The sequence below is a fragment of the Simochromis diagramma genome, unplaced genomic scaffold (assembly GCF_900408965.1).
Source record: "Simochromis diagramma unplaced genomic scaffold, fSimDia1.1 OVJJ01000296.1, whole genome shotgun sequence".
Taxonomy (NCBI): domain Eukaryota; kingdom Metazoa; phylum Chordata; class Actinopteri; order Cichliformes; family Cichlidae; genus Simochromis; species Simochromis diagramma.
This window is the reverse complement of record NW_024387004.1, coordinates 1,013,216-1,085,304: the sequence shown is the minus strand read 5'-3', so window position 1 is coordinate 1,085,304 and position 72,089 is coordinate 1,013,216. Positions and strand designations below refer to the sequence as shown.

At 49.0% G+C, this 72,089-nt stretch overlaps 1 protein-coding gene across 1 annotated transcript; it reads right to left on the bottom strand.

Moving 5' to 3' along the window:
* Positions 1-19,707: 19,707 nt before the first annotated feature.
* On the bottom strand, positions 19,708-70,710 carry LOC120739253 (metabotropic glutamate receptor 7-like). Its single transcript, XM_040040970.1, has 8 exons — positions 70,553-70,710; positions 69,047-69,107; positions 68,418-68,559; positions 61,586-61,786; positions 59,495-59,634; positions 44,390-45,325; positions 27,531-27,777; positions 19,708-21,853 (listed from the first exon to the last, which is right to left on the bottom strand). The coding sequence occupies exons 1-8, from the start codon at positions 70,708-70,710 to the stop codon at positions 21,804-21,806; spliced, it is 1,935 nt and encodes a 644-aa protein (XP_039896904.1). The 3' UTR covers positions 19,708-21,803.
* Between the last annotated feature and the right edge of the window lie 1,379 nt (positions 70,711-72,089).

Sequence of the window (72,089 nt, the reverse complement as noted above, 5' to 3'; positions counted from 1 at the left end):
CTAGCCGCTCCTTACTCGCCAGACAGCTGTTACAGTGTCTGCAGGTTTGTCAGACATCTGAGTGACTGTGTTTTATGCTGCGGAGCTGGAGGAGCTTCGACCTCAGCTCGAGTTGGTTCAAAGACATGAAATCATGAAAAATGGATCACAGGATCAAATGCTGAATAATGCTGTGACTGTCCCCGCTGCTGCGTGAAGAAAAGACGACTGTGTTTCAGTATTAATGTCTGCGTGCTGTTTGTCTGCGACAGACCGCTGAGCGACGGCGAATCTGTCAGCTGCTGTGTCTCAACCTCGCGAGTTATCTGCACGCTAATGGGTTCAGTCAGCGCTACGGTCGGGCCACGTGACTTTAGATAAGATCAGTCTTATCTTCTCATGTTAGTGTTCTGCAAAAAGCATGGATGCAAGTTTGAGCTCAAATATTAACCCAAGAAAAATGGTTCGTCCCATTTGACGCCTGAGTTCGTCATGATGGCGTTTACATGAAATCTCTATACTTTTTCCAAAAGGCTGTTTTTAAAAAAGAGGGATGAGGGCACCATGATGTCGTCTATGGTTTCCACAGATCAGGTTCATGTTTTTTAGCCTCCAGCCAGTCACTAATATAACGATGCAGATACGAGGATCCACGAGCTCCTACCAAACTGTGCTCCAGCAGAAATCAAGACTCATCAGACCAGGCGCTGTTTCCAGTTCCTGTTGTCCAGTTTTGCTGAGTCTGTGTGAAGTGCAGCCTCGGCAGCTGACCGCTGCGCTCTTCTGCTGCTGTGGCCCATCTGCTTCAAGGCTCTGAGATGCTCTTCGGCAGACCTTTGTTGTAACAAGTGATTACTGGAGTTCCTGTTGACCTTCCTATGAGCTCGAAGCAGTTTATCTACTCTCCTGACATGAGAGCTGCTGCTTGCTGGTATTTTCCTGGTTTTTAGACTTCTCTGTAACTCAGAGATGGTTGGTGGGAAAATCCCAGCAGATCGGCCGTTTCTGAAACAACAACCACAGTCACCGTCATCTTCATTGTGACACTCAGTTTGAGCGTTGGCAGGTGGTCTTCGTCATGTCTGCATGACTGAATGCTCTGACATGCTGTCATGATGCTGATTATATATTTATGCCAATGTGCAGCTGGACAGGTGTACCTAACAAATTGTCTTGAATAACATGCAGTACAGTCAGAACATCTGCAGCCGGGATTCAGAAACTCACTTTAAACTGCATTTAGTGTAAAGATGGAGATAACAGAGTACAAATACTTCATCACTGCATAAAATACTTGAGTATTTCTGACCGTTCATTTCATGCTGGCTGTCTTTGTTTTGGTGTTTTGTTGCAGAGGTGAATCTGATCTAGAGCCTCTAGAGGCTGTTAGAGGAACTGCAGTTTTCAGCCCTGGAGGTCAGAGCTTTTTCTTATTTCTTTTCTCCTCACTACTCTTTTTCCTCTCTCTCTGCTAAATCCACCCCCAGCCCGACCTCACCTCTCTGTGGCTCATGGGAACTTTCCCAGTGAGCTGGTGGAGGATGATTGAGACGGATGTCTCGCTTGGCCGCAGAAGGATGGTGACACTGATGGACCACGTGGGGGTCCCGGCGGTCACTGCTCTGAGTCACTGGTCTTTGGGGCCTCTTGTCAGATCAGCTGCTGATTGATGGTTTGTTGGTCAACGCGAGCACACGTCCCTCCATCCACACTCGGCCTGGGGTCCCTGTGGGGCTCTGTGCTGTGGCTCAGTCAGTGTTACAGGAGCTGTGGTGCAGCTCACAGGTGGAAGGACTGAATGAAACCAATGAACTGACCGGTGCTGCGGGATCGTACGTTCAGGGAGGAGTCGGGTTTATTTGTCCATGATGCATCACAGAGCACTGCTTTATTAACCTGCCTATTGCTTATTACAGGAGGTTAAAAATCACATATTATCAATTCAGTTCAGTTTTATTCATATAGCCACAAATCACAACAACAGTCGCTTCATGGGGCTTCAAATTTACAATTGAATAACATTTAATAATATTTACAAAACACAAAAGAAAAAAAAGATGCGTGTGACTGTGCATCAGATTCATGCTGAAGCCTTTTATCGTACTTTATTTATACTTCTGTGAACTTCCTCTGACAGGGACACAGACCAGGACACTGGTTTAGGTGATTTTGTGCTGCTGTGTAGTTTTTAAGCATTATCGAGGTTTTTCTGTCTAAGCTGGAACAGAAGAGCTGTTTGCTTACTCGCTGGAGAAAGTAATTTGTTGCTCTACTCGTTACTCAGCAGGGCGATCGTGGCTCAAGAGTTGGGAGTTCGCCTTGTAATCGGAAGGTTGCCGGTTCGAGCCCCGGCTTGGACAGTCTCGGTCGTTGTGTCCTTGGGCAAGACACTTCACCCGTTGCCTACTGGTGGTGGTCAGAGGGCCCGGTGGTGCCAGTGTCCGGCAGCCTCGCCTCTGTCAGTGCGCCCCAGGGTGGCTGTGGCTACACTGTAGCTGCCATCACCTGTGTGTGAATGTTTGTGTATTTGTAAACCACTTTGAGGTCCTTAGGACCAAGTAAAGCGCTTTACAAATACAGCCCATTTTACATGACTCTCTTAATACATTTTCACATAAACACCGGTTAACAATATAAACCTATAGCTACAGTCACACACACAACACAAACCCCTGTCCTAATGAGGACACACTTATAATCCTTTTTTACATTTTCTACTTTGAAAACCAAGTAGAGTGGTCGTCATGGTGATTCTACTGTAGAAATGGAGGCGGTTTGTGTTTTTCTTTATATCCGCCCGGCTGACCAACCTGTGTAACACCAGTAACATGAACTTTAATGTAATTACTGAATTTAGCACAGTAAAATGTTACGTTATTAAAAAATGTAATGTGATTACAGTAACTTCGTAACCTGGTGGCTTTGAAATGCATTACACCCAACATTGCCTGCAGGCCACACATCCGTCTCCCACTCTGTGTGGAGTCGCTGAAGAAATGTTCCTGCTGCTCTTCAGTCTTTTCTTTCCTCTTGGAATAAATGTTTATGAATCAGGCTCAACATTTCCATCAAAACAAAGGAACTTCATCCATCATCACACACAGCTCAGACCTGTACATGTGTGAAGCGCCTCCGTATTAAAGTGGATCCACATTTAGCAATAATTTTAGATTTGTTTTAAACTAATGATACAAAACCCATTTAGGCTGCTTTGTTATGGAAAAGTAATTATGTAGAGTGGATATGAAACAGCTAACAGATCATCTGCAGAGGCTTATTGAAGAGTTTCAGTCAGGTTTCAGAGCTCATCACAGCACAGAAACAGCTTTAGTGAAGGTTACAAATGATCTTCTTATGGCCTCTGACAGTGGACTCATCTCTGTGCTTGTCCTGCTAGACCTCAGTGCAGCGTTCGATACTGTCGACCATAATATCCTATTATATCCTATTATATCCTGCAGTGGTTTGTACCATATCTACCCAAAGGGCTTTCTGAGCTTAATGCTTGAAAGGAACATGCCCACAGTGAGCATTTCTCCGCAATTACAAACTCTGTGTAAACAATCTTGGTATCAAAATGAAGAGGTGTAAATATTGCAGCAGGTGTTACTGTGTCACAGTTGCTGAGCCTGAAACACAAAACAAAAAGTAAGTAGATTTTTTCCTCCTTTAAAATTATGCTTTGGTGCCTTTATTCAGAAAATCAGTAATCAACATCATCTGTGCAACGATTTATGCTTCTAAAGCGAAACAGTGAAAAATTACTGCACTTTTAATAAATAAATATTCAGGCGTTGATTTAATTTCATTAAGATGTCTAAAAATGCTTGTTTTTGGAATATTTTTGAAGAATTAACCACACATTCACAGCCTGTGGTCCTTTCTGCCCTGCACGTGGACAGTTTAAATGGACGCTTTAAACTCTGAGGGGTTGTAACTTTGGCTGCTCTTGGGCAATTTGCATGATTAACACCTCTTAATAATTTGAGCCAATAGAATCACGGTAATGATACCGCGTTCACGTCACTTCCACCAATCAGAAGTTGCAAAGCCAAAACCCTATGTGACTCTAAATTTATGACACGCGAGAACAACGGAGGAAGCCAGATGTAAGCAGAGTTTTGTCTTAGCGGATGTGCAAAGGTTGCGTTTTTGTGGCGCGCTCGGCTGGTCCGGTGAGTTTGGTCGGAGCGCGGTGAAACTGGTTAGCGCTCAGCTAGCTAACCAGCTACACCTTTTGTTGTTACATGAAGTTTGGAGGTCATGGCTCGGTTGTATGTGTTTAGTGGACTTTTGCCTAAATGGGCTCCTCCCAGGTTGTGACTGGCGACTGTGTCCCACTAACATCAGTCAGATAGTTGTTTGCTCAGTGTCGAGTTAGTTCCTTTCATTCAGGACCCATTCGTCCTCCTGCCAGTCTGACTGCCCTCAAACATCCTCACCTGCCTCTCTGGAGAAATTCACACCTGCTCACAAACCTGTGTGCTTTACCCGAGGAAAGAGCCGCACAGGGTGCTCACCTGAATCGCTCGTTCGTTGTAAACATGTTTGGTAAAAGCCTGACTTGTTATTCCGTGTGTAGCTTTCCGAGAACCACCGCAGCCTTCCTGCTTCATTACTCTTAAAACGTCAGTCTGCACTGAATATGTATCGACGTAACATCTGTTCATTGGCTTTGACTTTTCAAAGTTACCTTTCTGTATGCCGTAGTTTACCTTTCATAAACTGCTTGGCACAGAGAGTAATGTGTTGTGTTCTTCCACACATCCTACAGAGCAGCTGTTAGACGCTGATTCCTGGTTCAGGTGTGCTTCTCTGCGCTCTGCCTGAGCTGATATATCCACAGCTCATGACCTCCAGCACCCCATACGGTCTCCAGCTGCTCCTGACACAAGCCTTCTATCAGAGCATTTTCATTCTTCTTCAGTCGCCTCTCATTGATCTGAACAGACTTTCTGTTTCTGGAGATCCAAACAAGTTGAAGCCTGTGCTCACACTCTCTGTTTTTATTACTGCCTCGCTCTTACTGCTCTCGGTCATTGAGGTGAACCAGCTGCTTCCATCTTCAGAAACTAGCAGACTGTTAGTGGATCGCCCACAGCGTAGCCCCGCCCCAAACCCTACTCTACTTCCTGTTCATCTCTGCCTAACGTGAACTTAAAGCAGCATCTGAGCCATAAACTCATCAGGAAAGAGTTTACTGAGCTCAGAGATCATCAGAGGCTTATTCTTCTTCTGTAAATCAGACGTCGTTTTACAGAGGCTTTGCCCCTGCTGGACATTAGAGGAAGTGCAGGTTTAATAAGCTTCAGGCTGACTGTTATTAAGTTGATCTTTTTCTAAAGTGATTTTGTTTTGATTCTTGGTTTAGTTGGAGTTCACTATAATAACTATAATAACTCGGGGAGGTACACAGCACCAACTGTACTAGCTGTCCTGGATTCAGCTTTGCTGCTGCTCGCTCCTTAAATCTTTTCCTCCAGCTGTGTCCTCCGTGTCGGAGCGCTGCTGTCCTTGATGAGTGCTGGATGAGGGGCGTTATTTTCTAGGCTAGATTGTGGAAGATGTTCGGATTCGACTTGTTCGGATAAATAAGAATAAACGAGTTTTGGAGGCTCTGACCTCTTGTTCTGCCTGTTACAACAAAACCTGCGTAACCTCCAAAGTAACCTCGCCTTCACCGGAACAGCAGCTTCTGCCTCAGTCCAGGGACGCAGCACTTTGTTCTCTTTGCAGAATAATTGTGAAGAATCTGCTGGAGTACGAGCAAACAGCCCGAGCTGACCTTTATCTCAAGGTTTTAAATGTGCTCTCTCTGCTCTGTGGAGCTTTAGCAAGTTCCTATTTGAGCCTGTTGTTCTGTACAAACAAGCCAGCAACACTGCGGGCGACGCAATAAAAGACGTGCGAAATGAAAGATGCAACACTTTCTCGACCATGAAATTGTATCTGAGGGAGATGAAGCTAAATGAAACGATCAGGGCAGGAAGCCTTTTAGTGTAATGTGGCTGAGCACGGAGTAATTAACAGGTTTAAGTAGCCGGTTTGGTGAACTGGATGATTCTTAATTTCAGCTAAATTTGCTTTAATGAGCACACATTTTTCTGTTCTATTTTAAGTCCACTGTGTGGAAATTATAAGGAAAAGCAAACGGTAAAGGACAAACGCCAGGAGGAGATGGTTACGCCCGATCGTACCGATACGTTTCCCTCAGAATAAAATCCAACCTGCAGCCGGGCGACACCAGAGGACCATCACAGAAACCAGCATCAGCCAAGTGCAGGAAATGTGTTAAACCCTTATGAATTTTATTAAATACTTTGTGTTTTAGGCTACGTCCACACGTACCCGGGTATTTTTGAAAACGCAGATTTTTCTATGCGTTTGCACCTTTCGTCCACACGTAAACGGTGTTTTTGGTCACTGAAAACGGAGATTTCTAAAAACTCCGGCCAGGGTGGATATTTTTGAAAACTCAGTTTTTGCATTTACGTGTGGACGAGAAAAACGCAGAGTCAAAGGTGTGCGCCTTTTTTGACGTCACAGTGTGCGCCACGTTATTGTTTCGGTGAAACGAATTTCTACAATACTGTTACTGTTAATTCTACTCTCTGCAGTGTTTAAATGCTTACATATACACACAGTTACTGTCCCTCCACACATACGACTCGGTTCTGCTTCTATGCCCCAGCTTTGTTTACTTTTTCCCACCAAGGCTTCTAGACTTCTGATTGGCCAACATTTCTACAGGTTAGGAATATATCGCCACCTGTTGCTTTGGCATGTTCATAGCAGCGTTTTCTTTCATTTCTGCGTTTACCTGTGGACGGGATTATTTTTGAAAACGAAAACGGAAAATCTCCGTTTTCAAAAATACCCGTGTACGTGTGGACGTAGCCTGAGTCTTGTAGAGGGCTGAGTTCGCTAACTGAAGTTTGTAACTCATTTTAGCTACAGCTGTAACGCTAGCGTGCTAAGTTAGCCTGGTTGCTAGCACCCGGCTAGGTGAAAGAAATCTCTGCTGTAGTTTGTTAATGGCACATATTGTGTTGTTTTATCAGAGGAGCAGATGCACAACACACACAGCTCATAGTTTTCTGTATTTCTATGTATTACAGGTATGGAGATATTATGTTCTGCAAATGTGGTTTCTCATGATTTGCTTTTGTGCTTTAAGATAAGTCCCAGTATTACCTGCTAAATGTCGTCTGCTAATATAATTGCATTGGATTTGATTTACGGGTTAAATTGTGAATTTTTATTATATTTCAAAGAAACAAAACGTTGGATCTTGGCTGTTAAAATGTATTTGTTTGTCTGATTGTTTCATTTTTTGCATTATTTTGTTCATTGGGTGACTTTTTTGTTTTCTTTTTAAAATATTTTTAATGATATGTTGTTTTATATTATTTATATATTATGCTTTTTGTTGACTTGAGAGCTTGAGTTGATTTTTTTCACAACAGTTAATGCAGTCGGGTCCATTGATCAGCCACAATGATCAGTGTTGCTGCTTTACCAGGTGTAACAGTGAAGCTGGAGGATGAACGCTAACTTTTCCCCACTCGATAAAAGTTAACATGAGGGTTCCCGATGGTTAGAGACAAATGGCAGGATGCTGTAAACGGACCAAACTTCAGTCAGGAGAACAACTGAGATAATCCATCCACAATACCAGGTTAGTTATTCATATACTGCTGCATGGGCTGCAGTTACATCGTAAGGCTTTAAAAACTGAGCTTTAAAATGAACAGTGGTGATAAAAACCGATGGAGGCCGACAGTGATCACGGACTGTTTTTAGGGGCTTGTTGAGATTAAATAGAACAAGATACAAAACATTAAAACATGTTACAAACACAGCAGCCTTAATAAACACAGAGTAGTTTGGGCCCAGCAGCAGGATTCATACGTCATAACTTTACAACACACAGCTCCTTCCAGCTTGGCCCGAGGAGAGCTCATGGTTTTCTGTATTTCTATATATTACAGCGATGGACAGTGAAGAACCCAGACACCCAGTGCTGTCTCCTGCCTCTTACTCAGAAGCCAGAACTGAACGCATCGACAGGCGTGACGCACACAAACGGGCTACACAAGCAGTTCAGCTTCAGTCCCTGTCTTCACACGGCTGTCACGTCTCATTTTGTCTCTTATTCGTTTCACTCCTTCCTGCAGGTGATGTTCATGTGTCCCGCCTGTGTGAACTTATCCCATTAAGCGTTCTTTCCTTTTCTGCTGCTCTGCTTTCAAATCTGAATTTTAGGATGTGTGCATGTTTTAGCTTGTTTGGCTGTATTTTAGCTGCCTCAGTCCATTTTCCCACACTGCAGTCACCCAGCTGGGAGTATGTGGCCGCCTTGTCTCGGGCCTGTTTTGTAGTCAGAACATGGGCATGCAGGAGATCAAAGCCTGGCCCAGAATACATCAGCTGCTGCCCCCCTACACAGCGGCTCAGCGTGGGGCCTTATCTGGGCCGAACAGGGAGAAGTCGTTTCCTCGTCGTGAAGCGCGACCTGAGCTGTGCAGGAAAATATCGACGTGGAGACGTCTGGCTTCTGCATCACCAGGGCTCAAAGTGGGGCAGGAGGTCCGGCATGACATTCACACAGTTTGCTGTATGTGAGCAACATGTGGACACACAAATAGGCCCAGCATGCCAAAACAGAGGTGTGGTGTGAATGAGGAAGCAGGCAGATATTCTTATGTAGCCTCCTGGAGAGAAAGATTTAATGTGGAAGCACCGAAAGGACGGCGTGTAGAAGGATGAGCATTCAGTCAGTTACACCTGTGGCACTTTGATCTGCTCAGTTCAGCAGCAAAGCAGGTGTAATCACATTCAGCTGCTTTGGTGTTAATGAAATTACCAACAGGTGCAGTAGAGGCACATCAATGACCCCTGACCCCATCTGACGCCACCAGGTCACACCTCAAACCGTCCAGAGTTCAACGATGCACTGGTCGAGATCTGGGAGGAGTTTCTGCAATCAAATGTGTTCAAAACTGATGCAGAATAGACCGTCCTGCTGCAGGCGTCTTTGAATGCAGCCCTCTGGAGGCTGATCATTCTCATTTCCATCAAACTACGTGGCATCCTGTCATTCCTGACTCAGCTCAGTGCAGATATCCAGCAGGATTTCAGTGTTTTCTAAGTGTTCTCTATAACTACAGTTAAAGGTGTAATTAGAGTTGGGTTCACTTTTCTATGACAGGTCTGAGTGGGTGTGGCTCACGTTCAAAGATCAGCACCAGAGGCAGACCCCTGTGTGTGGCACAGAAGCTCACGTCTCATCACTTGGTTTAGCTAAGACGTGACAGTGGGGTAAAAACATCTGGAGTAGCTGCTACAGTCGTCTTTCACCTGGCTGCAGGTGAAAGAGATGGCCCTGAAGCAGGAGCCAGAATGAAAGCATGCTGCAGGCCGGCTGCAGACAGGTGTGGGCGTACCTGAGACTGCTGAATGAATGAACCAACCTGACTCTGGTGCTCAGGAGGAAACGCTTCATATTTCTGAGATAGCTTTGGGGTGTCTGTGATGATCAGCTCGTGAAGCCTGAATCCTCCTTAATTTTACAACCAGCTCAGCTGACAGGAACACTGCAGGTGCTGATGTGGGTGCAGAGCTGTGAGCGTGCACACTTTCACCTCCGACACTAACGACACCTTCAGCTGCTGACTCATTTTATTTCTCTCACTGTGTAAATAAGAGTAAAGCCACCAGCCGAGTCGAGCTGCTTTCTAATGTTTCTCTCTCGTAAAGTAAATCTCCTTTTAATGCAGCCGAGAAAATTCCCTGCTGACAGCAGCGCTCCGAGCAAGACTGTTATCAAACTCGCGGCAGCTCGGCCATCTGTCTGTCTGCCTCATCTACGCTTATTTACACAGAACGAGAGGCAGAGGGGGATCTGTGCGGCGCTGCAAACCTCCGGGGTTTTGTTCTTCTAAACTCCGCTCAGTCATCAGCCGCTCCTCAATCCCAGAAACACGTCTCTCGCTCTGAAACTCAGAACTGATCTGCAAACAGCGAGGACGAGAGGAACGCAGTGATCACTGAGACGGAGGAGGAAGAGAGCACAGGAAGGAGATTCAATTCAGTTTTATTATACAGCATCAAGTAGCACAACAACAGTCGCCTCCAGGAGCTTTATACTGTAAGGTAGACCCAACAATAATATGTGAGCAGCAGGATTTTGAATTCTGAAAATGGAATTTACAGAATTCAAAATCCTGCTCCTCACATACAAGGTCTTAAATAATCAGGCCCCATCTTATCTTAATGACCTTGTAGTACCATATCACCCTATTAGAGCACTTCGCTCTCGCTCTGCAGGCCTACTTGTTGTTCCTAGAGTATTTAAAAGTAGAATGGGAGGCAGAGCCTTCAGTTTTCAGGCCCCTCTTCTGTGGAACCAGCTTCCAGTTTGGATTCAGGAGACAGACACTATCTCTACTTTCAAGATTAGGCTTCAAACTTTCCTTTTTGCTAAAGCATATAGTTAGGGCTGGACCAGGTGACCCTGAATCCTCCCTTAGTTATGCTGCAATAGACGTAGGCTGCCGGGGATTCCCAAGTTTTTCCTTCCCACTGTCATCAAGTTCAATTCTTATTTCAGTCCAGTTTTAATTATACAGCACCAAATCACACCATCAGTTGCCTCCAGGTGCTTCATATTGTAAGGTACAGACCCAATAATAATACAGAGAAGCTCCAACAATCAGACATTATCAGTGTTGGTGACAGTAGGAAGGAGAAACTCCCTTTTATCAGGAAGAAACCTCCGACTGTGATTCGGGCCAAGAGTTCAATCTTTGTTTCACCAGAGAACTTTATTTCTACAGGTCTGAACTCCAGGTGTGCTGCCTTTTACTGAGTGCACTGTCAGAGGCCATGAGATCATCGGTAACCTTCACTGAAGCTGTTTCTGTGATGAGCTCTGAAACCTGACTGAAGCTCGTCATCACGAGAGAATAACATCAGGCTCACATATTAATATATAATAACATATTTCTATGTGAGACTGTGTTAATGATAATCCATGTTGAAAGAATAATAAAGAGTCGTGTAGATGTGATGCACGCCTGATGGGGAGCTGGAAGAATCAGAGCGCTCGGCGCTTTAAGAGGATGTAAGTAATGCTGTGTGAGCATTACATCTTTTATTGGTTCTTGCAGGTTGTACAGGCTCCTCGAATTAACAGATGCTGTCTAACCAAGAGCAAGGATCCGTGATGATGAGCGCTGCAGTTAACGGTCGGCTGTACCAGAGGACAGTGGGCTCAGCATCCCAGCACAGGCAGTCAGTGTCAGTCTCCTCCTCACCAGGTAAATTCATCTCTGTGATCACAGACTCAGAGGCTTTGAACGGAGAGCCGTTCCAGGCTCCCTGTAAACGGGTCTGAGCTCCAGTGAGTGAAATTGTTGGATTTATGATGTTATTGCTAATTAGCAGTTAGCTGTGTGTCTAGACAGAAAGCAGGAAAAACCTCCACAGCCACCCTGGTAGTGATGTCATATAATAATAATAATGGATTGCATTTATATAGCGCTGTTCAGGGCCCTCAAAGCGCTTTACAATGCCACTATTCATTCACTCTCACATTCACATGCTGGTGGAGGCAGCTACAGTTGTAGCCACAGCTGCCCTGGGGCAGACTGACAGAGGCGAGGCTGCCATATCGCGCCATCGGCCCCTCTGGACATCACCAGTAGGTGAAGTGTCTTGCCCAAGGACACAACGACCGAGACTGTCCGAGTCGGGGCTCAAACCGTTAACCTTCCAGTTACAAGACGAACTGCCAACTCTTTGAGCCACGGTGATGATTACAATAAGCTGAACCTCATTTACATGAAAGTGATAAACTGCTGTATTTGTTTCCCTTTGTACTCAGCGAATACTTAATTGTCAGCGAGATGGGGACAGCTTCTTTGTTCGTACTGGTTTCAGACACCAGTTTAGTTTTGTGCGTCTGTGGGAACTTTCCCGTTTTGTTCTCAGATAAAATATTCAGTCAGACACGCCTACCCACCTACAGGTGTAGGCGTGTGAGGTAGACGCCTTTGCGTGGCCAGGTATGCTTTGCATTCTGGGATGCAGCACCGCAGCTGTGCAGGGTGCGGCTGGGCCTGAAACGATGCAGCTTCTATAAGTGCAAAGAAATGAAGGTCATTTTCCATCTTTTTGTTGCAGAGCGCTGCTCACAGTTACGACGCGGCGCTCTCGTCCCCCTCGGCTCTCATGACACAAACTTCAGAGTCTCTAAGCCAGTTAGCAGCAGACTGCGAGGAGCCCGAGGAAGCTGAGCCTCGAGTCCTTATGTGGCCGAATATTCAGAGGAATCGGAGACGCTCTGCAAACAGCTGAGTACGCATTAGAAAAATAATGCAGCCGTCCAACTGTGCTTCATGTTTGTGATAGCAGAGGCTGGTGTCGTCGGTGTGATTCTGGGGTTTGTGGGGGACCGAGCATCCATCACTTTATGGGTCGTAACACCAGTACTAAAAAACAGTCAGCTCAGTGTAACGATGAACATTTTCTTTAGTAAAGAAAACGAAAAATTTGTTTTTCCAACAAACAAAATAAAATATTAACCGAACAGGACAAATAGGCAGGATTTGATATATAAAAGAAGAAATGTCCCGTCCAGCCACTGTGAACCATGTCTCTGGACATTAAATCTGTTTGAACGTTAAGATAAGATGAGCTTTATTAGTCCCACACGTGGGAAATTAGTTTTGTCACAGCAGGAAAAGTGCAAAAGTTATGTAGCAAAAATGAGAATATAATAAGAATAAATAGAGTACACAACTGTACAGAATAGAACAAAATAAAATACTATATACAAGTATATAGGGGCCGGGATAGCTCAGTAGGTAGAGTGGTGGCCCCATGATTGGAAGGTCGGGGGTTCGACTCCACTGAACGGCTACCCTGAGGTACCCCTGAGCAAGGTACCGTCCCTACACGCTGCTCCCCGGGCGCTGCGCTGGTGGCTGCCCACTGGGTGAATGGGTTAAATGCAGAGGAGCAATTTCCCTATGGGGACTAACACACACACTTTATAGATTATACATTATTATACAAGTAAAAATACAACGATGGCAGAAAAGAGTGTTGCAAGTGTTGTTGTGGATGTGTGTGTTTGATCGATTGATAAAAGCCTGACGCTGTCACTGGTCAACATGAATCAGCATGTGTCCAGGACAGATGAACCCTTTGAGCACACTAATAAACACCAGAACAACTCGTTTCTCATATGTATTCATATTTCAGTGTAATGCAACATTTCAACAGCAAAGACTTTTTACAAAAACATCAGTAAGTAGTCGAATCCAAAACTCTAAATTCTGCAGTTTTTAGATGAATATAACAGGATTATTTCAGGTGTCTTCTGTCTGCAGACTCTGATGATAGCCTTATCCTGCTCTCTGATTGGCTCTTTGGACCTGCTCTGCTCATAGCTTCATATCTCTGTGGTTGGATTAGAGGAGCTTTGCTCAGCTCAGCTGATGAGTGTGCAGTCCTCTTCCTGATCAGTAACCTGTACTCGTCGGTCGGTTGCTGTCGAGCCTCTGAAGGTGTCTGTAGTTTGTGCAGGTTTTTGTTTTTTGCGCGTATTCGTCACACCTGTTGTTACGGTAACCAGCTGATGGATCGGAGCAGGTTTGGTCGCCGCGATTAGCGAGGAAGAAACAAACGCTTGAGCAGCGTAGAGTAACCATCCCTGGAGCGCAGCGTTTGGGTGAAAGGCTCAGTCAGGCCGAGGCCGGCGTGATTAATGTCCTCTTTGCAGCTCGGCCTCTTCACACCTGCAGAGCTGCGCGTCAGCGCCGACCACGCAGCCCCTCCGCCCGCTCGGCGCTGCTCCGCCGTCAGCTCCTGGATGGATCCGGCTCCCTCTTCTGTGTGCGGTCCCATCCATCACGGGCAGCTGGTGGGTGCCCGGGCGACATTGTGTTTATGCAACTTAAAGAGCTTTTCTCTGGCCCGCCACATTGATGTATGGCCCAGGAGCCCAAAACAGATGATGTGTGCAGAGGGAGGATAGCAGAATGGATGAGGGCGCCAGCGAGCTGGATGCACCTCACTGGGAGAGTCTGTTGATATTCACGTTAATAACAGCATGCCGAAACGCAGTGCTGGGGATGAGGCGGGGTCGGCTGATGCTGTGCTTCTGCTGGAAGATTTAGAGGCTTCTGCAGGGAATGTGAGGCGCTGGCTGGTTTGATATTGCAGCGCTGCATGCCGCTTTAATACCGAGTGGGCTTTGCTCACGGTCTTGAAGGTTTTGGGGGATGTTGCGATACATTGGAAGTGACAGCAGCAACTGCTGAGGCTGATTGGAAAATTACGGCTCTTTCAGGTTGTATGTAAAACAGGAAGATTGATTGAGTTCTAAATGTTGCTGGTTTGGCTCTAAATCAAGTGTGAAATCTGAAAATGAACATCTCTGTGAGCGCAGCGAGCTGCGAGAGGAGGCAGAAGTGTGGTTTCAGCGAAGCATGTGCCGAATGCCAACGACGCTGCTTCATCTCTGCAGCTTTTATTTTTGGGGTTTCTTTGAACCTTCATGTTGTAGCGTCAGCTCGCCGCAGATTAGGAGCTCCACCTTTTGGCGTCGAGTGTGTCCCATCTCCCGCAGAGACCGGGTGGTTGGACATGAACTGTCCCATCGGCTCTGCACAAGTTTAAAAGCAGAGACTTTCAGCTGTCCCCTGGATTTGTTTTTAACACCTAATCAAACATGTATGAAACACGGAAACGCGTCTCACCACGTCCTTCCTGCCTCCAAGTTTGGCCTTTAAACCCTGAAAAGTTTCCTTTGGTGTGCATTAGTGTGGATATTAGTCACATGTTCATGTAAACAACAGTAACACACGTGTGTTCAGGAACACACATCAAACCATTACGTGTGTGAGATGTGGTTTTGATGTCAGGGTTACAGTTAGGTTAAGGTTAGGGAAAGCAATGAGATGTCCTCACTAACACAGCTAAACGAGAATGTGTGTTTCTCCAGACACCAGCAAACGATGCTTCGCACGACGTGAAACTTCCATGTTAATCCAGACTCATCACGAGAACGTGGTCTGTGGACCATCTCAGAGCTTCCTGGAGTCCACAAACGTTTGCGTGGTGCTTCTGTGCTTTTTCCACCATCCAAAAACCAATAAACTGGTTCCTCTCACTCTGCAGGCCTCTCAGGTCACAGAGCGCCGGATCAGTTAAAGGTCCGCCCTGAGTCTGGGGCCGTCACGATGCTGGAACAGGAAGTGTGGTGACGGCTTCCTGTACCCCTCTGCGTGCACGCAGCAGTGGCTGAGAGAAAGAGGGCGGCCCTGGGTGGGTGGTGTGGGCCCAGACTCCGTCAGTCACAGTGATTGACTTTTCCACTTGAAGGACACGAGCGTCTTTCCTCCCTCTCCTCTGGGAAGCTTCAGCGTCTAACTCGAGCGTTTAAAAAGACAAAGTGTCAAAGCGCTAATCGACTTCTGAAAGAGCCGCTCTCACTTTCATTCTGTCGCTCTTCCCAAAATAAAGAGGGAGAGGGGAAGATACAGTTCTTTGGCAGGCGGGTTAATAACTCGCTTTGCTGTGGACGCCTTAAATTGGTTTCCATTGACACCTGCTATCTCTGAGCCGATAGCAGGGGGGACCTCATCAAGTGCAGACGCCGATGCCGCCGAGCAATAACGTCCATCCGGCGCCGTGTCAGAGCCGGACTTTTGTTCCGTAGCCGTCACTCGTCAGTGATGCTTCCCGATGATAAATCGTTCATTTCCATTCGTGCTGCTTTAATTGCCTCGCCACGAGGTTGGGCTTATCTCACAGTAGACATTCAAATATTGAAATATTTGTCATTACCGGCCCTTTTTTGTCAGAGGAGGCAGAGAATCCCTGATGAACGTCTGCTGAAGGAGGAAACTCTGAATCAGCAGTTTGTGCTTTAGGTGGGGCTGCCTCCAGCCTCCTGCTGATGTCATCAGCTGCTCTTTATCTCCCCACACCCACCCATCACCCTTCTGTGACACAAGAGCAGTCCTGTCACTTATACCACAGGTGTGTGTGAATGAGGGGGACACGAGCAGGAGCTGAGGACATGCAGGTGGTCCCAGCAGCAGGGGGTCAATCCTTCCTCTCAATGTTTTGCTGCTATTCTGTGTTTGTAGAGGCTGGAGGTCAGGAGAGGTTTGGTGTGTTATTGGAGGGCGATGATGAAATCAGCAGAGACAGCTGAGGAGGAGGCGTGGACTGAGGCTGAGCACAGGGACGTGATTGGCTGCAGCTTCTATTCTCTCTTTTACTTTTTTCCATCGTGATTAAACTGCCGGCTGCTCTGTGCTCCTCAGCCTACACGCTGATGCAGGAGCTCTTCTTCTTCAGCCGCTGTAGTCTGAACTTTATGGGGGGGGCATGAACTGAGCAACAACAGTCTGGATCACATGAATAATGACCTGACCTGCTGCAGTTCCTCTGACATCCAGCAGGGGCAGCAGTGAGTCAGCCCCCATAGGCCCTGTGTTTCCCTTCATAGCAGGGGCGGGTTTTGATGATCGATTTATCGATTACAATCGATTCTAGCTTGGATAACGCGATATCGATTCATTAAAACCCTGAATCTATCTTTAAATGTAAATTTATTTTTTACTCCAAACGCCAGAATCTCAGGTTAACCTCAGGTTGTTTTCAACAACCACCAAACAGCTGAAACAGTGAATGAGAGCAGGAACACGATTCTGCACAAAGACGTAAACACAAAGCGCCGACCCGCCGACGCATCAGAATCAGCGAGCTGTCGCCCCCGACGGCACGGACACGGGCGGGGCTGAAAGCCGACAGCTCGCTGATTCTGATGCGTCGGCGGGTCGGCGCTTTGTGTTTACGTCTTCTTTGTGTTTACGTCTTCTTTGTGTTTACGTCTTCTTTGTGTTTGATTCTGAAGCTGCAGTTTTGTTGCTCTCCAAACAATATTGACCGAACCAGCAGCAAGAAAAGATCCAAACTACGCTTCTCATTCTTACTTTTGCTGTTTTCCACGATAAAATCACTTCATGCACAGCTCTCTCTCACTCCTCGGAAAAGTTTCCCATCTACACATCTCTGTTTTCTGCAATATTATCCATCAGGCTGCTGTTGTTTGCAGCGCTGTCGGCCGCTGGGTTTTTTTCTTACTTCCGACAAGAAAGTCTCATTTCTGCTGTTCAATACTGAACATATTTAAACTTTTTAAAATGAAGCCAAACTGCAAAACGCTGCGTCTGTAATCAAACCTCTGTAACTCTGCTTCAGGTCATGTTCAGATGTTGAGTCGTGGTTCTCTTCAGTTTTTGATCTACTGCACAATATTTTCAGGGTCATCTGCTATAAAATCCCAGACCAGGAAAACCTTCATGTGTTTCTGTTTTATCCTCAGCTACTTTGACACAAAGGCCTCTGCTGCGACGCTCACACCTGTGATAAAGTCTCACAGTGTCAGCTTTCTTTTTATAGGTATAAAAATATGGATATGTGCTGATAAGTGATCAGAATTATAATATTTCTGACTGATTCAAATCGATTCGGGACCTTGTGAATCAGAATTGAATCGATTCCAGAAATCAGTGACGACACCCAGCCCTACCTCATGACACCTGATTTTATAACTTACCTGTTAAACTATATTAAGGCTTTAAAGTCTGTAAAGTTTGCATTATTAGGGGCGTGGCCTCTTTGACCCACAGGTGGCTGTAGCTGATAGGCTGATCCGGACTCTCGACATCATGTGACCAATGATACAGGGAGCTATATTATAAGTATCATGTAATAATAGTGACAGGTGACCCTGCCTTTACCTGTGGAAACAACACACTGAATCAGGTGTGCTTCAGCTGGGCTGGCGGTCGTCCTGCTGCTGCTCTTCATGGATCTCAGCTCTTTCATCACATCTGTGTCACTGTTATGGATTTAACTGATATGTCAAATAGTTTTTGTGTAACTGCTTGTGTGTGTCTGTGGAGCGAGGCGTACATCAGAGTGCTGTGCTTTGTCCTTTCACCTGGGACGAGTCGTGCTCAGGTGATTCAAGCTGTCGCCCGGGGACTAGTTTACTGAACCGTGGCAACGCTTACTTCCTGTTTCCTCCCAAACGCCCCAAAGAGCTCAGCGCCCCGGAGCGTGACAGCGAAGCCGCTCTGATTGATTAAATTGATTGATTAAACGATGCTTCGTGGTGCTCGCAGCGGTCCGGGCTGGAAGGGCGATAAACGGCGCGCTTCATTAATGGATGAGCTGCGTTTGTCTCCTCGGGACAGGAAATGAACCCGGCCTCGCTGTCAGGCTCCTCTGACTCGTTAAAGCCGGACGCTTTTTGTTCCAGCTCCAAAACTTTTTTCTCTTATTGCAAACAAGCTGCATTTTCCACTGCAGTGGCTGCTGAAGAGCTCCGTCAGCATGTTTGCCTGCTGCGAGGATATCAGTGCTAATACGACTGCTGGCATCTCCTCCTTCCTCACAGAAACACTAATTGCTTTGGCGGCGGCTAATCTAATTGGACACCAAAGGTTAGTTATGTGAATCCACACGAAGCCGAGCCCTCCCCACAGCCGCTCTTATCTGCGGCTCAGGCAGGCTGAGGAGGACGTGCGGGGGAGGCGGCCAAAGTCCTGCTCTATCGTTACTGGCAGGGCTTCAGGGGGAGGGGCTAACTGCAAAGAGACGCACAGGGAGAAGTTTGTTTCTTCTGATTTTCTTCTTCCTCTTTAAAAAGTGGATCAGTATTCCGGCCTTTTTCCACCGGGACATGTAAACCACGGAGCGCAGGCTCTCTGAGAGGCTCGTGGGGTTCAAGCGAACACGTGGAGGATCTCTCTGGACTCTTCTCATGTGGGGTTGAAGCATCAGGGAGTTCATTCTGAGTGGACCTGTTACACGTTTCACACGTCCACACGAGTGACACTTGCAGTGGATATAATCTCATAAATAACCTGGATGTGCTCTGAGGGGCGTGTGTTCGGTGTGTGTAAGCGCTGTGTTCGAGGTCAGCTGCAGCGTGTGCTGTTTCCACGCGGCGCCAGACAAGACGAAGCGTCTTTCACGGATTTCCTCGACATGTAAATCATTGAGTGTCTGCGAGTTTGCAGTGACGCGGCGACCTCTCTGACCACGGGCAGTGCTTCCATTGACCTCCACGTTTGGCTGATGGCCGGGCAGATGCGGTCTTATCGCCGACCTCCTCGACCTCCATCTTTTCTCCACGCAGCAGCTTATCTCCATGTTGGAGATAAAGACATGGAGAGGCGCAGCTTATCTGTGCTGTGCGCTCGCCGTCTGCAGACACAGAGCTCCATTCTCTGTTTGCTTTACTGCACATGTGCACGTATACGCGCATGTGTAGGTGACGCTGCAGCTCACAGGCTGACGTCACGTCTTTCGCCGCTCTCAGTCGCTGAGAGAGCAGCTTCTCTGTGCTGGTGACCAGCAGGACGGCGTGCGTCGTGCAGCCGCTCAAGCGAGCTGAGCAGGACTTCCTCATAGTGAAGAAACATTCTTATATGGTCATCTTAAGGAGCGTCTTATTAAGAGGCAGCCAATCAGAAGCTGGATTTAAGGAAGGGGGAGGGGCCTTTTTTTAGACTAGGAAGTGACGGGCTGTAAGATAAAGAAGGATTATTGTGAACAGTGAATCATGCAAAGCTGCTGTGAAGGGTCACACGAGAGCGTGTTTCAGGGTCGTCATGGATACACAGACGGCGTTTCTAAAAAAAATAACCAAATGTTTTATTTCATGTTGATACATTCTTGGACGACACCACAGAATAGTTGCATGAGTGGCCAAATGTAAATCTCTCCCACAACATTGGCACATAAGCAGCAAGGGCAACATGAATATACCAAGTACAAACAGTAGAAAACATACATGCTTCCACTTTTTAAAACGTGTTTTTCTTTTTAAATATATATTCTCCGTGTGTTTCTCCCGCAGGGAATAAGAAACCGAACAAAGCCGCATTCTGCCGAGCGAGAACGTTTCCGAGGAGCCGAAGAACGGACGATTCGGAGCAGACAGGTGGGATCGACTGTGGCACAGAACTTTTTTTTCTGGTTCAACATCAAACATATCAGGCATGCATTGACAACCTCGACATCGACACCTTTAGTTGGTTTTTTTAGTCCATGAAATCAGCAGAGATTCAGCCTGGACCGAAGGAGGCTCCCTCGGGGTAAGGGTCCGCCCCTCACCCCCACCGCCGCCATCAAACACCTACAAACAGTGTGTGGAGAAGAACACGCATGTCGGGGAGGGAATGTTTCATCAGGTGACCACGAACGGCTTTAAAAACACTTAAAAACTGTTTTGGCTCCGTGTCACGGCCAGCTGAACGGTCAGATTTCAGACCTGCTGCTGTTTGTCAAAGCCTCTGAAAACGCCGTTTCTCCACAACACTGACGGTTTGCTTCATTCAGCTGATTCTCACCTGGAATAAACCTCGTTAATCTGCTCGTGCGAGTAACCGTCTCCAGGCCGGCGTGACTGAGGTCCAAACAGGAAGCAGAGGGTAAAGCAGGTCTCGGCGCTCCCAGTCGTTCGTTTTAACTTTCAGAGCATCAGATCGTCGACATATAAGCAAATAAAAATGGAGCACGACTCTCCAAAAGGCTTCAACCTCTTTTACTCTGTTTCACTGTTTGGATTTCATCCGTTTTTTAAACTCTGATTTCCACCGTGAAGATTTTTTAATGAATAGACTGTGATGGGTAAACGTCGCAGTAGCTGGTAAAAGGCTGAGGGTGGAGCTGCAGGGGCCACCAGCACGGACGTAAGCTTGTGACCACGCAGCTCAGGTATGATATTTTTTAATCATGTTTATTAAAGAAGTTTATTTCAATGATTGTGTCTTTTTGAAACGACCTCGTCTTTTTCAGGGGGACAATAAAACCGTGTTTGGTCCCTGATTGATGGGAACAGGCCAAGTCCAAGAAAGAGTAAAATAAGTCCTCTTACTCCACCCGCAGGGGTGTGGGTGGAGTAAGAGGACTGGGGTCAGGACGGTGCAGGTACCGCTCCGAGGCTACACAGTGGCTAACTGCCAGCAGACACTCCCAGAGCGAGCACTGTAAAATCCTCTGCTGCCTTCAGCCCTGCAGCTGTTTCCTGCATGCAGCCCAGTGGATTCTGGGATATGTAGTCAGGAGCAAACGAGCCGAGCGAGTCATAAAAACTTTGTTTTCAGAGGCTTTTTTTCTCACATTTGCAGGATAAAAATCTGAGTCCAGGTGGCAGCGCGAGCGAAGCCCTCCAAATCTCCGAGCGAAGAAGAATATGGCTTCAATAAAACCGAGAAGCAAAGTACATCTGTCGTCGGCATGGCAACCGCAGCCGTCTTACAAACCAACAGAAATCAAACCAACGGAAAGACGCCGACATATAAGCCAGAAAGAACTACACACGCGGACAGGAAGGTGAGAACTTGCAGTTTGGAAGTACATAAAGAGACACGAGGGGGCGGGCTCACACTTCGTTTGACATCACCGGCGGCACGGAGCCCGTCGTCGCCGCCCAGTCGTCGCCGCCCGATGCATCCGCCGCGTTCGACCTCACAACCACTGGCATCACTTCAACAACAAAACAATTAGATTTTTATTTCTGGAGCTTTTCTCGACCCGGAGGGGTCAGAGTTCAGAGGTCGTCCCACCACGCTCCGCTTTGCACCTGAACGTCTCCGATGGGCGGTGAAGCACATGAGACCAAAAGAAGAGAAAGAAAAAGTCCTGCACGTCGCCGCTTTTCTCCCGTTGCTCGTCCTTCTTGCAGGAGATCAGACATCTCGCTCTGCAGTGACGGAGGAGCGCCGTTAGATCACGAGGTTGTTGTAGCTCACGTACTTCTTCTTAGCTGCTGGACCTGGGGACGGCAGGAGACACAGAGGTCAGATTCGGTCCTCACGGCTGCTTGAAGAGCAGAGATGAAGGTTAATGATGGAGCAGGGATGAGGTGATGACAGACGTTCAGGTAAGTAAGGCTTGAATTATGAACTCTCAGCAGGGAGGACGGGACGGTGAGAGGTCATAACTCAAAAGCATCTGCAGCAGAGGGAGAAACAAAAGGACTGTGGGCTTATCTGAGGGTCGACTGATCAGCCGCTGCGGTGGCTCTAACTTTGACCCACAGGTGGCGCTAAAGAGCTGAAGATGGAAAGATGGCAGCTGATGAAAAGACTGAATCTGTGAGGGATCATTCATCTGCACATGCTCAGTAGAGTCTTCACAGCTTGGAAAAATGCTTTTAACCCTTTATTTACCATCTTATAAGCAAATCTTCAAATGACTGCAAAATTCAAACGGTTTTAAATTTAAAGCCAAAATGACGAAAGACGTCCGTCGGGCCTGTAAATACACGCTGGTAAATAAAGAGTTCATGGATGTTTGAAAGGTTTGTGTACTTTTGTGTGTTTTTGTACTTGTACTCAGTGGGAACAGCCTGCCTCGTGTCTCCATGCCGTAGATTTCATGGATTACGCCCCCACAACAGCGCCGTCATTTCAACATGACGTGCCCACAGACCTGGAGAACACCTCCAGCTGCAGGTGTTTCACTAACAGCTTGCTGAGCCGTGAATCAAACGCGTGTTCAGGTGTCGGCCCGCGGTGGCAGTCCTACGACGAGCTTCAGCCTCTGATGGAGGACTGCAAACATGCTGTTGTACTGTTGGCTGTGTGACGCAAACATTGTTATTAGAGTTCATTGAAATATTCTGTGTTTTGCACCTGGAATAAACTCAAGGATCAGTCTCTAAAATGTTCCTGCCCGTAACACTCGCTCTCGCTCTCTTCATTTAAGCACTCGCCACGTTGCTCGTTTGTAGCACAAACCTGTAACATCTGTTCCCTGCCGTGGATTTATCTCTGAGTAAATATGGTGCGTTGCTGTGGGCGTGCGGTCCAGCCGAGCTCCTGCAGACAGCTGATCTGTGTCGGTGCTGAAGCTCTGCAGAGTTAGCACGCGGCTCCTGAATGACGCAGGAAGCTGAGCGTGACGTGTTCGAGCGGTTCAAGGTGAGCTGTGCAGCTCCACCACCTCCACATCTCCCTGCTGCAGCCCCCCCGCTGGCACTTGACCCTCAGCATTCGTCCGGTGACGAATGGCTGGGAACCAGGAGCCGCCATCAATCGTGGCAGATAAAAGAAAACGGCTGCGTTTGCATATTCAGCCTCAGCGTGTCAGCGGCCGCTCTTTGTGTCTCATTCACATTCAGGAGCAACATCTCCAGCTCGTCTGACAGCGGTGGGCGGAGCCTGATGATAACCGAATAAATTAACTCAGTCAAAAAAAAAGAAGACGTTTCTGTTCATCCCCCCCCCCCCCGTCTGCAGCCAGACTGTTTCTGTGCAACACTCATCATCATAAACAGTCAGTCTGGCTATAATTAAGCCTAAAATAATGATTCCAGATTAAATGATAACGAGTCTCCTTTAACGCAGCTGAAAGCGTCTCAGAAAACTCACAGACCCCAAAAATCCGACGTCTGGGAAACACGTTTATTTCTGCTCCGTGCAGAGAGAGTGAGATTGCTCAGGCGAGGGTCCGAGCATCGGTCAGGGAGCTGGTCGCTCTCGGCCTCATCGTTACAGAGGAGAGAAAACGCCAGTCTGTATGACCTTTCACACACGCGTGTATATAAACCTGTCACTTTTACACACAGGCTCAGCTCAATGACAGAATATCAACAGGAATAACTGATGAGCTTCACCTGTGGCTGCTCCCCCTGCTGGAAACACAAGATACTACCGCCGCTTCTCCTACAGGCTGTTTGGGGGTGTGGTCACATGAGGCTCACTAACGAGGATCTGATTACCGTCACGACGCTCAGAGATCCGCCGCGGTCCTGTCATGGATCAGTCGGCCATCTCTGGCCTCGGCGTGCTGCTGCACTGGGCTGTTTTCACAGCTGCTGACTCACAGACCGCGGAAGTGTTGGGAAGTCAAATCGCTCCAAAAATAAACATTCGTCTCGGCCTCTGTCGGCGGCGTGGAGAGAGAGGCGGCGAGGCCTCGTACCGCAGGATGGAGAGACAGCGAGAAAGCAGTCTTTGTGGTGGAATCAGCTGGAGGAGCGGGAAGGATGGAGACGGAGGTGAGGAGTAGGAGGAGGAAAGAGAGGATTCACAAAGTGAAGGAGGAGGGGAGCGCTGAGACGCTCGAGGCCGAATGAGAGGGGAGACGGAGTGGCGAGCGTGGGCCGGCCCACAGATGGCTCTGCCCCCCCCGGTGTGCCATAACTAACTACAGTGACTGATGTGCTGTAATTATGACGGGGCCTCGGGCTGCGCCACTGAGGTTTTCCCGCGGGGGTGTCATTATTTATGGTTACAGCCACGGCGCCACGCCCGAGGAGCCTCCCGAGTTTTACTGAGAGCAGCTGAAGCTGATCCAGATTAATCAATCAAACCAGGACCCGGTTTTACCGCCACTGTTTCTCAGACTCTGGCGTCTCCTCTGCGATGTCTGCAGGACGAGGACAGGAGTGATTCTTATTGACAGACCCTGCAGACGGCCGCCGTCACGGCCACTGAGGAACTCTGGACGTCACAGAAACGCCACGCCTGCACAGGCGGCGTGCGAGCTGCAGTTACAGCCTCTTGTTCGAGCCGATACGCGTGCGTGGATCACGTTACCACCACGGCTGCTGATTCTGGGACTTGGTGGCCATTTGTGTCTATATTTCTTTAATGCAGCTCCACAAATCAAGCATACGTTTTAAATCCTGACGTCTGTGGTGTGGGAGGAGCTACATGCGCGCTTTCCCCTGGTGACACGGTGTATTAAATTAGCTCACTGAGGCAGAGCCGTCTCTGCGTCAGGGGTCCCGGGAGGGGCTTCAGAGGTTCAACAGGAAGATCCTGCACATCAGGAAACAACCAAACTTAGGCTCCTCGATCTGCCCGATCACTCGGTGTGGCGAAAGCCCGGTGGGCTGTGTGAGGGTCCCGGGTGAGGTGGCGGGCACAGTGGTCTCACGGGGGCTCTGGCAGCTCTGGATTGGCCATGACTGGGACACTCTCTGAGCACGTGCAGAGCCCATAGCTGGATGAAGGCCTGCTGCGTCGGCTGGTTTTGCTGCCTGTGGATGTTTCACAGCAGGTTCAACAGCTGCACACTTTACATCCTGATGGACTCAGGAGCGGCGCAGGAACCCCGGAGGTCACCGGGGGTCGGACGTGCAGTTAAAGCACCGGAGGACGGCCTTAAATCTGCCGCTCAGAGCGCCACGCTACAACCTCCTCGTGTAAAAGTTAAAGTCGGTTGAAAGAGGGCGGTAAAGAGCCGAGGACGTCACTTTTACATCCCCTCCCTACTCGAGTCTCTCTCCTCCTCCTCAGACCTCCAGGAGAAAATGGATCAAGGTCGGGACAGCAAAGCAGAAGCAGAAGATTAATTTGCTCTTACCTCTGATAAATTATGAAATTAGCCTGTGAGGGGGAGAAAAACATGATTTGGTGAGTGGTCCCAGAGGGAACCCCACTGTGAGCTGGTAATTTGATCACACAGACATGTAATTTCAACTTGTGCACTTTGTATTTCTGAGAAGGTGCGAGCCGAAGCTTTCCGGTGACTCTGCTATTACTGCGGCGTTTCTCAGCGGCGTCAGGAGCGCATCCTCGTCCTGCACCTGCTCGTTCCCACCTCGCGTTCCTTTAGCGTCACTCAGAGCAGCTGTGATCGAGTTCAGGAGCGTCACCGAGGACATTTAGGTGTCTCCAGAACGGCTGACTTCCTGTTAGGACTCGTGTAGCTGCAGCCTGTGAGCTCACGCTGAAGCATTAATGACCTCGAGCTCAGTTTGGTCTGCTGTCAGCCTCCTCTTCCTGTCATGTGATGGTGATTGGCTCCACCCACAGGGAACTTCCTGTCCTTTGTCAGGCTGCGTCTGCGGGTGATGAAACCTGTGACGAGGTGACATCAGCTCGCCACGAAAGCAGAAAAAACGTTGTAAACGTTGTTTCTTGCTCAGATGGATTTCTGCTCCATGCACTGGAGGACAGAGCAGAACAGGCCCCCGCAGCCCCGTTCACTCCATCCAACATCATCAGTCTGAATGATGTCACTGATGATGTCACGGAGACGTTTCTTGGTTTTGTATGTTCAGCTGATTTGTTCTGAGATGAGAACGATCAGAGCGACGGTCCATCGTCGACACGTCTGAGTGTGAACCCATACCGGCGAGTTTACTGTTTGAAAACGATTCGTCACTTTGATGAAGGAATGACTGATAAACCTGTTGTTTCAGCGTCTCTGTGGAAGTAAAGGAAGTTACATGTGGCCCAGAGTGAGTGAGCAGCAGCCCTCCCAGAAAAGACGCCTAGGCCTGGTGGCGAGGTGGTCGGGGTGGCTGCGGGGCTCACGGAGCTCCACCCTCGGAGCGGTGTTACCTCATGAAGGTAAAGGTTAAATATCTCCTCCTCTTATCTCACACTCTGCTGGAGCAGCTTTGCAGGAGTCACAGTTCAAAAAGCCCCGGACTTTGGTGCAGCTCGCTAGTTCATCCTCTGTCTCTTTAAGGCCCACCTTCTTCTGATTGGCCAGCGTTAGGAAGCCTGCTGAGGGGCAGCGCTCAGCGTGAGCCGTACTGCGTGTGCTTCTGTTTCAGATGGATTATTCTTACAGACATTTAGCTCATGGATTAAAACTGTGGGCGTGTTCAGTTAATGACAGAGGAATCAGCAGAGTCGTCCTCTTCAGCCTTTACATTAAATCCATGTCTCAGATTTCTCAGTATTAACTGGAGCTCATTCAAACACAGACTCCCTGCTTTCTGTGAGATCAGCTGCTAATCCGTCCCACAGATCCTGAAAATCAGACTTTTCATGTATTTCAGAAGTTTGGAGAGACGCTAACGAGGACAACGAGGCCGTTAATGTATCCTAACGAGCCAATCATCACGCAGGTTTAGACCCACGCTGGTGTTCAGCATATAAACGTTAGTTCTTGGAGACGGGGCTGCAAAAATAAAAGCCGGTTTGTATTCAGAGACACGATTAGCACATGCACTCATGCATTTGTAAAGGAACAGTTCAACATTTAATAAAACCCTCCTCTCCTTCCTGCTGCTTCCTGCTAAACGTAGCTTAGCAGCTGATGATCACATGCATCAGACTTTATTTTCTGAGTCATCGCTTCATTCGTTCAGCCTGAAGCACAGAAACTGTGAGTGTCTGCCTGAAAGCGGCGATCAGGACGTCCAAACACATGCCGGCTCCACAGACTCGTCACAGGCAGATTTAAACATCGTGTTCAGGGTCAACGTTTCGCCTCCGGGAACAACAGGGAACAAGTCTGTGACATCTTCAGTTTTATGCTCAAATTTCAAAGAAACGTTTTAGCCGCAGAATTTTATTTATGATCTGAACGAAACACCTGAGGTTTGGATTTATTCCAGATCATTCGAAGTACCAAAAATGAATCTGATAAAACGGTTAAACTCACAGAAAGCGCTCTCTTTTCTGTGAGAGAAACAGAACCTTTGAGACGTCACTCGAGGTGTTTGGATGAGCTCTTCTAACTGTGCGGTGTCAGGTACTTACTGCTGGGGTCGACGTTCTCGCACAGCTCCGTCTTGGCCTCTCCGTTGGGCCGGTCACTGGCCTTGTGCGACAGCCGGGACGACATGGTGGCGGCCGTGACGACGGCTTTGAAGGATCGTTTCCTCTTCTGCACGTTGAGCTCCGGGTGGAAGATGATGACGTAGACTTTGGGCATGTAGAGCATGCCGAGGGCCACGGACGCGCTGAGGTTCATGGAGATGGTCAGCGTGGTGGTCTGGATGTACAGCTGGTGGGAGAGAGAGGGGAGAACGGGGTTAGTTAATGGTTTCATCTCAGAGGTGTTTTGTTCCAGTAACGCTGTGAGGAACCTTGGAGTCATTTTTGACCAGGACATGTCCTTCAACGCACATATTAAACAAATATGTAAGACTGCTTTCTTCCATTTGTGCAACATCTCTAAAGTTAGAAATATCCTGTCTCAGAGTGACGCTGAAAAACTAGTTCATGCATTTATTACTTCCAGGCTGGACGACTGTAATTCATTATTATCAGGAAGTCCTAAAAACTCCCTGAAAAGCCTTCAGCTAATCCAAAATGCTGCAGCAAGAGTCCTGACAGGGACTAGAAAGAGAGAGCAGATTTCTCCTGTTTTGGCTTCCTGTTAAATCCAGAATTCAAAATCCTGCTCCTCACATACAAGGTCTTAAATAATCAGGCCCCATCTTATCTTAATGACCTTGTAGTACCATATCACCCTATTAGAGCACTTCGCTCTCGCTCTGCAGGCCTACTTGTTGTTCCTAGAGTATTTAAAAGTAGAATGGGAGGCAGAGCCTTCAGTTTTCAGGCCCCTCTTCTGTGGAACCAGCTTCCAGTTTGGATTCAGGAGACAGACACTATCTCTACTTTCAAGATCAGGCTTCAAACTTTCCTTTTTGCTAAAGCATATAGTTAGGGCTGGACCAGGTGACCCTGAATCCTCCCTTAGTTATGCTGCAATAGGCTGCCGGGGATTCCCATGATGCACTGGGTGTTTCTTCCTGACTATGTGTTAACAGACCTCTCTGCATTGAATCATACTTGTTATTAACCTCTGTCTCTCTTAACAGCCTGTTCAGAGACTCCTGAACGAGCAGAGGTTCATCCATCTCCACTGCTGCTGACCTCTGACCTTTAACCCTTTAGAGCTGTGTAGTAGGTACCGTCCTGGTGACGGCTGTATTTCAGTCACGCCGCTCGCTCGTGTCAGCGGCGGTAAAGAGACTCGGGAAGCTCGCCTCACTCTGAAGCAAACTCTCGACACTTTTTACGAGCCGGTGAAGGATTGTGTTTTATTACCCGCCGTGTTCTCGACCCTCGCCTGCAGCAGAGAGCGGCAGCCGGCCGAGCCACACCATTAATGTTTTATGCAGTGTGTATATTGCCCCTGTGTCCGAAGCCGTGGCCCCGTGAACCCAATAGAGGGCCGATACGGGCCCGGGAAGAATGCATAAAGAGGCACGGCTGTGCTGTAATGGGCTTCCCAGAGTGGCTTTCACTGAGTTCAGCCCACTGTCTTTATGTGTTATGGCCCTGCTGTCACAGTCTGAGCGACGCCATTAACGGGGAGAAGTCACAGCAGGCGGGGTGGGGGTGGGGCTGAGAGTTAGGGGAACAGCGGGGAGAATATTCAGACCCGCAGAAAGGCTGCTCGCTTCCTGCGCCACGTCAGCAAGAAACTACGCCGCGCTCTGAAGGAACACGAGGCCCTGCACCACCACCTGACGCAGGTTTAATGAGCCCGCGGCGTTTACCTGCACGACAGTCTGCACGCACGTCTTCTTCTACAAAGCTGTGGCAGCAGACACACCTGCACGTGTCCAGCTCATCTACAGTATCTTCATCCCTGCAGTCGCCACCTGCAGCTCGTGTGCACAGGTGAGGGTTCCTGCCGTCTGTCAGCGCCTCGCGTGCGAAAGAGACCCTGACATACACGAGCTCCTCCCTGATGACCACGGTCTCAGGGTCGGAGACCGCCGCAGGTGCGAGCTGGACACACAGGTGTGTTTGCTTCGTTACAAAGAGGTGACGGACGTCAGAAACGGGCAGCGAGAGCAGCGTCTGTCTGCTCCAAGCAGACGAAGCAAACATCGGCGAGGAGGCGGAGTCAGTGGTTTGTTTAAAGCCTGTGTGAGCTGGTGGCCCTCAGCTGTGACAGTCCACTCTGAGCTCCCGTGGAGGAACACCTGCTGCTCTCTGACAGGTGTGCGCACGATCGTGCAGTCAGAGGTCTGTGCGAGGCTGATGTGAATCAGCGATAAGATGACACGACTGATAGAGCCCAAACAGCAGCGCTCTTATCAGCTCACCTGCTTTAATGTCCATCTCTGAGGAGGCGGAGCTTGAGCTGAGTGATCAGCAGGTCTCTGTGGATGCAGACTGAAGTGAGCCCTCCAGACGTCATCGCTCATATACAGTCTGTGCTTGTAGCTGTAGGTGGCGCTGCTCTGTTGCAGTGTTTGGCTCTTTGTCTGTACACATCTGTCTGAGTGCTGCACATCTGGCAGCTTTTCAGCCGAGCTGGAGTGACCCTCCTCCTGAGCAGACAGCCTCAGAGCGTCTTCCAGCTTCACGTTGTGTTTCTATAATTCTGCCTCACTTCTCTTGCCTCCTATTTCCTTTGCACTTCTTCCCTTTCTGTCTCAGTCTTCATCCTTCCTCGCCTCCTTGCTTCCCTGTGACTCGTGGCGTCCCTGTGCTGTTTTCCCGACGCGATGAAGGTCGTTTTCCTTCTTCGGCGTGTTTCAGCTGAAATGCTTGCGGCGTCCTTACGATGTTCTCACATGACTGCTGTTACTGCCGTCTTCTCGCCGTCATGTGGGGCCAAGCGCTCGGCTGCTCCTGCGGCTCTGATTGGACAGTTGGTAGTAAACAACGAGTCTGGCCCAGCATGCTGCAGACAGACTCCTCCCCCCTCATTTAAAGCCCTCCCCCCGATGAAAACGTGCTCCTCTTCTCTGAAACCACATCAAAGATGGCCGTCTCACCGAGGCGGCGTCAGGCAGCCTGCCGTTTCTGTGTGAGGCACAAAGGTGGAGGTCGACTCCATCAGGTGCAAACGCTGAAACAGACTCCAACTTATCTACGTCAGGCCCAGCTGCGGTCCGGTCGGCGCCTGGCGAAATCATCCGCACACTTCTGTGTTTTATGGTTCACAGGGAAACGTTTCTCGTCTCGGCGCCACGTCCGTGTCACCGTGCGGCGTCCTGGGAGGCGTTTCGATAAAGTTTTGACACGCTGTTGGTTTGCTGATGTCCTCTGCTGCTGTAGCGCGGCGCTCTGTGAGGCTCTTCATTTCCATTTGTGGCGGATTTATTTTGGATTGCTTCTCATTTTATTGACTCGCTCTCAGCGCACAGACTGGTTCATTTATCCAAATAATTGGACGCTCGTGCCGCTCTTTGAACCTCTGACCTGCCCGAGAGGCCGTACGCATAAAGTTTGATCAAGTGAAAAATTAAAACTGTGTGTAAACACAAAGTGCAGACGGAGGCTCTTCATCATGTCCATAAAAGCTGCTCTTTAATAAACCTTCATCACTGAGGTCTCACCCGTCGTTTCCACCATCTGTGGCCGTGAAGCGACGCTCACTCGGCTCACAGCCCAGCGTGTCAGAGCGCGCAGGCACCAGGTAGAAACCGCAGAGCCGAGACCCGGACAGGCGCGTCCCTCAGAGCCGAACAATACGAGCGAGGAGGATTCAGGAAACCTCTCAGAGCAGGACAGGAAGTGAAACTTTGACCTTGGAAAGACGTCACCTCAGACGTGAAGCTGGACGTCTTCGTGGCTGCGGTCGTCGTAGTGTGTCAGAAGTTACGGTCTGAGCTTCACAGCATCAGGAAGCTGCTGCTGATACTTCATCAGGACTTTGTTCAAAGTTTAAGGGGAATTTTGCCAAAACTTTCATTTGCAGGAAGCTTTCGGTCTCAGTGACGTCCACAGATGTTTCCTGTATGGACCGACGCACTCGCAGACACGGCTGCGCCACATTGCAAAAACCCACGAAGCTGAAGCGACACCAAATCACGGACGGTGTCGGCAGCGAGCATAAAGTAGGGGCGATGCTCGGAGCTCAAACCGCAGACTGACGTTTGTCCTGCACTGGAGGCGTTTCACCTTCTGAGGTCTTCTTCACGGACATTCGGTGGCGTTAGGTGGAGGCGGCTGAAACAGTCGCAGCCTCATCGTAGACCCTGCTGCACTCTTACTATGTGAAGTCAGGTTTCGCTTTGCGTCACCTGTGTGAAAACACGTCGTTCGCCAACAAGTCGCCTGATTCGCTCTTTGCTTCCCGGCTCTGTGTCAAAGTAAGGCTGAACCGACTCAGTGAAGCTGAGCTCCAACTGCCTTCAAAGGGCATAAATAAGCTCCTCCCCCATATCTGATTGGTGGCGACGTCGGGTGTACGTGGTGTTTAAGGCTCAGTTTTTAGCAGAGTTAAATATTTGCAGGTTCACCTAAACTGACATCATGTGGATGAGGAGTGGTCATGTGACGAGGTCTGCAGCTAGTCACATGACCCTGTCCTGATCCTCCCCGCCTCTCAGGCCTCAAAGGCGCATTTTAACAATTGATGGCAGAAACGTGGTCATGATTCTGCCGTGTGCCTGAGGCCCCGAGCGAGCTGCGTTCAGGTCATTCCAAAGGTAAGACAGTCCCCGCCTTTGAGGACGTTTTGGACCTCACAGCCACGGTAGCACATGACTCCTCTGACGACAGATTTTAAAGTAGAAACTGCTGGGTGCTGTAAACTCTTCAAAAACACTGCTTCCTTGATTACTCCGGCCGGAGCTGCTCTTTATGCGCTCAATAAAAACCGCTGCCACAGTTTCTGCTCGCCACCTCCAGACGCTGATAAAAGTTATGCTAACGCCGTTTTAGCGCCGTACACAGAAATAAAATGGTGCACAGTGGAGAGAGATGAAACGAGAGAAATGAAGCATCACTGCCGCAGAGCTGGAGACAGTTAAGGGTGGAGAGAGAGGTGCATGAGAGGAGGTGGAGAGAGGAAAGGTTCAGTGGGCGTGAGCGTAAACGATGAAAGAACGCGAGACGAGCCGAGGAGGGCGGGGACGAGGAGAGGCTGCAAAGTTTAGAAGAACATCAGACACATGAGGAAGATCGACGAGACGTTCAGTTTGGATGGAGGAGGAGGTGGTGTTAGAGGTGGAGGCAGGGCGGAAGTGAGTCGAGAGCCACAGTGTCTGTTCCTAATGTTTTGTCTTCTTGGTCTGAGCTGGTTTCCATGGTGACACCTGTGGCATCTGAGTGCAGGTACACCCGGAACCAATCAGCATTCTGAAGCTGCAGAAACACTAAAACCATGGCAACCAATCCTGAACACACGCCAAAGCTCAGCTTCAGTGGACGCCTCCCTCTGAGACCGCCCTCAGAGTGCGTTCAGAGCTGCCTGTGACTACGGTACGCACACACACACGCGCACGCACATGCACACACGCACACGCACACACACGCGCACGCACACATACACGCGCACGCACACATACACGCACGCACACTGAGGTGGTGGTGTTGAACAGCAGCTCGGTGCTGCAGGAGGTGACGAGGGTTAAAGGGCGTCCTCCTGCTGCCTCCTCACATTTGACCTTCTGTCCTGGAGTCATGGTCACAGACGCAACAATCCTGTCTCAGCTCTTTGAGCTGCAGCTTCTGCTGAGCCCTCTCTCCTCATCGTCGGCCTTCGTCCCTCCAAAGCTGCAGACGTCTCTGCGCGGCAGCACGGTGCTGACACACCTCAGCTCTGCTTTAGGTCACCTGTGTTTTTATGAAGCTCACACGAGGCACAAACCTGCCTCAGAGCGCTTCAGCCACGCAGCAGCTGCAGGGGTGTCAGCTTTGAATCCCAGCACGTGACCGCTGTGGTTTCACGTTCTTCTGGATTATTCAGGATTACAGATTACTCAGATTACTCTTACACCTAAACATCACCTCAGAACCTCTAATGTGGTCTGAAGAGCTGATCATAGTTCATTTATTCGTCATGTTTCTGTCTTTCTGATGTTTGTACATTATGTGAAGATTACTGTGTGATTCTTTATCATTATTGTTGTTATTATTAGCAGCAGTATTTGTGATTTTTAGGATGTTCAGCTGCAGATGTTTGAATGTGTTTGAAGAGCTTTGAGCTGCGGCTGTGGTGACGAGTTGGAGGGGGACACAGTTTAATGTGGCACCGCTCTCCACCTGCTGTAAGGCTAACTGCTAACTACCTGTGTGATGGCCCAGAGCTGCAGCAGAGAGGAGACAAACGTCCTGAAACAGCGTCCTCACATTTGATTGGCTCTCCAAATGTCAGCACTGTGAGTCTGTGTGTGTGAGGATGACTTGTTTACTGGGGTACTTAAATTCCACTTTCTCCTGCTGTTACAAAGTGGCAGGAAGTGGAGCTGCTGCTGGAGACAAAGCACAGAGCTGGGCGGCTACAGGTGTGACACAACTGAACAAAAATCACCTCGCAGTGTTTTAAACTAAAGAGCCTGACAGGCAGCGAGGAACCCCGCAGTCCGCCCACTGCCACGAGCAGCAGTGACAGGGGGGAGGAGTTCTTCCTCCCACAAATGTGCAGAACGATGTATTTCTGTTACTGTAAACTTAAAACAAGTGAGCAAAATAATGTTACAAGAAGAAATTTCAAAGTAAAGATCACATTTTTCCTCATTCGTTTTATTCTGCAAACTCACGTCTTCACATTCCCACAGAAACACTCGGTGCATCATGGGAAGTCACCCAGCAGCCCGCGCCTGTAGCAGCTACACAAAGTGATACCATACTATACAACCCTGAGACCTCCATGTGTATACACCTGTATTACACTGGAACCAGCTGTCACGCTGTGCAGGGGGTCGAGGAGGCTCTGATGGACCTTTTCGACTGATGACCACGGGGAGCGCACTGATGGTCTGCTCAACAAATCACATTAAATCCTGTCAGATAACGTATGTCCTGACATCAGGAAACAGAGGAAGAGAAAGTGTTCGGAGCGAGCGGAGGAGAGACATCAGGGAGGGGAGTCTGCAGGAGCCTCAGAGCCATCTCGGGTTATAAGCTGCCCCATCTCCACACCCACCTTCTCCCTCCACCATGACCTCCAACACATAGCCGCTATTATCAGCTCCAGGCTCCTTAAACCCTGTGCAGGAAACACAGCCCAAGGACCTGAACAGCTACAGGCTGGAGGCTCTGACCCTGGCTTGCTTGTCTTCGAGCTCATCGTTAGACGAACTGTGTCCGTCTATCAGCCTAGCATTGGCCTATCTGCTTAGACACCATATTTCTACGATTTTCAGGGCCAATAACCTCAGTTTGATCTGAATCAAGAAGCAGAAAGTTTGCGGCCATCCAGGTCTTTATGTCTTTATTCCTGCAGTTTAACTCATTGATCAGTACCTGTGGATGGAGTAAAACCAGCACAGCAACAGAAACATATGCAGAGTTTATTTCCTTTAAATGAAAAACGATGAATCGACCAATCAGTGCAGCCCGACTGAACACGGCGGTGAGGAGAGGAGGACGATGTCCTGTGTGCTGACAGGTGAGGAGAGGAGGTGGAAACAAACATCAGTGCCATAAAATCCCTGCTGCATGAAGCAAAGACATTAGCATTGCAAATACCCGCCTCCTCCTGCTGGCGTCTCCTTCCTGTCTACACGTGGAAAACATCTAAATCAGCTGGACGGCGGCAGTCTGAGTCCCCGTGATGGCGGCGTAGTGACCTTGGCGTGTGCGTGAGAGGAGAAACGGCCTCGTCTGATTTATTCATGAGGTGCTGACATGTGGCAGCAGATCCGGTGACGCTGAAACGCTGTTCGGGGCGTCGCGCATACGAGCGCTCCATCAACAGCGGGTTCTTGCACACGTGTGGTCGTCTCTTTGAGCTGATGTCGTTCATCTTTCTTCGAGGTCACGCTGAAGTTCCCGCCCTTTCGGCGCTCTCGGAGCAGACTTGGAGTCTCCGTGAGTTCGAGCGCTGATCCGAGCAGCGTTTCCGATCTCTCGTTGTCTTTCTGATCACCTCACCGGAGTCTGAGTCTCCGTGTTCGCCGTTTTGTCATGTGTTTTTCTCTGTGAGGTCGCGTAGCGTCTGCGGGCTTTTGGATCAGTGTGATGTGTTTCAAATGATTTCTGTCCCGTAGGCGGCGTGCCGGACCGTCCTTCAGGAGGGTTCTTTGCTCTGATCTTTGATCTTTCCAGCTCGCCCATCTCTTCACTGAGACTCTGAGCTTCAAGTGTATCCTCTCATTGATAAATCCTGAATGAGCCATTCACATCAGAGAAAACACACAATGTACCTGCGCTACAGTCGGAGGCATCAAATCCCTCTTCAGGCTCCAGCAAACAGCTTTTATCATCATGAGAACAGGACGCTGCTGAGCACACGCAGCCTGATCCTGCCGCCTTCAGCATGAAGCCTGCTCTGCAGAACAGGACGCCACGTTTCAGCCTCCTAAACAGGAAACACGAGATGGAAGCTCGTGGTGCACGGAGACCTTCAGCCTCCTGACACAGGCGAGGAGACGTGACTTTAACAAAAAGCGAGATTTTATTCTGGCTGATGACAGAAGGCAAAACAACTAAAGTGGAAACAGACTATCCTGTGATACTGAACACTATACGAGACTATGAAGCCGTGATGAAGCTGTGACACTTTAACAACTACGTCTATGACTGTGAGAACTGTGACGACTATGACGAGACGTAACTGGGAGAGTGACACAGACGACGCGACACAGACCGAATGAAACACAGACACTAAATACAAGGAACACCGGACTCTTTCAAAGTAAAACAGGAAACATGGAGACACAGACATGACGCAAACTTGACAACAAGAACCACACAGACATGAAACATGACAGGTAGACACACAGGGAGGCTTAGTACAGGGGGAGATGACCCAGGAACTAAACAGCAACCTGGAAATCAACTAGATGAGCTGAACTGAAACTAGCAGAGCAGGAACCTTCACCTGACAGGGAGACGAGGCAGCACGGACCCTGAGAGCAGATCTTTAAATATTATCCAGGTCAGTCAGCAGGATCATCCGCCGCAGGAGGAAACCTGTTTCTTCAATGGCTGGAAAATCATCCCAGAATCAGGAACGCTGCCCTGAGACTGCCCCCAAACAAAACACGCACATGAACACGCCACATCGCCCTGTGACAGCAGGGCGGCCATCTTTACTGCATCCACAGACTGCTCTCCTGTTTTTCAGCTAACAGGGCGGGGGTGTAATCAGAAGCTGATTGGCTCCGCCCTGAGAGTAAATACAGCGACGTCTGCACTGCAGGTTTAAAGGCTTTAGGACCTCGACAGAGAGCGAACGCACACATGTAGGCGACGAGTGCAGGACGCCACAGGAAACTCGGTTTTCAGCTCTGCTCCACCCTCACCGCTGTGATAGAACCAAAGGATTCAACATCTTCAGATTTGATCCTTAATAAATGTAACTATCATCAACACAAGCATCTTAATAACACGGTTACTGTAGATGATTAAATACTCCGGAAAGACAGCGGAAATACTCTGGAATACTGTGGGAATACTGTGGAATACTGTGGGAATACTGTGGGAATACTGTGGAATACTGTGGGAATACTGTGGGAATACAGCGGCTCTGACACGGAGCCACACGGATAAAAGAAACGAGCTGAGCAGACTAAAAGCTTCTACGCTGTGCAAAGGACGAATGAGACTGCAGCAGAGGCCGCTAGCTTACTGCAGGCTAACGGAAGCTCGGCTAGCTTTCCTGCTCTGCGATTGGCTGCTGGTTACAGAGATAGCGGTAAACAAGATCCCGCCACCTGCACTGAAGTGTCTGAGTGAGTCCTGCCTCACTGGTTTAAACCCAACAAATACAACCTGTGCTGTGTGTGTCTGTGTGTGTGTGTCTGTGTGTGTGTCTGTGTCTGTGTCTGTGTGTGTGTGTGTGTGTGTGTGTGTCTGTGTCTGTGTGTGTGTGTGTGTGTGTGTGTGTCTGTGTCTGTGTGTGTGTCTGTGTGTGTGTCTGTGTGTAGGAGGATAAGAACACGAAGATGAAAACACAAAAACAAAAAAAAACTAATTCCTCCTACACTGTAACAGACACTAATGAAACCACATTGCACACACACACACAAACACACACACAGACACACACACACAGACACACACACACACACACACACACAGACACACACACACACACAGACACACACACACACTCCCCTTCGTGACATCACTCCATGCTGTCCCCTTTCCTTCCTTCATCCTTTACTTGCTGCTGCCTGAATCTGTATTTGCATGTTGAAATTGGGTGTGTGTCTGTGTGTGTGTGTGTGTGTGTCTGTGTGTGTCTGTGTGTGTCTGTGTGTTTGAGAGAGAGAGTTTCTCCTTCTCATCTGTATTCTGCTCGGAGCAGGCAGTATATAATAATAAGCAGCAAAGGCCAGTATGTTACTGCTGCTCTCAGGTGATGTCAAACCTCTGTTCACACACACACACACACACACACACACACACACACACACACACACACACACACACACACACACACACACACACACCTGTTTGTACTCATGTATCTGTGAGGACTCTGCTCCTGTGTTTCTGACGTTTTGACTCTCTAAACGTTTCTCTCGCTCTAACTCAAAATAATAAGACTCACCTGACCTGTTTTGTTTTGTGATATATCAAAGGTGAGGTTGTTGTGTGTGTGTGTGTGTGTGTGTGTGTGTGTGTGTTGTCTTCATGATGCATTCTGCAGCATCGTTGCCTCTCACACAGACCACATGTATTTTTATGATATTACTGCTTTCTTTAATCAAACATGTTTTGGACATCGTGGCTCCGTTAGCAGATGAAGAACCCTCCGTCTATTCTGAGAACAAACTACAGCCCCCACAATGCTGTGAGGCATGTAAACAATATGAACAATGTGTGTTTCCGTCTGTGTTTTTACTGTTTCTCTTATTGTTTTTAGTGAAATCGGTGAAAGCAGCAGAACTCTGTGAGAGCGGCTCCAGCCTGCAGTGAGTCGTCGATGCTCAGGTGATCACGGCGAGGGCGAAGGAAACCGAGAAACAGGCAGACTCTCAGGCAGCTTCTGACCTCTGTGGTTCTACTTTGGTTTGAATGAACATCAGATGTGATGAATAGGGCTGGGTATCGTCACTGATTTCTAGAATCGATTCAATTCCGATTCACAAGGTCCCGAATCGATTCGATTTAATTCAATTCAATTCGATTTGAATCTGGGAAATTTTGACAGTCAGAAATATTATAATTCAGATCAGTACATTTACATATTTTTGTATCTATAAAAAGGAAGCTGACACACGACTTTATCAAAGGTGTGAGCATCACAGCAGAGGCCTTTGTGTCAAAGTAGCTGAAGATAAAACAGAAAAACATGAAGGTGATTTTCCTATTCTGGATTTTATAAAAATATTCTGCAGTCGATCAAAAACGAAAGAAAACCATTAATCAACACATGAACATCACCTCTGACTGTCAGGGTCCTGGGACTGGGCGACCCAGGATCCCTGGGCAGTCATGGACCTGTGTATTATTATGTATTTTTGGTGTCGTTTCCCCTTCTCTGTGCGTGTACATATGTGTGTTTCTCTGTGCTGTGTTAGTCTGTCCCACTCATATGTTTAGGCGAGGTATGGGTGTGTATGTCTGCGGGTGTGCCTGGAGGATGGAGCTCGGCCACCTGCAGGCCTGAGGGGTGTGGCCCTGCGGAGGGACTGGCCACACCCGAAGCCACACACCTGCCGCTGATCAGGGCTCGTCGGGGGAGCTACTTAGGAGAGTCTTGGAGCTCCCACCGACGTGGGATCATTGCATGAGACTCCATGTTAGTCGTCCTGTTACTGAGTTAGTGTGTGTATGCCCGCAGTTGCATGTGTCCTGACGGCTGCGTCTTTTGTTTCCCGCAGGAGGAGCGTGGAAGACACGGGAGCAGCGAGCACCGGGGGGTGCTGACACGGGAGCGGAGAGCACAGAAACACGGACTATTCACGGGGAGACACGACACGGGAGTCTGGGAGAACACGGGGATTTATTGTTACGTCGTTTTTCACTTTGTAAATAAACACTGCCTATACATAGAGCACCGCGCCTGGGTCCTCCTTCCCCACACATCCCCACGGTCTGCCAGCCAGACCGTGACACTGACGTTACAGCGGTTTTATTAGAGACACAGCGTTTTGCATTTTGCATAATTTTAAAAAGTTTAAATTTGTTCAATATTGAACAGCAGAAATTAGGTTTACTTTTCGGAAGTATATAAAACGAAAAAAAAAAAAACGTCGGCCGACAGCCTGTAAACAACGGTAGACTTGTGCGTAACAAGCAAGCGAATAATGAAGAAAACAGACAGACGGAGAGAGAGAGGGAGGGAGAGAGAGAGAGAGAGAGAGAGGGAGGAGAGAGAGAGAGGGAGAGAGAGGAGAGAGAGAGAGAGGAGGGAAGAGGAAAGGGGGGGGAAGGGGGGGGAAAAGGGCGAGGAGAGAGCGAAGAGGGAAGCGCGGGAGAGAGGGGGGAGGAGCTGGCGGAGAGAGAGAGAGAGGGAGAGAGAGAGAGGGTGGGATGGGAGTAGAGTAGAGGGAGAGAGAGAGAGAGGAGAGAGAGAGGAGGTGGGGGAGAGAGAGAGAGAGGCGAGAGAGAGAGGTCTGAGAGAGAGAGAGGGAGAGAGAGAGAGAGAGAAGCTTGTGCATGAAGTGTGATTTTATCCTGGTGGACAAGCACAAAACAGTAAAAGTCAGAGTGAGTCCATGACGATGTTTATGTGAAGTGTAGTTTGGATCTTCTTTTGCTGCTGGTTCGGTCAATATTGTTTGGAGAGAGATAAAACTAACAGCTTTAGAATCGGCGCATAAAAGGCCGTAAACACAAAGCGCCGACCCGCCGACAGATCAGAATCAGCGAGCTGTCGGCTTTCAGCCCCGACCGTGAGAAAGGCGACATCTCACTGATTCTGATCCGCGGGTCGCACTGTGTGTTTAAGTCTTTGTGCAGAATCCGTGTACCTGCTCTCATTTACTGTCTTAGCTGTTTGGTGGTTGTTGGAATTTTGTGAGATTTCACCTGAGATTCTGGCATTTCGGGCAAAATAAATTTATATTAAAAAAATCGATTCAGGATTTTAATGAATCGATTTTACGTTATCCAAGCCAGAATCGATTTTAATCGATAAATCAATTATAAAAACCCAGCCCTAGTGATGAAGCAAAGGGAGGAGCGGCTGCAGCGTCTCTGCAGTCAGACTAATGCTCTGTTTCATCAACAGACACAAGGAAGCTTTGAATCACCTCAGGAGACGACGTCCCCTCTGAGGGACACACTTTGACTAATTATGACTTCATCAGATTTTTACTGCTGAACAAACCAGATAGAAAATAAAGTCAGGAGCACCAGCCCACTGCGGACGGGCTTCAGCGAGGCCCCCGGGAACTAAGACTGAACTTTAGCTAAACTAGACCAGCCAAAGCGATGCTAGTTTTAGTGTAATGGAAAACAAAAAGTTGAACTCTGCTCGACTCCTTTTTACAGCTTCTTGTTGCTTCTACGGATGGAGGGAAAATCAGCGAGCTCAGGTCTGCATTTTATTTTACAGTCATATTACTGCACGTCTCTAATCCCACGCCTGCCTTTGGATTCTTTACCTGCAGGTGAGACGCCACGGGTACACTGACCTCTGACCGCAGACAAAGCAAGCATACAAATCACAACATGACCAAAAATGGCTGAGACACAAAACTGCCCGACAAAGAGGGAAAGAAAGCGAAATGACAAAGTCAAAATACATACAGAGCTCACAAACACAAAGAAAGACTCAAGAACCCTGAAGGAACCGGACAAACAACAAGACCTACTGGGAAAGACAAAATACCAAATCTCCAAACAGCCACGCCCTCCTGCTTTACATCAAACAGCCTAAAACAACCGGACGTGTCTCAAAAGAGCAAAGTCAGAGGCAAAAACCTGCTGAGGAGACAAAAAAGGACCAAATGCCCAGAAAACAAAACCACAGAAAGCAAAAAGACAAATACAGTGAAGTATGTTGATGACCACCGTGATGACATCATCGTGGTGATGTCACCCTGTAGGGTGGAGGTAGAGAAGTTGTCCCCCTGGTGCTCACAGAAGAACCAGAAGCTGAACGACCCTAAGACCAAAGAACTCATCATGGACCTCAGGAGGCACAGACAGCTCCCCTCCTCCCTCGTTATAAATGGAGAACAGGTGGAATCTGTCTCCACCTTCAGGTTTCTCCGCTGATCTCACCTGGACTCACAACACCATCTCCGTGGTAAAGAAGGCCCAGCAGCGGCTGCGCTTCCTTTGTGTCCTGAGAAGAACCTGGACCAGGAGCTGCTGCTGGTCTTCTACCCTCCTCAGTGGAGAGCGAGGTCTCCTCCTGCCTGGTGTTTGTACTCAGGGGCCACGACTGAGAGCAGGAAGGCTGCACAGAGGGTCATTAACACCGCCCAAAAATCATTGGGTGCCCTCTGACGCCCCTGGAGGCCATCGCCAGATCGACCTGTCTCAGGTAAACCAGGGCCATCACAGGTGACCCCTACACCCCGCCCACCACCTATTCGACCCGCTGGCCTCTGGTCAAGCTTCAGCTCAATCAGGTCCCACAGCTCCAGACTCACTAACAGCTTCTTCCACTGGGCCATTCGGACTGTTAACAAACAACAAACAGTATATGTATATCACATTGTGTGATTTGTTCAAAAATCATACAATGTGATTTCCGGAGTTTTCTTTTTAGACTCTCTCTCTCACAGTGGAAATGCACCTGTGCTGAAAACTGTAGACCTCTCCATGATCTCTACGTAAGAGAACTTGCAAAATCACAGGGTGATTTCAAATACTTATACTTATTACCTTTACCTTATATATATATATATATTAGGGGTGCAACGATATTCGTATCGATATTGAACCGTTCGATACAGTGCTTTCGGTTCGGTACGCATATGTATCGAACAATACAACATTTGTAATTTATTTTATCAATTTTCCTTCTGACGATGCTGTCTGTGTTGAGCGCTCAGTGAATCTGTGTTCGACTACTCCCACCTAGGCTGCACTGTCGAGCGCAGATCCACTGAGCGCTCAACACAGACAGCATAGTCAGAAGGAAGAGCGCAGGGCAAGCTAGCGAGACAGCAGTTAAGCTCTCCTTGCAACATGGACCTCCCCCACCCTCATTCAGATCTGGCGTTTGGAATTATTTTGGTTTTCATGTGACGTATGACCCTGAAGGTAAGCGAGTCATGGACTAAAGTAAAACAGTATGTTGGATGTGCCATGCAATGCTCAATTACATTGGTGTGAACTAGTGTGTTAGCGCAGTTAGCTTGTTAACGTGTTTGCCGTCTAGCCCCATGCACGGAGCGATCGGCGGTAGCTCGTTAACGGAGATTTGCCGTGTTGTGGCGTTAAGGTCATTTCAACGAGATTAACCTGAAAGCACTAGTGGGAACACAACGAATATGACTGCACATTTACGCAGACATCATCCTAGTGCAAAGACAAGTGGAAGCAGACAAAAAAAAGCAAGCATGCTACTAACTTTAGCCGAGTCATTTAGACAGCTGTTAGCACATGATTCTCCTTATGCTGCTGAGAATATAGCCCAGAAGAAGCGGATAGTATAGCTTTTATTTTGGAAAGAGCCATTTCTCTGTAATAAACTCTCTTTTCCAAAGATGAGTGATTCCTCAATCAGATACAGGGCTAGCCCGACGTCCCGGAGCTAGCGATTTTTTCAGTCGGTTTACCAAAATCTATCTCTTCCCTGCCCGTCGGGCTATTGTAGGACAAATATATGTCAATGCTTTTGCATTCTTTCAGAAATGTAGCTGGGTAATTATGTCATTGGCATCGGTGAGCCACTGTCAATATGTGACATATTGAAGTCGCGTTTGAATTTGCACTTGTTTTTTTGCTTTCACTTTGCAATCGTGCGAACTGTGTATAGAGAGCGACAGCACTGATCTGTGAGTGATGATAATTTGCGCACCAATTCCTCTGACATCGTCTTATTAATCGTTAGCTTACTATGCAAACATGACAAGTGAAATCTCCCGCAGCAAGCTTAAACATGTGAGAGGTTGATCGCGCAGAGAATCGCTGAGCTTATGTGAGTGAGCGTGTAAAAGCATTTCAGTTCTGCTGAGCCAAATAAGACAGGTCAGGGTGAAGAAGTGACAGCCAAAGAAAAGCTTACCACAAAACGGAGAAGTTATGACAAATCAGACTATAAGGCAAAAAGAAAGTGCAGCTTTATGGTTTCATGGACAAAAGAATTTCTGTGGCTGCGATATGACGAGCTAAATAACCAGGGCTGCACATAAGTGGTCCGCAGGTGCGCATTCGCTGTCAAAATAAAAAACACGCACAAGGGTTAGGGTTAAATTTAAAAACTGTACTTTTGAGTTAAAATATATATTTATAATTTTAATAAATGACAAATTAAAAATGCATGAACATTTTTTGTATCGAAAAAATATCGAACCGTGACACCAAAGTATCGAACCGAACCGAACCGTGAATTTTGTGTATCGTTGCACCCCTAATATATATATATATATATATATATATATATATATATATATATATATATTAATGATTCATTAATCATTCGAAAAGAACCAAAAGTGCAGCTTGCACGTATCAGTCAAACTTTCAGCCAGGAGACTTGGGGTTGCTCCCCTGTGGAGATGTTATTGGTTAGGAGGTTGGTACCAAGCTGCTGATGTTGGCAGAGTTAACATGACGCAGAAACTTCATCACCAATATTTCCACAAATTAAAACATCCAAAACTGTAAGTCAGTCTTACCTTTTCTGCCGACTGCGCCGTGCCAAAGAAGATGGGGATGAAGGCCAGCCACACGATGCAGGTGGTGTACATGGTGAAGCCGATGGGCTTGGCCTCGTTAAAATTCTCCGGGACCCCGCGGGTCTTTATGGCGTAAACAGTACACGTCACCATCAGTAAGATGCTGTAACCCAACGAGCAGATAATCTGGAGATCCGTGATGTCGCATTTCAACACCCCTCGAGCCAGATCGGGGTTGAGGGTCTTCTGCTCGTCGTAGTCTATGATGGTGTTGGGCGGGTCCACCCCGAACCAGATTAACACCCCTAACAGCTGGACCGAGATGAGGCTGGAGGTGATAGCGAGCTGCGAGGTGGGACTGATCAGCCTCGGCGGCGTCACAGACTTCTTGCCCTGCTCGAAGATTCGGTAGATGCGGTTGGTTTTGGTGAGGAGGGCGGCGTAGCTGATGCACATCCCCAGACCGAGGAAAATCCTTCTGAACGAGCACACACCGACATCTGGCTTGGCGATCATGAGGAACGTGATGATGTAGCACAGAAATATCCCAGTCAGGAGGACGTAACTCAGCTCCCTGCCAGATGCCCGGACGATCGGCGTGTCGTTGTACCGTATGAACGTAGCCATGACGAAGATTGTCGCGATGATGCCCAGCATTGCCAGGAAAACCGGAATCACCGCCCAGGGCGAGTGCCACTCCAGCTTTGTGATGGGGATGGGCTGGCAGAACGTGCGGTTGGCGCTGGGCCTCATGTTGTAGGAGCACAGCTTGCAGGTGAACTCGTCGGGCTGGAACTGGTATCCGTCGCAGGGCTCGCAGTGCCAGCAGCAGGGCATGCCTTTCACCACCTTCTTCCTCTCGCCAGTTTTACAGGGAAGGCTGCACACGGAGGTGGGAACCTCCTGCTCTCCTCGAGGCCACTGCATGTCCTCCTTCTGGAGAGAGAGCATGGAGACAGTGAATGGTTAGATCAGCGCCCCAACATATTCTCACTGCCAACTCATCAGAAACCGCTTCTCTTCATGTTGTAACACAGGGTCATTTTCTCAGGTAGGTTAGGAGGCAGGTGGAGTACCAGATAAGTAGTTTAGACCAGCGGTCCCCAAGACCTGGGCCACGGACCGGTGTCAGTCCGTGAGTCGTTTGGTGCCGGGCTGCGAGATTTGAGGCTTGGGTGTGAAATCTACGGTGTTCAGGGTTTTTATTGTTAACTCAGTTTCCCTGGGTCTGTTCCTGTGTTATGAATAAATCTTTCTTTTTTTGGTACTGGTTTTATTTTGTTGTATTGTATTTGTTGTATTCGCGACACCTTAAAGGCCGGTCCGTGAAAATATTGTTGGACATAAACCGGTCCGTGGCGCAAACAAGGTTGGGACCGCCGGTTTAGACCAGTGCTTCCCAACCTTTTGGAGCCACGGCACATATTTCACATTAGATAAATCACACCACAGAAGCAAAATGTCACAAAAATCATATTGATCGTTTTCTCCCTCGCACCAGCCTCGGTTTGTCCCCAGGATACCCTTTTTTGCTTTGCCTTCACTGCTCATGCTACGGCCTTCATCTGGGTCGCAGTTTTCTCCAGGACCAGGTCTCACGGACTACTTTTTCTTTTCAAACATTTATCTGGGATCACGCTACTACGCACTGTGTTGTCTCACAGCATGACGAGTTTGTAATTTCTTCTTCATCTTCTTCTGTTTTACTGGCAGTTGGCAACCCATTTAATTAGAGCAGATAGTTGTACCGCCCTCTGGTGGAAGAGAATGTAATTGTTCTGCCTGTTACTCACGCCGATGGCTTAGAGCAGGGGTGTCGAACTCCAGGCCTCGAGGGCCGGTTTCCTGCAGGTTTTAGATCTCACCCTGGGTCAACACACCTGAATCACATGATTAGTCCATTACCAGGCCTCTGGAGAACTTCAGGACATGTTGAGGAGGTCATTTATCCATTTAAATCAGCTGTGTTGGATCAAGGACACATCTAAAACCTGCAGGACACCGGTCCTTGAGGCCTGGAGTTCGACACCTGTGGCTTAGAGTGCTACAGTGTTCCCTCGTTCTAAAAATGACCCACGATAGGTGAAATCCACGAAGTAGCAGCTTTATTTTTTACAATTATTATAGATGTTTTGAAAACCCCTCACTACACACTTTATACACTTTTCTCAGACAGGCATGAACATTTTCACACTTTTCTCTCTTGTTTAAACTCTCAAAGTTCAAACCTTCGTAGAAAGTCCAGTATTATAGGATGAAACCAAAGATCAAACCCTGTTTTCAGGCCCAGAACATGGAATAGAGCCGCTGCCTGAGAATTCAACATTAATGAATCACTAATGAATCAATGGAAGTGGAGGAAGCAAGAAGAATGAGCTGAGTAAAGTTTGAGTTATCTGACTGTTTGGTTTCGCTTAATGTGCCTTATAATCCGGAAAATACGGTAACTTCTACCTTCCTTTAGTCCAAACTTTTGTGCGATGGTTAGCATCTTCCTACCGCAGGAGACTTTGACGGAGCAAACGTTTCATCAACATTGGTGTTTGTTGGGGGGAAAACTTACAAACATGCAGCACTTCAGAGTCACACTGCTAGCATCGAAGATTTAAATAAATTTGACAAGCTGAACGTGTTCTGCACTGGACACGGCACGAGAGTGAGTGACAATGGTCTACAGCCAATCAGGACGCAGAACACAATGCGCTGCAAAAAACAACAACAACAAAAGGCACCACATCCAGAGAAAGACACCAACAATCCATCGCTCACAGGCTTTCAGTAACAGTCAGTGTCTCTGGTGTTACATGTCTACATTTGTGTTTTATATCTTGACCACTGCTCGCAGCGGCTCAGTGGATCTGCTGGTTTCTACCGATGGCGCTATAGGTCTTTCAACCCACTCTCATCATCAATGTGTTTTTTTGTGTTGATGGGCTGACATTATTGTCCACCAAGACACAACCCGCCAGTGTTAGAGACCTGAAACCTGTCTTAGGGGTTGCAGGAGCAGGTTTATCAGCCTGGAGTCTGGACCATGCTCGGTTTGAACCTCTGTGCTCTGGTTTTGTCACATTACATTTAGGAAAGGATCTTGGTTGAAGGTAAAATCCCACAATATTTGGGGGTCAGTACTATCTTGTAAGTATAAAAACAGCTGCTCCATAACTGTAATTACACAGTATTTGCTAACCCAACAAAGAGGCCGCCCGGGTCTTTATCTGTAAATCATTCTGAGACGACTCAAACTGAAACCAAACATGCTACCTCACCATCTTTTCTTCCTGCTGCGCCTAAAAAAGTTTAGTGTTGTAGAGCAATCCTCAAAGAACAGACTGTAAACATGCTGCCCTGTGGGTGAAGCTGAACCTCGGAGTGCATGGTCGCCATGCTGTGAGCTAATCACGCTGTCAGACATCGACTCCGAGGTTTCAGGCTCCGAGTTATAGCCGAGCGTGTGGCGCGATTTGCTTCGCTTGCTGCTCCAGTAAAAGTCACATTGATTTGACAGCCTGACTGCTGCTAATGAGCAACGAACGCTGCATTAATGCAACATCAATATGGATGAATTCCACCTGGACCGAGCGCCGCTGAGTGCACGTCTCCTCAGTGTGAGGGTTTGCTGTGTTTAAGGTCCGTGTGTCCATCATGTCAGATCACAAACAGGTGAGCAGCAAAGGCACGACTGGTCGGGAATCGAACTGTAAACTAAAGTTTTATTGGAGCCTATGATCTCACACAGACACTGAGCCAGCAGCAGGTGTGTCACTGCTCAGGACGACTTTGTGGATCAGATAAAACCACAAAGACACAAAATACGTCGCTGATCTTTTAAAAACCTAAAATGTGTTTTCCTGCTCTGACCTTTGAACTCACACAGTTACAGCACATCTGCGACTGCACAGGAAACATTTATTAATGACGGCCACACCTCCTCATCACACACACACGTTCTATAACACATGCGTGTTGTTGGCGACCGGCCCCGTGCTGACTGTTCCTGTACAAAGTCTGTGTTGGTAATTCGCACTGGTTCACATGTAGCATGATGGGAATGTGCCAGACCAGCCGGCATTTCCACTTCCTGCCTGAACAAATCCATCGTATCCACTCAGATCGTTGGTCACTTTAATGGGACAGCTAGCGTTAGCGCAGAAAGCCTGCTCAGGGTTGGATCTCGAAACCTGATCGATCCGTCCATGAGGGGAACGATGAGCTACAAACATTCATGGTGCTTTTATTTTGAAAGTCAAGCTCGCTTACAAGTCGCAGGTTTTCCTTTTTGGGAGAAAAACACCTGTAAGTGTGCAGCAAGAACGAGCCCGTAATGGTCTGAAAGTCACATTAAGTGGAATGGACTTTAACTACCCTCTTATCCGATTGTTAAGTGATGACGCGACGAATCCTACTTCCGGGCCTAAAGTAGTCTGCGTTTAATATGGCTTTTGTGTTGTTAACATGTTTAATGTTTTGTATTTTCTTCTATTTAATCTCAAAAAGCTCCTAAAACAGTCAGTGATCCCTGTTGACCTCCCTCGGCTTTTATTACCGCTAATCAGTTATTTAAGCTCAGTTTTTAAAACCTTAGGATGTAACTACAGCCCAGCCCATGCAGCAGTATATGAATGACTAACCTCGTATTGTGGATGGATTATCTCAGTTGTTCTCCTGGCTGAAGTTTGGTCCTTTTACAGCATCCTGCCATGCGATTACATTTGTTCCTGACCACCGAGAACACTCACGTTAACTTTTATTGAGTGGAAAAAAAGTTAGCTTGTTTATATTATGCTAACATAGCTGTGTCGCTAGCGGTCACGTAGCGCATCATTATATAGCAGCTAGCCCAACTTCAGTAACCCTACAAACGTCACTGCTGTTTAGTTTTCTGTCTTCATTTATGCTGGAAGTGATAACAGAGCTGTACGTTTGAATTTGTTTCCAAAACCCCGCAGTCAGGACATGCTATATTGTATTTAGATAGACGCTAGCGAGCTAACTTCCTGCTAACTTCTAACTCCGTTAAATGTCATAAATTCCGTTTTCATGGATGCCTGGATGTTAAACTCAATTGTTACACCTGGTAGAGCAGAACGCTGATCATTTTATTAAAGATGAAAGACTTTAGACAGTTTTTAACTCTCAGTAATGCCACAGTGATCGTTTGATATATGGACCTGCAGCGGAGTTTAGGCCCAGACACGGCTAGTGACGTCAGACTGAACGACCGGATAAGGAAACCCCTGAGGAACGGTGACTAATCCCTTCTTGCAGCATGCAGCCAACGAGGAATTTATTCATTTATCGTGTTTTGTTGTACCGTTTTATTTTTAGTGTCTTAGGCTGAGTTTTATTTTGTTAATGCTGTGTAGTTTTCACAGTGGCTTTGGAGAGACGTCTTCAAATAAACCAGTGATGGAAAAACTACTTGCGTCTGCCTGTGCTTCGAGGGAATCATACACATGTATGTGCTGTGCAGCTGCATGTGCTTATTATTATTAATAAATTATAAAGAACAGCTGCTGCGTGAGTCTCAATTTCAGCTGTGCCTGTTTGATGTGACTTAAATGAAACTTAATGCATGAAGGGATGAGTGTAATGCTGTTTTATTAACGAGTTTTCGCTCTTTCAGGTTTAAAAAGCTTCTTTAGAAAGCGCCCGATCCGATGTGTCAGCGCAGGATTCTGAGTATTGTTCAGTACGCTGTTGTGTGAAGTGATGAGCCTGTGGAAATGAGCTCCAGGCCCTCCCTGAAACGCTGCCCAGACCCTGGAAGGAGCTGAGCCCTGACGGATGCTGTGTGTTTGTTATTGTGTGCTGATGAATTTGGCAGATAGCTGCTCGCCGTCTGATCTAAAAGGACTTGGAGGGATTTGAAAAGCTGCTGTGACCCAGAGCTGATCCATTACAGAGCGCTAAGGACGTCCTCAGACAGATTATCTGCAGAGGCCGATCTCAATGAGCCTTTGGTTCCAACGGCACCGGGAAAGAAAGTCCAGAATCGATAGCGGATGTTATCGCCGCCCACCGTGATCCAGTTTGCCCCGGCTCCCCGCCCGCCACCAAACAGCCGAGTGGATAACCTGGAATAGCCGGGGATGGAAGGCCGCGTGGGGCTAACAGCCTGGCTCGTCTCTGTCCAAGCTGACAGTTCAGAGCCAGCCTCTAATTCCCCCCCCTCGAAAACAGGCGGCGGTCCAGCTCTGAAGGGAAGGAAGCGCATCTCTCCCACACAGCTCCTGTCTCCTAATTCATTTTCCCTATTATGAAATTCTGATTACATTCATCAGCATTTGCTTCCACACATCCATCCATCACTCCCACGTCCCATCCAGCCTTTTCACTGCACGCCAAGCATCATCAGAATTACATGACCGGCTGACACAAATCCCCGCTGCTCCTCCTCGCCATCAGCTCACAGGCAGGTGAATCCGCCGCCACGTTTAATGCATGGACGGCGTTCAAATCCTACTCGTCACATAAGAAACGAGCTCCTCCGCACGCCGTGAGAGAATGACTCACAGCCTCACTAATAACACAAATCCAGACGGGATGGGATGCAAAACGCCACGAGCGGCGGCAGGTCAATCATTTAAATGAAAACGCCATCTGTCTTCTGGCCTTCGCAGCGGTCAGGAGGGCTGCCCGCCGCCGAGGCGTGTTCAATAATTCACCCCGAGCTTTGAAGAGGTGTCACAGCTGGTGGAGAGAGCCCCCCCCCCCCACAGCCTCAGCAGCTGATTAAGTCTCCGGGTCCTGAACTCAGCCGGCACGCCGACAGCTTCGTCCAACACAGGAAATAAAATGAGGACAACTGTGTTCGCTGTAAAGGTTACAGCAGAAACAACGCTGTTCATTACGCTTCCTGCAGCTCTCTGCATCACGGCGCTCAGGAGCGCTCCACCAACTCGACCAACACCCCGAGTCACCCAGGACACAATTATCCTACCCGGCATCCTCGACGCCATCTTTAGATACCGCCGACCCGAACCAGTAATGTGTCCTTTCACACACCTGGAAAAATAAGGGTGAGACCGAATGTGCACGTAAAATCCATCTGCTGCAGGGTCCAGCAGGATAAAATCGATTATTTATGACTCTCTGAGCACATGAGCCCAATCTGGGTCACAAATCAGCAGACCTGTGGGGGTGTGATTATTCTACACGCCGTCTGACAAATACGACAGAGAGGAAGCGAAGCTTTAACACGTTTCAGGAAAGAGAGGCGGCTGGTTCGGAGCCAGAATCTGACTCTGGGCCGTCGGCATCATCAGCCGGCGCACTAATGTTTCTGCAAAAGGATGCAATTACCGCCCGCGTCCGTGCCGACCTGAACGCTGACCGTCGCTGAGCAGAAAGCTCGCCTCATCGTCTCTTCTCAGGAGGGGACGTCCCAGCAAATCGCCCCCAAGTCAGACGGTGCGAAGACCCAAGAGCTCCATCTGAGACTCTACAGGCCTCAGTCAGCAGGTTAAAGGTCAAAGTTCATGACAGTACAACTAGAAACAGACTGAAGGAGTAAGGCTGTTATGAAAGCCTCCTCTGTGAAAGGACCTCGTCAGACACAAATGAGTCCTGACGTGGGTTTTTGGCATTCTGCTGCACATTTATATACTCTCCTCCTCAACCTTTGCACTTTTTAGAGGAAACACCTACAAATGCACCTGTGTCCACGCCTGTCCATCACGCCGCTTTACTGAAACTTTACGTGAAGCTGAGCTCTGCAGGAGAACTTGTGCTCTGTGGGGTTCGGGGAGGGCTAGATGCTTCGCCCATGGTTAAGCGCTGACGAGGCTGATCCTGACCGATAATGTGCTGCTGGCAGACGGCGTCATGAAGCTTTGCTTCGTCTGGTTCCTGTCGGAGGCCGGCCTGCAGGTTTCTGCTTTAAATGAAACTTAAGGTCAGATTTGCAAGGAGACAAAAGGCGAGCGAGTAAATGTTCACTGGGTGTAAAATGGAAAAAGAAACCGAGGAGGTCCGTGAACACTCCCTGCGCCTCCCTCGCTGTTATTCTTATCACTGTCGGGCAGACCTTTGCTCCCACGCCTGCTGTCACACTCCTCGTCGATAAGCCGGCGCTTTGATGCCGTTGTAGGCCGCGGGTCAGTGTGGGTCAGGTGAGCGGTGCAGGGGAAGCGCCTCTTTCTGCTCGCTGTTAGTCACAGCAGCGTCTGTTCGCCTGGAAGAGCCAATAACACATCAACACTCTCTGGGGGGGGGGCTTCCAGTCTCACTGTACCAGGGACGCAGTGACGGGTTCTCCGCACCGTTGCCATGGATACCTTTTTTTTGGCCTCGATTCTTCATTGCCCCCCCGCCCCCTCGCCTCCTGACTGCGTGTTGGATGCTGTCGGCCGGTCGCCCAGCAGCGACCGCTTCACAAACATGTCTCGCTTTCCTCCATCTGCCCGCACGCAGAGGGCTCGTCTGCCCCGCCTCCCTGTTCTCACACGTCTCCCTCTTCCTGCCTTCTTTTCATCTTCGTTCCTGGTGAAGCACACAAGCACCGCGGGAGACGAGGGGCTCGCGTCACCCCAAATATTAGTAACGAGCAGTCATGAAACGCCTCCCGAGGCTAATTTCCTCCGCCTCGATATTCAGCATCAAACCGACTCCGGAGTGTGAGGAAGCTCACTGAACTCTTCGCGTCTCCTTCATGTTCTGCTGCAGTCTCTTTAAATGGATATGCAGGATAAAGCGAGCAGAATCCATCTGTGGTATCAGAGCAGAGCAGAGGGACGCAGCGAGCCTTCTCCACGCCACAGAGCACAGGAACTCCCATAACCATGGAAACAGCTTCACAGATAGAAAACTTTACAAACGCTGGGCTAAAGTGACACTGAGAGAAACAAGCCTCAACCAAAGTCCATCGAACTTCACTGTTTGATGTCTCCAGAGGACCAAACGGTTTAACAGGACCAACTTGGCGCTCGCTCTGCAGGCCTACTTGTTGTTCCTAGAGTATTTAAAAGTAGAATGGGAGGCAGAGCCTTCAGTTTTCAGGCCCCTCTTCTGTGGAACCAGCTTCCAGTTTGGATTCGGGAGACAGACACTATCTCTACTTTCAAGATTAGGCTTCAAACTTTCCTTTTTGCTAAAGCATATAGTTAGGGCTGGACCAGGTGACCCTGGATCCTCCCTTAGTTATGCTGCAATAGACGTAGGCTGCCGGGGATTCCCATGATGCACTGGGTGTTTCTTCTGCACTTCCCTTCACAGATTCCTGGAGCTGTATTTGCTTCCTGTGGTTTCCTGTCTGTAATTATAATCCCATGCCCCTCCCCCTCCTTTCTTTGCTCCTCCCTTCAGCTGACAGAGGACAGCCATCACGCAGAGCATGTGACTCTCCACACTCACTGTAGTCATCCTGTCCCTCCTGACCAACGGCCTCCATTAAACTGCAGCATCTCTCGGCTGAGTCAACCTCGGCAGCAGGCCGCCTCTCACAAACGCCGTCTGCTTTCCTTCCATTATTGTGAGCCGCAGTCATTAACTCAGTCACTGTGGATCATGATTAAACTGATCAATTGAATGAAGGAGGAAATAAGTCCCCCGGGTCCCGGTGAGGCCGAGTGCAGCTGAACGTTTGCAGTTAGCGGATGAGCGGCGTGCTCGAGTGACAGAAACCAACTGAAAGGACCAAAGAACAGGAAACTCATCAGAGACGAGATCACAGGCACGCCGGCGCCATTCATCCTCCATGTGACAAACACACAGCAGCCACACGCCACGTTCTGCGAGCGCGCTCAGTTTGCTGACTGAAATCAGTCCCGCCCCTGTTAATTATTCACTGAACTGAAAAATGATCCAGAGGGCTGATTATGATTCAGCGTATCGTGTAAAACTGCTCAGAGAAGTCACAGCCGCCGCAAACAATGCGAGCAGATGTTCATCGGTAATCACACAAAGGTCCAGCAGGGGCAGCAGCGAGTCAGTCCCCACAGCCAACAGGTTTACAGGCCGACACACAGGCTGCTGGTTTCTATAGCACTTCCTGAACCTGCGAACATGTTTGTCTGTGAGTGTCTGTAGGGTGTTTACACACAGAGAGGGCGGAGTCACCAGCTTCAGCGCGTCTGTCACTCTGACGGCGCCTGAAACGCTCTGATGAGTCAGCAGTGTGTCTGCGTAAAGCAGCCTATCACGGAGCTGCTGCCAGGTGATCGACGGTGATGATGATGAAGGTGGAGTGGCAGCTGACAAACAGCTGACAAACAGGAATTCAGGATTTCCAGTGAAACATGGTCTCTGATTCCATCTGGTACCGATTAACAAAGAAATACCGAAATGAAAATGAAATCTCTCCGACACGAGCCGACTGCGTCAGCAGCAGCTCGGAGAAACGTTGACGAATCTGCAGCACGAGTTTAAAAGTTTTCTTTAACGAAGCGATAACAGGCGTGTGTGAACAGCACGAGGATTAAACCTGATTTAAAGCCGCGAGGAAAGCACCTTCAGCTCACTTAAGCCTTTATCAGGCTCCCACGGGCACCGTGCGAGGTGCACTTCACAGCAGCGCTCGGCGCTCCAACATCACTGCGGTGCAAAACGTTGCCGTGTGCGATGACCCGCTGCGACTCGGGATTATTCTAAAGCACAGAATAAAAGCTCTGTGTACATCAGCTGAGAGCGGGCGGCGTTTTCCCTCCACAGGTGAGAGATTGAGGTCCTTTGTTCTTTGATGCCGGTGCCGAACAAACACACGTCTGACCCTGCTTCAAAGAAAAGCTGCAGATGGAAAAAAACAAACAGGGAATTTGAATAATTATCTTCCTTTTAGCTGCGTTTGAGACACAAACTGAAGAGCCGCTGTGTCCTTTATCTTTGAAGGGGTTTAGAAACAGACATCGTGTCACACGTGTGCTGCTTTTATTGCTGCGAAATATTCACAAGACGATTTCTGTCCAAAGGAGCCGCAGAGGAAAACTCAGAGAGTGTAAACGTCCTCGGCGCTGAGCGCATCACTCCAGCGCACAGCCTCGATCAACACCAGTTTAACCACAGTGTCCAGTTTAAAGGAGAGACAAGGTCCATGATCACAGTCAAACACACGTGACCTAGAACAGGAGGGCGCCACCCGCGAAAGCTGAAACCAATCAAACGGCCCCTTTATTTCTAGTCAGTGTGTGAGCTCCGCCCTCGTAAAGGTGGAGGTAAGAGTGAGCTTCACCTGACTGCACAGAGGCAGGTTACAGGTGGCTGCTCTTCATCGTCTCACGCTGCGTTTCCACCTCACAGCGTCCACGCTGATGCTCTGCAGCTGAGGCGCGCTCGCTCGTGGACGCTCCGGGCTCCGGTTGCCTAGGCGATACCATTGTGTTTACTGCTGGCTCATATGTCAATCACCTGTGTCCCTTTCAGGTGCGTGCTGGACTCCCTGTGGCGGGCGCTTCGGGAGTATGGGCAGCACCTGTGAGCCTGTCAGCTCGAGGCTGGGGCGTTCACAGGTGGCGGCGTGCCGCTCTGCTCTGATGAAGGCAGAGCCAAGCATCAAGGTTTCATTTCAAAAACCAGACGTGGGCGGGGCCCAGCAAACAGCACTGAGGCTCAGCTTCTGACCTGGAAGCCTCCGGTGACTCTGCGGAGACGTTGTGATTGGCTGGAGCAGGGAGTTGTGGGAGTGTCTGCTTGGACTGCTGGTTGACATGGTTGTGCAGGACAACAAAACCTGGCTGTGAGGCCTCATATTTGAGACTTTTTAAAGGCACCCTGATAAAAATCATAGCTCTGTAAACCTGCTGAGGCTGTCACCAGGATGCAGGTGACCCCTCCCTCCTGCTAACAGGTGTGCTCACCTGCGCTCTGTCAGCTGCAGCTGCAGTGGACAGTTTAATGCGGGTCCTGACACTGTTTCAGAGTCCCACAGAGGGAAAGATTAGCTTTTTAAAATCATTAAAAGGAAGGACACCACAGGACACAGACAATATTTCTCCCCTTGTTCGTCTCCTCCCGCCTCCCCTCCTCCCTCCTGACATCTGCTGTTAATCCTCTCCAGGCCACAGACCCCGTTTCATCCCATTCCCAGCCTCAATTGAGATTAATTCAATTTATCACTTGTAATTTCTTCTAGCTGCCAGTAAACGGCTCGTGTATTAGCCCGGGCTCCTCAGAGGGCCAAATTGATTCTGCATGCTGAGCGATGCTTTGTGCATTCAGGATACCAACACATGTCGACCGAAGGGGAGGAGGAGGAGAGGAGGGGGGGAAGGAGGTCTTCCTCACAGCTGTGTGTGTGAGAGACACTGAAGGAGTTTGGTCACCTGCAGCCACATCTGGGGGTTTAAACAGGAAGTGGTGCTGCGTTTCACCGAGACCCTCCTCAGCGACCACTTCAGTGTGAGGACAGCAAGGTCCAGGAGGAGCGAGGTCCAAGAGGAGAGAGGTCCAGGAGGAGAGAGGTCCAGGAGGAGAGAGGTCCAGGAGGAGAGAGGTTCGGGAGGAGAGAGGTCCAGGATGAGAGAGGTTCGGGAGGAGAGAGGTCCAGGATGAGAGAGGTTCAGGAGGAGAGAGGTCCAGGAGGAGAGAGGTCCAGGATGAGAGAGGTCCGGGATGAGAGAGGTTCGGGAGGAGAGAGGTCCAGGAGGAGACAGGTCCAGGATGAGAGAGGTCCAGGAGGTCCAGGAGGAGAGATGTCCCGGAGGTGAGAGGTCCAGGAGGTCCAGGAGGAGTGAGGTTCAGGAGGAGAGAGGTCCATGATGAGAGACGTCCAGGAGGCGAGAGGTTCAGGAGGTCCAGGAGGAGGAGAGGTTCAGGAGGTCCAGGAGGAGCTGCAGACACTCCTCACAGTACAGCCAGGTTGGAGACGCCTCTCTGATCAGCTGCAGCTCAGCGCTCTGATGTCATGGAGCAGTGGGAGGAGACACCGGCAGCGTGACCTGGGATCCTCCAGACAGCGCAGGTACTGCAGCGGGGTCAGGGGTCACCCAGGGGACCTCCACAGCACAGGGAGGGGCTTTTAATGTTGGAGGTTACCATGGTAACAGCACACAGAGACCGTCTGCAGCTTCAGTCTGAGGAAACACCTGCTGTCAGCTTCAAAAGCTGCAAACAAAGTATTTGAATAAGTGCACGTGTCCTCGTGTGACTGCACGCTCCATGAGCCTGTCACTGCTGAGCACGTCAATTTCCCCATTGAAGGATTTTCTATTCTATTCTATTCTATTCTATCGTACACACATGAACTTCACGTGAAAGCATGTATTTATGTTTCATGCTGATATTTGCTGCTCTGTCTTCGCCCTTCAGAGTCTGCGGATCAGGAAAGTCAGATTTCTACGAGCAGCAAAGGCGTCTCCGAGGAAACGTCTCCACATGAAGAAGGTGACCTGGAGCCGGCGGCGGCGGCAGGACCGGCGGCGGTGACTCTGAGCTCGGTCTTTCATGTCTCAGCAGAGAGCACAGGTCCTGCTGGCTGCTGAGGCTGATCTGTGGGAGAGAAGTCCCTCGCAGGCCTCCTCCTCCTCGCTGATGGGCAGCAGACTCTGAGCTCCTGATGATCACGCTGACATTTAAACGTGTGTCGGAGCTTCTACTGCTGTCCTGCTGGCTGCTGAGGTTTCCTCCACTCGAACATCCACCCGACCAGCTCCTCCCATCACGGGTCACATTCAGCTTTCTGGTTATTCACTCATTTTTGGCCCTGTTCCATTTTGAACTTGATTTTGTTTGTAATGGTTGTGTTCACTTAGAGACGGTTTCACCTTCAAAGAACAGAAACGTGACCAACATGAGCGGAAACATGCGTGCGTTGTTAGGGGCGTGGCCTCTTTGTCCTTTGTATCTGTCCATCACAGTCGGGGTCTAGGCTGGAAGTCTCCTCCTGTTGAAGGCGACTCTTGCAGCTTTTAGCCAACCCTGGTACAAATCTGACCGGCATCAGACCGGCGACCTGTCCAGGTGTGCCCCGCCTCTCACCCTATGGCCGCTGGCATAGGCTGAGGCTGACCTGGATAAGTGGAAAATAGATGATGGATGGAGCAAATCTAAAAAAATCCACGGCCAAAACGCTGAGTAACTAAATGAGCCGAGCGTATCAGTAAAATGTCGCCTTCACAGCGTTGCAAACACGAGGACGGAGGAATAGCAGCTCCTGCTCTGCCACATCGGGCTGTGCAGCTGAATAATTTAGTGTTGTGAAGAAGCAGAGACGTGGCCCTGAATGCAGAAGAAAAAGAGCGACTCGCTGGCCGTCCAGATCACGAGAAGTGCAACGAGCGAGTCACATATCAGAGCGTCTCCAGCGCCATAGCGTGGAATAAAGAGAGAGAGGCTCCAGACCGGACTTCACTGAGGCGATCGTGGTTACTCAGCCTAACTGTGACATGTTTCAGATCCGAACCTCCATCCATCCAGGTCTCAGTAACTACACCTGACCGAGCGCTCTGACCCTGAGTATTTAATCTCAGCAGTATTTAGTGTCTGCTCTGTGCTTCTTAACGTCTCTCCGTCCTGATCCAGACTTTCACAGGAGCAGACACTCCAGGTAAAACCCATCATCGCCAAAAACACCAGAGACGTTCAAAGGCTGAGGCAGCACACAGACACCCTGAAGCAGGAAGTCTCAAACATCGTGGGTGGAGCAGAGAGTCCACGCCGCTGCTCCCTCTCTTTGTTTCGCAGTACCCTCTGCTTCGTCGCGCTGCGGCTGGCTGAGTCAGCCTAATAAATTTGTAAACCTCTCACAGCATCAGATAATCTCCTCTGCCTGATCGAGCCTCCAATTAGCCCGTGTTCAGGGCCAGATGTGGTGTAAACGCGCCCGCTAATCCTGCTGGCGGTCCCAGCTGAGTCAGACGGAAACCACCCGCGAGGTGGGAATGGTCCACGCCGTGAGATGCAAACTCAACAAATCCCGTCCTTAGCAAAAAAACAGAAAGGGGGGGGTTACAGCACATCACCTGTAAGTAATGAGGGCAGCTCTCTGTATGTACACCTCCTGTAAACGACGCTGCGCTCTGACTCTGAATCAGCCGTGAAAAACCTCCTGGCCGAACTCTGAGGGGTCACCTGTCATTTAAAGGTGTTTCAAAGGTCAAAGGTCAACACGAGTCCTTCACATTGACTTACATCAGCTGGTCTGTTCAGATCAGCAGCATCTTTGACACTCACATGGAGCTGCAGCGTCTCCGTCCACTGTCCAATCATGCGGTAGCCCGGCCCGGTCACGTTGTTCCACTGATACTGGAACAGGTCGTAGCGCCCGGGAGCGTCGCCGTTACGGTTGAACGTCACCGACGTACCGGCACTTCCTGCGGAGGAAAACAGAGACAAACAGCCAATCAGCCCACAGAGCTTAAATTAGTTTGGTCACGTAATGAGCCGCCATGACCTCGGAGATGCTGGAAGACGATTGCAGGACAGTAAATTACCAGTAATACCAGTATACCCAGCATTACCAATAGTAACAGAGTTTGTGATTCTGGGCTGGCCCACACAGAAGGTGTTGTGTGCTGATAATCAGGGCGTTGCCGAAACGGCGTGTGGAGCCACTGGCAGTCAAAACAAACGCAGACGGAACAGATGGAGGAAAAACGTGTGAGTCCAACGAAAAACAGGAAACCTGAGTAACTCGCAGCAGCCAATAAACTGCAAAGCTCCAAAACTCAGGTCGCTGTGGGAGACACGTGTTCCCCGAGCGGCTGGAGGCTGGTTGTAGGTGCAGACTGTCAGCAGGTGTGACCTTGTGATCGCCTCGGTGGCTTCCAGATTGCTGTGGCTGCCTGTAGTTGCCATGGAAACGCTCACTAACTGGAGGAAGCTGGAAGATTGACGCAATGAAGAACATTCACCTTCAAAATAAAAGCTTTTGACATGTGTTGGTTGGAGCTGTTAGGCACGACTTTACTTTGAAGGTAAATGTTGCGTGTTTGTGTCTGCACACACGTCTGTGTCTTCTGTGAAGATGAGGTCATTAAACATGCTCCAAAAGGCTCCACCTACTCTAGGTGAAGCCCAGTAGACAGCTAGCAGCTAGCTAACAGCAATAGCCGCCTGTGTCCTCATCCACCTGTCAGTCACAGAGGCCACGCCCCTAATAATTCAGACTTTAAATTATCTGCAGAGACCAAGCAGGTTGTGTATCAGGCTGTTATGGTTATTTTAACATGGGAGTCTATGGGGACTGACTCACTGCTGCCCCTGCTGGATGTCAGAGGAACTGCAGGTTAGTGCTTTGTCTGTTTCAGAGTAAAAGTACGGCGAGGCGACCGCAGTGTTTCATGCTGAGGTGTGAAGGCTCCACTCACACCATCACTAACTGTTTTCAACTGCTGAATACGCAGCCATTCATTTCCATTAATGATGCCTGACATGAGCTGCAGCATTATTGATGCAGACCATAAGAGCAGCAGTGCATGTTCACTCTGCGTGTGTTTGGTGGCATGAATGCATCCTGAGAAAGAAGCTGCGACGAACAGCGTGATCAGCTCAGAGACCACTTCTTACACAACTACAAACTTCTACACAACTACAACTTCTACACAACTACACGTCAAACTCTTGTTTTTAGAGATTCAAAGCCTGAAATTTAGGACCATGGACAGCACACACACACCACACACACACACACACACACACAGACACACACACACACACAGACACACAACAGACACAGACACACACACACACACAGACACCACACAGACACAGACACACACACACACACAGACACAGACAGACACAGACACACACACACACACACACACAGACACACACACAGACAGACAGACACACATACACACACACACGACAGACAGACACACACAACACCACACATACACACACCACACACACACACACACACACACAACCACACACACACACACACACACCACACACCACACCACACCTGCGAGCAGCCATCAGCTCAGTCTGAGGAAAACTGCAGACGATCTTTTCCTTTTTCCTTTTTTGCTCCTACAAATAAAACATGTTTATAATTTACTGAAGGATCAGAAAAACATGACAAACAACACGAACACTCGTTTTTTGATGAGCGGTCTGGGTCGCTCTCGCCCGCCCGCGTGCACGGTCAGCATTAATGCGTGTTCGGGTTCAAGTCGCTGTGAGACGTGATTTTACGACGAGGATAAAAACAGAAGTTTACGAGCCGTTTATAACCAGCGGCGTGTTTCTGGCCTCGAGCTCAGGGCGCGAGCAGCTTTATGGGCCGCAGAAGGACGCGGCCATCGGTCCACTCACCGTTGAAGCTGACGCTGCGGATGTACTTGAGCAGTTTCTTGCCCCCGGCGATCTCCATCTCCGGGCAGATGCCGGAGTTCTCGGGACACATGTCACGCTGCATGTTGTGGAGAGCGTGGGCCATGGCGTACACGGCGTCGATGACGAACTGCACCTTCCCCTCCTGCTCGTACTTTGAGTCGATGCCGATGCGCTCCTGACCTGAAGGAGACAGAGGTCACACAGAGGTCACACAGAGGTCAGACAGGTGGCTGCTGACGCTCGCTGGGTTTTTTGCTGAAGGTGACACAATTACACAACATATGAATGAGCAGTTTCACACACACACACACACACACACACACACACACACACACACACACACACACACACACACACACACTGTGACCTTCACCTGCAGTGAGTGAGCAGAGGTGAGTTTAGCAAAGACAAACGTGTGTGTGTGTGTGTGTGTGATGGCACAGAGAGGCATACATACACCACAGTGGGTTAACTGCAGGACTTTGAGGGTGAGGATGGTGGGTGAGGATGGTGGGTGAGGAGCTGCGCCGTGAGCACGGCTGAGTCAGTATTAATAATGTTTATCGATCGCGCTCTTTCATAACGCCTCCAACAGGCAGCACTGTGACTGCAGTCTCTGCCTCTGCTGTGATGAAAGGAAGGACGCGTTAAAGAAACAGCAGCTCAGTTTAATCAGCCAGCGAAGGAAAAACTCCCTCAAATACAAGCTCCGCCTTCTTCAATGAGCTCCACTTCCTCTTTTATCCATTTCAAATTCCACAACACAGCAAACAAAGGCGCTCTTCCTGAAAGTGCTGAAAGTGAAACTCCAGCAGTACCCGCTGGGTCTACGGGGCCTGGTGGAGAAGGCGGAGTCTCAGCGTACATGGTGATGTCACTCAGTCGTTAACCGACGCTGCATCTTTAACTTCACCCTCCTAAAACACGTACGCTCTCCTCAGCACACAGGTCTGAGGTGATTGATCTGAACCTTCAACTGATCATCTGAAGCCTCATCAGAAACGGTCAGTGAAGGATCTGATGGAGCGATGGATCCACGTCATGGTCAGTGCGTACGAGCAGGTCCGACAGTGAGAGTCTGCAGCCACCTGTGAGGCACGGCGGAGGCTCTGCCATGGTTTCAGTGCTGTTGGAGATCTTTGATAAACTGATGAACTATGAACTCCGAGAGGTTCCATCAGAGTCTGACCCAGAGAGCAGAACAAAAGGAAGCTCCAAAGAGGATCTGTTACTCACACAGACCACGCCCCCTCAGCAGGTCAGCCTCACACACAGCTCGTCTGTCTGTATCATTAAATCCTACATCACAGTGTAAAGTATGGATACGAACGAGTACAGTGTTTACACTGATGTCTCATCCCTGACTCTGAGGCACTGACACGTCTGCCTCCTTCATTTGGCTCCGCGTTTAAAGGACGCGTCTTTGTCTTTGAGGCGTCTCCGTCCTGAGCTCGTCTGTCTTCATGCTTTTCTCTCTGTTTGAGGAGCTCAGATCTTTGGTCTCAGCCCAGAGCGACTCAGAGTGCTTGGCTCCGTCAGCTGACCAGCGAGGAGCTCGGGAGCAGCGGTGTTTGCACTTCAGTCTTTGTGCTGTTCAGGAAGAGGTGGCGAGGCCCAGGATGGCCAGAAGGCAGACGTATGCCAGCGAATAGCACGGCTTCCAGATAATGTGGTCACAGGCAGAGACTGACGGCGTCGTCCTATCTCTGCTCTTAAACCCTCCCGAGGCCCCGCCTCTCCAGCCCTCCATATTTATCTGCCAGAGGCAAAGGGAGCCGAGCTCAATGTTATCTCATAAACAGGAGTCCCTCTCTGGACCACCTCACACCCCGGAGCTGCTGGCACAATCTTATCTGCACGGCAGCCTCCAGAGGCACCGCCGGCACAATGTTATCCTGCAGCTGTCCTCACCCCGGGCCGTTAGCCTTCAACCACCTGTAGTGCCGCAGGAGACCCTGAACACATCACAACACGGAGGCTGTTAATGAGAGAGAGCCATTCAGGAGCTGTCCGGGACAAGAGCGACGCCAAAACATACGACAGGCTCCACATTTCACCCCAAAAACCATTCAAAGAAGAAAATCAGAGCCAGAGAGGCGCCTACAGTACCCATGATGCACCTGCACCCTGAACAGATGCCTGACAAAACCAAACATCTGTAACAGGGGAAAGTCCAGTCAGTGGTTAGTTCACTGTCTGTAGTGAAAGTGGGAAAGTCCAGCGTCTGTGTTCGTTTCTCACTGCCTGTACTAAAAGCAGCACAGCTGAGTTGTGATCTAAAGTCGGACTGTAGTCATTTCTACAAGAGAAGAATCCTCCTCATCCAAAGGAGCTCTGTGACCTCAGGATGAAATCATATGAAGCAGATGTCACATTCATTTTCACGCTCTGTAATTCGCCTCCCTGCAGTTTGAGTAAGTGGGTTAATAACACAAATAATTGCCCTAGTGTGGTAGCAACACCATGTTTGGAGGCACTTAAAAAAAACTGGTTCCCGGGAGGAAGCGTCCTGCTGTGCATCATCTCAGTTTTAAGAAGACATCAGTGAAAGAAGAAAACAGCCAAATGTGTCATTAAAGGAACTGTTTTAAAGGAGAGATTTCACAGTTAATGAGCGCTTCTGCAGCTCAGCTCGGCTTCTGTATCTCACTGCAATATTTATAACATAATAAAGCAACACACAGTTTAAAATTATGTGTGAAAATATCCTGTTTCTAAGTAAATAAATGAGGAAAAACCTCCAAGATTAAATTTCCTTTTGATAAAAAAACCTCAATAATTCTTATATTTGCTGGAAAGTTATGAGGAGAAAAAATTATTCAATTTTTAGTAAAAAAATTCATTTTTATGAAAGAGGAAAAATAGAGGACTGAGTTTTTTTACACAATAACTTCAGACTTTAATGTTTTTCTCGTGCTGTAATAAACTTTTGATTTATTTAATGTGGGACATAAACGACTGTATGCAAGTTTAAAAAGACAAAAGAGTCAACATGACTCATTACCAATGTGAATTATTAAAACTTCATTTTGTAATACAGCAAAAAATTATGGACAATAAAATGAAAAAAATAAATAAACACATTTTAAATGAGAGTAAAGAAACGAGATAAATAAAAGTTTAAGTCGAATGTTTAATTCTTCAACATGAAGGTAAAAAGTCAAAATGATCAGAACTTCCACTTTTGCTCTGAGATCAAATAATTAAAGCTGACGAGGAAATGATGGAAAACTTCATTTACAACAGATTCAGGTCTCCGTGGATCTGATGGGTGCAGACTATAACCTGGAGCACCGCCATGTTTGTCCTGGATTCCTGGAATCCCGCTCCGTAAATTTGACCTCTTAATCTCCAACAGCTGCCAAGATGAACATATTAAACGGCACAAAGTATCCGCTCATGACTCATTTCCTCCCCGCCGACATCGAGGCCATAAACGCCGTCGGCGTGACAAACGTCTGACTGTAAAGTGAGGAAACCTGCTGCTGCGTGTGGCAGCAGGACGACCGGCATGAGCGCTAATCAGCTCCTGTGTGATGCTCTCATACAGTCTGTGGATGCTGATGGATGGATATCCAAGCATCAGCTGATAACTTATTGCTCCGCCCTCTCGTCCCAAATATGTACATAAGGTCAATTCACCACGGCATCGATCCGAACACGCTCACGTCAACGCTTCAAAACTCTAAACTGAGCTGCTGCCTGACAGAAGCCCCACCCACATGCTCTCAATACCTGCAGTTTGGAGGAGCAGCCAAACTAAAGGGGGTGGAGCTAAAACGGCTCCTTTCAGACAGAGGAAGAAGTGAGGAGCTGCATCGGGGGTCAGTGTCACATAAAGAAGGATTATCTTCCAGCTGTGAGTCATGCAAAGCTGCTCTGGAGGAGAACATGCTCAAAAAACACACACACACACAACCACACACACACACACACAGAGACACACACACACACAGACAGACTCACACACACACACACACACACAGACAGACTCACACACACAACACACACCACACCACACACAGACACACACACACACACACACACAGACAGACTCACACACACACACAGACAGACTCACACACACACACACACACGCACAGAGACACACACACACACAGACAGACTCACACACACACACAGACACACACACACGCACAGAGACACACACACACAGACAGACTCACACACACACACACAGACAGACTCACACACACACACACGCACAGAGACACACACACACACACGCAGACAGACAGACTCACACACAGACAGACACACACACACACACAGACAGACTCACACACACACAGACAGACTCACACACACACACACAGACAGACTCACACACACACACACACACAGACAGACACACACACACACAGACACACACACACACAGACAAACACACACACACACAACACACAGACACACACACGCACAGAGACAGACTCACACACACACACACACAGACTCACACACACACACCACACACACACACACACACAGACAGACTCACACACACAGACAGACTCACACACACACAGACTCACACACACACACACACAGACAGACTCACACACACACACACACACACACAGACACACACACAGACAGACTCACACACACACACACACACACACACACAGACACCACACAGACCACACAGACACACACACACACACACACAACACACAGACCCACACACAGACACACACAGACGACTCACACACACACACACAGACAGACTCTCACCACACACACACACACACACACAGACACACACACACACACACAGACTCACCACCACAGACAGACTCTACACACAGACCAGACTCACACACACACACACACACACAGACTCACACACAGACACACACAGACCGCTCTCACACACACACACACACACACAGACTCACCACACCAGACACACACACCACTCACACACACAACACACACAGACAGACTCACACACACACAGACCACACAGACACTCACACACACACACACACACAGACACACAGACAGACTCACACACACACACACACACACACAGACAGACACACACACCAGCAGCTCGTCCTCTCTGACGTGGTCACATACAGGAAGTGACGCTCCCGTGTTGGTGTAGTGTTCCTGTCGGAGTCATGTGACAGGAGTGGACGGTCTTGGCCGGGAGGCGGTCCCCGCCTGCGAGCGGAGGTTCGGTTGTGGAGCTGACCCGAGCGCGTGTGTGAGTCAGTGTGGCGGCGAGCAGCAGATTAAGTGAACGTTCGTCTGTGAGTGTTTGTGTAGTTCTTTAAATATCAGCCGAGCAAAGCGGGAAATGAAACGGGAACGCAACGAGGCGGAGAGGGGAAGAAAAGTAAGTCAGACAAGATAATGTGTTCTCCCGGAGGCTGCGATCAATACGCCTAATAGAACGGGTTCATTAGCGTTCAGGGCCTGCTCGCACCATCATACCGGGTCACTGTCGGCGAGGCGTTATCGATCGTGGTTCAGAGCGGCTCCTGAGGTGCTGGTTAGCATTGCAGACGCAGCAAAGCTTCCCCAGAGAAAAGCTACGAGTCGATGAGCGACAGAGTTCATCAGATTAAGGAGTCCAATCACGGCACGGCCCCGTAGCGAGACACGCCCACGCTGTTCCCGAGGTACGCAGCATTAGCCTTGATGTCGGTGGGTCTCTTCACTCGTCTTACTCCTGCTTTCATCTACCGCATCGCCCCGGCTCTCTGATCTCTGCACACCTTTACCTTCATGTACGCCACAACCACGTCTCCACAGACCGCCACGCCGAGGGAAAGCGTTTTTAAAACCTGCCGTTTCCTGAATGATCTGCAGGAGGAGCTGAAAGTGTCGGAGCTGGTTATGACGGAGCGGCGTGGGTCAGAGTGGCGGCTGTAGTCGTGACGGCTCGATGTGTTTGTTGCGTTTTCATTTCTGCGTCAAACACAGATTCGGCGAGACGTTTACCTGGATGTCAAGTTCATCACATCACATATGACCTTGAAAATCATCACAGATTAAAAGAAGCCGATTAAAGAAATCAAGCATGAGCGTCACAAACACACTGCTCAATGAAACAACCAGTGGAACAACAGCAGGAGGCTTACAGGTCTGACCACAGAACCAGACTCAGCAGCATTCCGGTGCCCCGTACGCCATGGGAACGCCGTGGGAACGCCTGCTTTAAACGTTCCAAAACAAGCATGACCTGACCTTCCCAGAGATTGCCAGCTACGAAATACCACCTACTGACCAATCAGATCTGTGGAAATAACACAAACCCAGGAACGTTCGCTGTCTGTCCCGTGAATGACTCGGATACTCTGGCGATCTGCTGCGTGAGGCTGATTCTCCAGCTTTACCTGGAAGCTCTCACCATCAGCCAGCGCTCTGCTTCAGTTCTTCCACCCAAAGCCGGGACACAAAACGAGGAGTAACTCTCAGATCTGCGGCTGCTTCATTAGTCGTGCTTTCTGTTCTAAAATCAGACACGTGGTGGGATCAACCCACGTGGGAGCTTTGGTAAAACGAGTGGGCGAGTCTCCGAACCCTCCCGAGACATTTTCACAACGATTGTACACGGCGTTAGAAATAAAAATCACGGGTAGCTAAACCCAGCATCTGTGACCGCGCGGTGACGGATGAAGGTCCAGACCTGCTGTCGCACAGAAGAAGTGAAAATGGAGCCTCCAACAAACAAACCGAGTAATGGAGACTCGCTGCTCTCAACCTGTCCGGGTGGGCGTGGCTTCATTTATTCTGTATCCACACACACCTGCAGTAAACAAACGGCGCCAGCGCTCACCTGTGCACTTCCTGCTGCTCTCGTCCTTCTTGGAGGAGCTCATCAGTTTGCAGTTGAAGTTCTCCTCCCAGTACTCCTCGGCAAAACCACACGTTCCTCCTGTTGTTCTCCAGAGTCCGCGAAGTGAAGTAGGCATCGAACCCTGAAAGACATCCGGCAGCAGGTCGGAAAAACAAAACAGAGAGGTTGATTCATTAGGCGGCGACAGCCCGGAGCACTCGAGCACGAAGACTCAGAGCAAACAGGACGTGTTTCCTAATGTATGTGAGTGTTTATCTGCTCATCTGTGCTGCATTTTAATCAGGCCTTTATGTAATCCATCTAAAGTGCTGTCAGAGGGGAGTTCTTCAGGAAACACTTCATTCTGCTGCCGTCGAGGAAAACAACCGGAACAACTCGACAGCTCAGGATGGAGCTAATGTAGATAAAGAAAGTACCCGTCAAAGATTCTTTCCACAACTTCCTGCCAGTTTAAAGAGCTCACAACGTTGTGTAACGCTGCCCGAACACACGCCAAGACCGCAGCAACAACAAAACCCTCACATATGGTAATAACATTCCTGGCAGGAAAGGGAATTCCACCGGGATGAATAGAAACGGAGCTGCGGATCACCAGAAATAGCTCCAACCGTGTAACCTTTGCACAAATCACAAAGGCCCCGAGAGCCGAGGAGGGTGGTGCGTAGGTTTCTAATCGCATAAGCAAATTAAGAGATTATCACTGAAAAACAAGAAACGGGTCAAAACAGAATTTTATTCATGTACTGACAAAAATAATCCGAATAACAACCACCTGACATCACAACAGGTGCTGTGACAGGAAGCTGGCAGCACGTTTATCATCCATGCGTGCGACCTGTTCGTGCATCTGCTGCTGGAATTCTTCCGATGAGAGCGCGCAACAACAACACACAACAACACAACGTGGGCGGGTGCGGAGTGCACTCCAGCGGTCCTGGAGGCTGAGAGGGCGTGGCACTGACCACGTGCACCGAAGACGGAGACTTGTCGCTAACCATCGCTAGCCGTGAGCCAAGCGGTGGAGAAACGGGATAACGCATATACAGGCACCTTCAAAGTAAAAGCTGTTCATCGATTCTTCAACAATACATTTCAAAAGGTGCAACACTTACTTTGAAGGCAAAGCTTTTTTTAGCACCCGTGTTTTTAGTTTCTCGACGTAGTGAACAGCTGCTGCGTGTTTGCAGACAAGCTGGTGTTTCCTGTGACGCATGCATGCTAACACTAAGATATGCAACGGGGTAAAACGTCTGCAGACAAGTGGAGTCAGATTTCATTCATCTCTCTGCTGATGGCTTTGTCTCCACCACTCACAGCCCGACAATCACCGGAAAACGGAGTCATAAGGAGACGAGTCCTTTATCTAAAGAAGTGCACTTAATCATCTCCTGCTTCCCATAAGAGCCGCCTTCACTCCGCGCTCGCCGTCCGTCACCCATACCGCTCAGACGTCCTTGGCAGATGACGCATTCATCGTAATAATTCCTGACAGCCTGGGATTAGGGTCTGTGAGGCGGGCTGTGAGTCAGCAGAGCAGAACTAAGGTGTCTGTCTGTTAGGTTATGTTGTGGTGATCCTCGGGTTGGGGGGTGCTCATACTGGAGTGCAAAATTAAAACCAAGATGGACAAAAAAAGTTCAAAGTCATCAGGTGCTCAGTTTAGAAAAAAGGGAAAAGAAGAGAAACGAGCCAAAGATGCAGGTAAGCAGATGTGTGATTGGACGGCAGGTCATCCTGACACAATCAGAATCAGACTTACACATTAGTCATTACAAAGATGTATTTGAAATAATACTAAAATGAAAAATTAAACATAAATATATAAAACATAAGTATTTACAGAGGCTTACAGTGGAAGAGCCTCAGGGAGAAGCTGCTGCCTCGTCAGAAAACTACTGACTGCTAGAATGAAGGGCTTTGGCTGGACCCGCCCCTTTGACCTAGGTCAGAGCCACGTCACCAGGCTCCTGATTGGTTGTCGCGGCGCGACTTAACGCTGCAGTTCAGATTTTCCAACTCGAGCGGTAGACGCGATAAGCGCAAATGCACAAAATGCAACACAAAAACTGCAGCGCGTATTTTACTTCGCGCTTCAAACGTGTCAGTCGCGCTACTTGGTCGCGCGGATCAGGCAGAAAAGCGTTTTCGCGATGCAGATCTGCTTCTGAAGTTTCGCTTCGTCGCGCTCCTCCATTGACATGTAAACCTGAAGCTCTGGTCGCGTTCGGCGTGAACGCACCGTGACACCGTATCTGCGCCATACCGTCCCCATGCCTGCTCGTTTCTTCATGACTGCAGCAGTTCGTGGTTTCACACATCATGTGACTCTCTCGGCAGATAACGAAAGTAAACACACCTGAGCCAGGTGATCGGAGCTCGGCTCTCAGGGATCAGTTGTACATTTTGGTTTCATATTTTTGGCCACTAGGGGTCGCCGAACACGAGCGTGCCTGCACAGAGCGTCCAGGAAAGCGAGTTTTCTCCCGTGGGCCTGGATGTGGACGCGCTCTCTGCAGCTCTGCAGACGTCCAGCATCAGTCAGTAAATCACTTGAAGTCCTGCGTCTGCACACTGTGACGGATGGAGGATTTTCTCCTCGCTGCGACTGAAGCTTTGAGCCTGGAAGCTCAAAGTAGGACAGCCGTGATGGCGACTCTCAGGGTATCTGACTGACAGGCACTTGGAGTCTCTGCGAGCTGCAGAGGGACAGCTGTGCCGTCTATTTCAAGAAGTCTGCTTTTCCATTGTTGAAACGATGAATAATGAATGTAAACAGAAAGGATTCAGAAGTTTGTGCTTCAAATAAGAAACTGAGAAGCAAAACAGAAATGAGGAGGTGCTGGAGGCGGGATTTACTGGTGAGAGGAGAGATGTTAACAGAAGCTGCCTGAGAATTCGTCTGATCAGACTCCGTCCGTCAGTCTGACAGCAGCACCGCGGTGTCGGACACACGGGGAGACGCTTCAGAGATTTGTTGTTGTTGCTCTTGTTCAGATTTTCTGGGTCACAGACTTCACTGACAGCTCGATGTACGGCGTGTCCGGCCGCGTGACGCGTCATCCCACCGATTTTGCAGTCGCTGATGTGACTGAGTCACGCTGCTTTTTCCTTTTTTATGGCTCGTTTTGTTTTTGACATCGAAACAAAGCAGCACTCAGACCCTCAAACACACGTCGCTGTAACAGAGACGCTGATGCGGCGCTTATGAAATCAAAGGAAAAAATCAGATAAATGCTCCCTCAAACGCATCATTAGACTCAGACTTTCTCCCCTCGCCACGTCTGCCTCGTGTGCTCGGCAGGTCGGGCAGATGTTTTCTGGGAGTTTGTTTTCTGGAAACCGGAAAGAGCGAGGAGTGCAGCGAGCGGCTAACACATGCACATTTATGCCACATAACATCAGTTTGCTCAGCAGTTCTCCAGCACGGGCCTGAGAGCGGGTTAATGAGCAGCCTGTATACATGCTGCAGGCGGTGGTCTCCACACACCAGGGGGCGCTGCTGCACACAGGGGTCCGGCTGAAGCTCATTTAAATGTATGAGAAACTGCAGGAGCTCATTTGTGCCGCGCACCTCGGTAACAGCTGCAGGTCAGCGTTTCTTTCCTGAGTTTTGGACTTTTTGGATAATTTTTATCAAACGATGTGAAGCAG

Excerpts from the sequence above, each read along its gene's own strand:
- LOC120739253 (XM_040040970.1), bottom strand. The coding sequence starts at position 70,710 with ATGGGGACGGTATGGCGCAGATACGGTGTCACGGTGCGTTCACGCCGA. Across the intron at positions 69,108-70,552 it reads TGCCTGATCCGCGCGACCAA|AAACCTACGCACCACCCTCC; the intron begins GTAGCGCGACTG and ends TTATGCGATTAG. Across the intron at positions 45,326-59,494 it reads CGGAGACGCTGCAGCTCCAT|AAGGAGGACATGCAGTGGCC; the intron begins GTGAGTGTCAAA and ends CTCTCTCTCCAG.